At 47.4% G+C, this 72,089-nt stretch overlaps 2 protein-coding genes across 3 annotated transcripts; one reads left to right on the top strand and one right to left on the bottom strand.

Moving 5' to 3' along the window:
- Positions 1-12,350: 12,350 nt before the first annotated feature.
- Positions 12,351-28,440, top strand: LOC122371273 (protein unc-119 homolog B-like). Its single transcript, XM_043347454.1, has 6 exons — positions 12,351-13,502; positions 23,052-23,132; positions 23,889-23,999; positions 24,175-24,286; positions 24,741-24,913; positions 26,986-28,440. The coding sequence occupies exons 1-6, from the start codon at positions 13,415-13,417 to the stop codon at positions 27,090-27,092; spliced, it is 672 nt and encodes a 223-aa protein (XP_043203389.1). The 5' UTR covers positions 12,351-13,414; the 3' UTR covers positions 27,093-28,440.
- Positions 28,441-28,658: 218 nt separating this feature from the next.
- On the bottom strand, positions 28,659-52,076 carry LOC122371272 (aldehyde dehydrogenase family 3 member B1-like). 2 transcript variants are annotated; one of them, XM_043347453.1, is made up of 11 exons: positions 51,362-52,076; positions 51,041-51,193; positions 36,532-36,675; positions 35,716-35,811; positions 35,048-35,433; positions 34,515-34,745; positions 33,940-34,140; positions 33,467-33,585; positions 29,895-30,030; positions 29,401-29,551; positions 28,659-29,202 (listed from the first exon to the last, which is right to left on the bottom strand). In XM_043347453.1, the coding sequence occupies exons 2-11, from the start codon at positions 51,062-51,064 to the stop codon at positions 29,161-29,163; spliced, it is 1,530 nt and encodes a 509-aa protein (XP_043203388.1). In that variant the 5' UTR covers positions 51,065-51,193; positions 51,362-52,076; the 3' UTR covers positions 28,659-29,160. The 2 variants fall into 2 exon arrangements, with proteins under 2 accessions (XP_043203388.1, XP_043203386.1); XM_043347451.1 differs by lacking the exon at positions 51,362-52,076 and having other exon boundaries at positions 51,041-51,237.
- Positions 52,077-72,089: the final 20,013 nt, after the last annotated feature.

Genomic DNA, 72,089 nt, shown 5'->3' with positions numbered 1-72,089 from the left:
TATCTCGGGAACCGATAGAGCTACAGCGCCGCGGAAAAGCGCATTCGATAGCCCTTTTACAGACCTTTCTGAGTAATGTTCTCAGATTTGACCTCAGGTCAACGGTTTAGCCTCCAGAGGGCAAAAACTCCAAAAATAGCCGTTTTTACGAAAAACGTTTTTTCGTCAATAACTTTTGACTCATAAGCGCCATGACATTACTTTTGCCAGCATCGTGTTCCTCTCGTCGAGACGCGTCGAATGAACTATTCGTTGACCTTGAAAGGTCATTTTGAAAATTTGACCTCAGGTCAAGGTCATGACCTGACCGAAAAGGGTCATATTGCATATCAGTCGATCCGTATCGTCGAGCTGAACACATCTGACGTGTTTTCACCGCTCTAGCACGTCTCTATCAAAAGTTATAGCCAAAAAACTGCTGGCGACCGTTCATGACCTGAGATGACCTCAGGGGCACACAGAGGGGTCACAGGTGCATTTTTCCTATTCAGTGTGTCATGTTTACCTATGAACCGATGTTTGAGAGCGTTTTGAACGATATTCGTCCAAAAGAGGCGCATTTCAATTTTCTCCCATTGACTTATAATGGAGAGGTCGCAAAATTGACCTGACCTTAGGTCACAGATATCAAAAATCCGAGATATACATTTTATACATACTGTTACTCATATCAATCGCTGAAAGTTTCAAAGTGATCGTTCAGTCGGTGTAGCTATAGCGAGCCTTTGAACTTTTTCTGAGGTAAGGTCACTTGACGTGACCTGGTGACCTGACCTTGAACGGCCTAGGTCTGAAATTTTCACAACATGTGCGGAAATGATGTAGGAACACGTGTACCAAAAACGGCGGCGCTGCGCGCCGCCGTTTTTGAGATATTCGCGAAAAACCTGAGGGGGGGGGGCGTAAAAACGCCCCCCCCCCCCCCAGCACGGCGCGGGTTAACTAGTGCTGGTCAGTGGTGGTGGAAATAAAGAAATATTTATACACACCTGTATATACGAGAATGAAAAACGCTTAAGCCTATTGTAGTCATACACTTCACATATTTGGCAACGAGCACAATATGTGACCGTAAGAAGCCATCATACATTTTGTATCGTTTTGGGCAGGCTTACTTCTGCTGTCATCGGGTAATCCTATAGAAAAGCAAAATAAGTGCAAAATTAAGATCGTTTTGAAACCCCTCTAACCACACTGTAACCGCATTTTGCACCCGTAAAGGGAGAAAAATAATGCCAGATTTGTGATACTAAGGGTGCTGCTGTTATGCACCTTTAGCAGGTAGTTTTGTCCTTATCACTTTCAGCACATACTCATTTGCGAATAATAAGAGGCTGGCATTGCGTGGTTGAACGACTGAGACCAATACGAATCGTGTATCATTCACTGCAAGAATGTGATGGTTATTTAAAGTGTTCCGATTACTAAGCATTCAATGTTTTTGTATCTATATATTGCCTTATATACTGCGTGTACCGGCTAATTTAACGGCATAGCATCTTTTGTATACTGTGCCGCATAGTTTGCTAGCACGCTCGATTAAGTAGGGTACTTATCATTACCGTTCATCACCAACGATCAATCAAATTCCATGCAGTTTTTATGTGATGCCGGCTGCCACCAAAGGCTGTTGTTGCCACCCTGTGACCTGCACCTCGCGCGGCGCCATGCTACATCACTAGGGTCGGGTTGGCTTCCGTGACCGTCAATAGCACCCGCGGAGTCCCCTCTGTTCCGGTCACTGCCTCCGTTGGAGCTCTGCACAGGACCGGCCAGAAACAATGAGCACCGCGCGCCGGCCGCCGCGCCGCCTGCCCCCGGGGCGCCCTGTGTGACCAGCGTGACGCTCCGGCGACGCCGCGTGACGCCCGAAGGCGCCGTGACGCGGCGCGGTGCCAAGTTCAGCCGCCGCGTGACGGCCCGTGACGCGGACGCCCCGTGACGCGCCGCGAGTGACGCTGGTAGCTCTCTGAGTGCTTCCGGCGTGGGGCCGGTGAAGAGGAGCAGCTGGCGCACCGTGTGACCGCTCTGCTCGGGACATGCACAGTGGTGATAAGAGGAGCGACAGACCACGTCACTCGGAAATGATTTTGGGTGAATTCTACCAGACAGGAACGCGAGCGCAAAACCTGATGATAGTGGTATTTTTTTATCTGGAAAAGCAGCAATCGTTAAAGTAGATACAATGAATTTTCCTTTTACCAATCTTTGCTAAATTTTGTTTGTAAACAATGAAAATCGTGAGCAGCAGACTCAGCTGAGAACGGTCGCTGACAAAAAAAAACGGTCTAAGGAGATTGCTTAGGACAGACAGACACCAAGCAGATAGGGGGGGGTGTGTGTGTTAATGATTAACCCTCGCATGTGTAGGGGGGGGGTCGGATGGACCCCCCCCCCCCATGGTTTTTCGCGAATAACTCGCGTAAAAAGCGGCCGATCGCGACGAAACTTTAAGTACCCTCGCATTGATCAATTTGACACCTACCCTGAAAATTTCATGACCCTGACCCAAATGACCTTTGACCTGTGACCTCTTTTCCGAGACCATGTTTGGCCGGAATCGCGATTTCGCGTATGTCGGCTCGCACTAGCCGCGTGTTTGCAAGCTTTTCGTGGTTTCAAACGTTCAAACATGTGATTTGATGTTACTCCCGTGTGTGTCAAGGTCACCTGAAGGTCAGGTCAGGTCATTGACCTTTGGTGACCTCGGGTGACCTCGGGTCACTTTTTCGAGTTTTACATGTTTCTAGGCTAGTTTTTGGAGCTGAATTCGAATTTAGCAACCATTTGAACATTTACGAAGTAGTTTTGGTGACTTCGTAACATGTTACGAAGCTGTCAGAGGCGGTTGACACGTACTACGAATACCCGTCACGACGCCTACTGGTTGACCTGACCTGACCTGACCCGACCTGGTCTAAATGCTTCAAGACATCATCTGTGATCAAAACTAACACGATATTCGTGATCAGCACCCCGAAAAACCCCTTAGCAGCCACACTTTACGACTTTCTAACAGGTCCCGATTTTCCCGACTTTGGGTCATTGACCTGACCTGGAAGGTCAACCAATGACCTAGGACCTTAAAATTGGGTATCATCGGCTTCCTCTCGTCACGGGCAACACGCTCGTTTTTTCCGCGAAGCTCTAGCTCGATCAGGGGCCAAACGGCAAGGGGGGGTCCAACCGACCCCCCCCCCTACACATTAGAAGCTGGCAAACGCCGCACACATGCGAGGGTTAAGTCATGTTGCCATTGAAAAAAATGGCAACGTTTTATTTTTATGCCAACGACGCTTGAAAAGTACCTATGCTTATATATGGAACTGCACATGTGTAGTAGGTATGTAACGTTTAGCGCTTGGTATGGGTGTAACTTTTCATGCGATTGGTATGCTTTAGCAGCAAAATACCAAAGGTCGTAATGACAGTAGCATAGATAAATAGTATAATTACGACAATCATTGCAAACATATGTATTTAAAAAGCTTCTTTATTGCTCCCCCACCGCACACTATAAACAGATGGAATGGCAAGTCCGTGGTCTCTTTATAGTTACACGATGTATTTTGAGGTCTGACGAGCAGGACAGCTCAAGTAAACGTAATAATCAAATGATATTTAGATGAATTTGAAGGCATTTTCAGAATATATATGCTGATAAACGTGGCAACGTATCCATTTGAAAGAGAACATATAATTCTAGAATCTAGATGTTACCTGTTACTTCCAGTTGAGATGGCCAAACACAGGTAATATGTTATTGAAAACTCGACGGTCAAAAGTCAAAACCTCTTCGTCGCGGTCAGGTTTTCAGCTGCCCACGAGTCGTGTTCCCCCACTGGCACCACACACTCAAGGAGGTTGTGATGACGTCATTGTCACATCACCACCTGATTGGGTGAGTAGTTCCGTGGGGAGAGATCCGTGGGAGAGAAGTGTTTCACTGCAGCGTCCGTGTCAGTGTTCGTTACCTGGTGAGGACAGCGCGGATGCTCACCGCTGAATACTGCTGCTGATTTGGGCAGGAAGCGGTGACACAGTGCTTATATGCAGACTACGCTTCACAGTGCCAGAGGCGATGCTAGCACAGTTTTATTCAAGGTGACCGTTGATAGATGATCAGGCAGATTTGGTCAGGCAGTCAGCCGCGTTACCGTGTTCGATCCACAGTGGCAGGGCAAATGAATAATGATCATATACACAAAATATGAATCCTATTTTATTTATTTGTATTGACCAATCAGTTCTTACGGATCGCCGACCATCAGTTGCTGCCGGCTCCGCCTCTGATCGCCCCCGCCTCGTGTCACCGCCGGGGTCATCCAATACCCGCGGGAGGTGGCAAAAACAGACGGCTCACCAGGCGCACCGCAGGGACGCTCTCTTGTTACTGCGCGATATCGGATGGCCTCCTCAATGGGACCGCATTGGTCTGCTAGAGGGCAGGACCACCTATCGAGATGTATTTTGGTGCCAAAAGGCGAGGTCAAAGGACGAAACCGACAGCGACGGTTCAGCGCAGTCAAGCTTCTGATGCGATGCGTCACGCCAAGCGTGAACTGCGATTTAGGCAGGCAGCATTTTGGGCGTTAAATATTAGTATATACGAACTTATACCACGCTCCTCCGTATTTTGCGTAAGAACTTAGCAAAAACAAGTCTGGTACAAAGTACCCTCCCCACGCACACGGTTAATGATGGCAGAATGAAATACGTCATGGCTAGTTTCAAGGCCGTGAGGGAGCCACGGCATCCGGTCTGGGAGACGACCAACTTCAATGACCATGTTTCACACGTCTAATGGTGGCAGCGCGGTCCAGCCGGCGCGCCAGACGGGTGTCTTTCCAAGGCCAGTCTCACAAAGTCGTCCCAAGTTGGTGATACCCTGGACAAACCATGTCCAGCGGCGTCTGTGCGTCTAGCGGCTGGCGACACAGTCCAGGTGCCGAGCTGTGCTGTAACCGTTACGACAGTGAGTCGGGTGCCGTGTGCCAAAGACAGAAACAGAGCGCGAACACAATACGCACGTAAACATTGTCTTCTTTGCGTCATAGTTGCCGTCTAGAGACGCTCCAAATAGCTGACGAAGAGATAACGGCTACGTTCGTGAACCGCTTGTTGTTCTGTTGTTGAGTTGGTGCACAATAGAATTAGTTGTGACCCAATTTCATTCATTTTTGTTCATGCCGTCTTGATGTTTGGCGCAAAGATGCCGCAACTCCATTGTTCACACCCAAAACCGTAGGTGTGGATACATGTGCATTGTACTTACAATGGCATTGGCGTCATACGTATCCAAAAACTGAGCATTCTGAGAAGCACATTTGAATTAAGATAGGCTTTCATTTCATCAATGATCAATTATAACTACATGACAGTGTCTCAAGACGTTTGTTTATAAACAACTTATAGATACTTGGGAGCGACCAGTATAACCCTGCAGGCCCGCGACTATCTCAATTTTTCCTTTCAAATCACACTGTTTCATCTGTTCTTCATTGCCGTCTCTAAACGGGATCTGGATCATGATCCCGTCGTATCGTTATCATGCACATGCAACGCTCCCGGCCGACGGACAAAGCCCCTGCATGACCTGCGTTTTGTGACACGCGTGGTTAGCGCGCATGACAGCAGATTCCCAGTGGTTAACGCGCCGTGGCATTAGACGCCGCGGGTTTCACGCTGTGAGCTCGAGCCGGTAACGCGACACGAGCGGCGGCTAACCCACGGTGGGGTCGGCTACCGTCAGAGCCACTGCGCCGTACACTCCGACGGCAACGACCCGACCGGTGACCTTCGACAGGTCGTCGTACCTCTGGGAGGTCTGCTGATGCTCAGGGTGCAGGGTGATTAGTTGACGTGCGAACTATTATAAGTACTTAAACATGCATGCATACTTTTATTTTTCTGCCTCGGCTTGGGTTAGTGCTTCATGCGGCAACAGGTTAGTTTAGAGATCCTGTGAGGGTCATAGGGGTCCAGACCAGGAAACAAAAATGTCCTTCAATTTAGCAGCAGATTGAGTAGTCTCCTAATCGATCATTCAGACGGTGTAGCAAAATCGATCACTCTAACTTCTTTGAGGAAGGTCTCTTGACGTGACCTGGTGACCTGACCTTGAGAGACATGGACCTGGAATTTTAACAGCACGTGCAGAAAAATGCATTAACAAATGTGACAAAATGGCGGCCCTCTGCGCTGCCATGTTTCTTTTTTTTAGATAGTTAGGTAGGTATCTGCGGAACCCGCAAAGGGGGTGTTCAAACACCTTCTAGCCCGGCGCGGGTTAAGGGGTCACCATAATGCCCAAAATGCAAAAGCGTTGCATCTGACCTTGCAAGGAGTGTAGGAAATCACAATTCCATGTGGCTGGGATGGGTAGGAGTACTTAGTATCCTTCCATTGCATGACTGACGCTAAAATAAAACTTTAATACATCCCATTGTCAGATAACGGTGAGGTCACTCGACCGACCTGACCTCGGGTGACCCTTATAAAAATATCCGACCTGACCTCAGATGGCCCTTATAAAAATATGAGACATTCAAGTCGTGAGGCCTCGGGAGCTTACTACTTCTACAAGTTTCAGCCATTTATAAGGAAACAATTTCCCTGGCACTTTAAGGGTGTTGAGAAGTTGTGACATTTTTGAACCATGAAGAGGTTCACTTATGACACCATAGATCTGTGACCTAACCTGAAAATACTGTTGGGCTCACAAAATTTGGCTTAGAGCAATAAATGTGCCAGCTTTCAGTTCTATCGCTAATGCGTCCAGGTCAATGGCGAGGAAACCGTCAAGCATGGTGGCTCCAAGGGCCCCTCGGCCGGCGAGGACTACCTATGTAGGTATAGACGCAAATTTCAGTTGATAAGTAGGCATGATTTATGTACGGTTCGCTGTCTAAAGTACGTATCGCAAAAGTACGGAGGACAAAATTACGCATGCAAATGTACATACGTAAGCGATAAACGTAGGGCAAAAGTGCGTACGCAAATGTTCGTACGCAAAGGTAATAAAAGTACGTACCTACAGTATAAAGTACGTAGGACACAAGTACGTAGGCAAATGTTCGGACGTAAATGCATAAAATACGCATGTAAAATTACACAGATATTTGTTTGTTTGTTTGTTTGTTTTGTTGGGTTAGGCCCTTTCGGTCTGGCAAGACCATTTCAGAGCCGGGAGGATGATAGGATAAAGGGGGAGACATTGGTCTGGACACAGATATAAAGTACGTGGGACAAAAGTATGTACGCAATTGTTCGTACGCAAAAGAACGTATGCAAGTTTCGTTTCTCTATCTCTTCGCATTGCGATGATATCGGCGGAGAAGTAAAGAAGGACAACTACATAGTTGCCACCCCCCTCCCCCCACGGACCGAGGACCGTGCAGAGGTTCACTTATGAGTTATGACGTCATACATAAGTCAGTGAACTGACCTGACCTGAAAATGCGGTTGGTGTCACAAGATGCGGCTTGGATCAAAGGCCAGGTATGCTAATTTTCAGCTCTCTATCGCCGGCGTGTTCGGAACTATCGCGAAAAAAAAACTATGGGGATGGGGGGTCGGCACCCGCCCCCTTCGCCCTCGGCCGGCGAGGGATAAATCAAATGGGCGCAAAATGACCTCTGCAGTCGACGCACCTTAACCCGGCAGTTGCTGGGGTATTTCGCCACCCACTGTTTGCTGGGGGGGGGGGGCGTTAAACGCCCCCAGCCGATAACTCGAGAACCAATAGGCGCAGCGAAACGCACGAGGCGGCAAACGAAAGAACGCGACGAGACGCTTCAGATGAGTACTTTAAAGTTGAATTTTGAGGTCACAGGTTGGGTCAAGGTCACAGGGCCTCGGCTAAGGAATTTTGACTGGTGGGCCACTTGGGCAGCGACATGGACTGACCTTCGTAGCCATAGCCCCCCCCATTTTCGATTTCTCCCCAGATTTCGGCCACTTTATTCTGCAAAAAACGGATGGCATTAAAAAATGTAAAAAAAAAAAACGGGGCTCGACCCCCCCCCCCCCCCCCCCCCGACTCTTCAGAGAGAGAAGAGAGAGTAGGGACCCTCAACCCTCTCAGTGGTGATACTCCGGCGGTGCACATGAAATTGCACAAGTATGCACAAAATATTGACGCAGATTATAAAACTTTGGACGATAACTTACGGCCGGTCGGATGTTAAAAATCAGCGAGCCTTGAATGGATCGCTCGCCGACTAGTTAGTCGGAGATTCGGAAGCGGTCGGACGGGATCGGGCGTTGTCTGGTGGATCGGGAGGAATTGTGAACAGCACAAGTGCAACTTTATATATAAAGTGGGTTGTAGCAGGAACCCCCAAAAAAGGGTTGTAGCTGGAACCCCAAAAGGGGAATTGTAGCAGCAGCCCCAACATCTCTGAAAATGATCATTAAGCCTATTGGTGTCGCATGGAAAAGAATTCACTCAAAAGCGCACTGCGCAACTCTAATATTTTCTTTAAAAAAAACTAAGTTATGTACACTTCTGGTGAACAATGTCCCAAACTTCAGATTTCTCTTGGGTGTCTGAGTGGAAAATTCTAGCCACCCAAAATGTGAAAGTGGAAAATTATCCATTCTTTTTCTTGAGTGTCATCTTCAGCCCGAATGAGAAATTTTTGGAACGCTGACTGTGAACGGTTCGAAATTCGTCCAACTGGTCAGATGTGCGACTGCAAGCATCATACCGTTCGTGAAGACGCATAATATCGCTTGCAGACTTCAATCGGCTGGAAGTTGCCGGCACTATCTGTAATTGACAGAGGCAAACGTCTTTCACGATTATTGCATTAAATTTAAAGCCTCGGTTACACTTAAACGGATTGGACCAACGGACGAGAAACGGACGAGAACTGTCAGCGTCCGGTGATGTCCGTTTGTTTCCGTTGGACGTCCGTTTGTCATCCTTTAATATCCGTTCCATGTCCGGTGGTGTCCGATTGAGCGCACCGGACACCACCGGACATGGAACAGATATTAACCCGCGCCCGGCTGGGGGTCCTGGATTTCCACGCCCTGCTGGGGGGGGGGTTTGAACACGCCCCCTTGTAACTCGGCTCCTGGGCCACGTAGCGATACGCAGAAGGCGGCGTTCGAAAGAGCGTCGAAAATAATGACGAAATCACTTCGGTCAATTTTTTGGTCAGGTCAAAGGTCAGGTCACCAGAGGTCATTGAAGGCAAAATTTCGCCGATTTCCAGGTCGAATGTCGAAAATTTCCAAGAAGCCAACGCATAACTCGGGAACCAATAGAGCTACAGCGCCGCGGAAAAGCGCATTCGATTGAGCCCTATTAACGCCCTTTCTGCGTAATTCTCTCAGATTTGACCTAACGTCAACGGTTTTGCCTGCAGGGGGCAAAAACTGCAAAAATAGCCGATTTTTTCGGAAACAGTTTTTCTGCAATAACTTTTGACCCAAGCCCTGTACGAGCTTACTGTTACCGGCATCGTGTTCCTCTCGTCAAGACGCATCGAATGAACTATAACTTGACCTTGAAAGGTCAACTTGAAAATTTGACCTCAGGTCAAGGTCATGACCTGACCGGAAAGGGTCATGTTGCATATCAGTCGATCCGTATCGTCGAGCTGAACACATCTAAGGCGTTTTCATCGCTCTAGCATGCCTCTATCAAAAGTTATTTGCGAAAAACTGTTAGATACCGTTCGTGACCTAAGATGACCTCAGGGCATAAACAAGGGTCACGGACACCATTTTCATGTTCAGTGTGTCTAAACCACTTGTAATTCGGTGTTTGGGAGTGTTTATAATGTCTTTAGTCCAAAAGAGGCGCATTTCAATTTTCTCCCATTGACTTATAATGGGGAGGTCGCAAAACTGACCTGACCTTAGGTCATCAATATCAAAATTCTGAGATAAACATTTTGTACATGCTATTGCTCTTAGCAATCGCTGAAAGTTTCAAACCGATCGGTCACTCGGTGTAGCTATGACAGACATTGAAACTTTTTATGAGGTGAGGTCACTTCAAGTGACCTGGTGACCTGACCTTGAATGACCTTGGTCTGAAATTTTTACAACATGTGTAGAATTGATGTATGATAAGGTGTACCAAAAACGGCGGCGCTCCGCGCCGCCGTGGTTTAGATATTCGCGAAAAACCACAAGGGGGGTGTTCAAACACCCCCCCCCCCAGCAGGGCGCGGGTTAACGGATGAGAAACGGACGTCCAACGGAAACGAACGGACATCCCCCGGACATCAACGGACGCCGTCCGTTTCTCGTCCTTTGGTCCAATCCGGTGAAGTGTGACCGGGGCTTAACCTACGGCTGTCTCAAGAAACCGGGAATTGTGATGGTATTAGGCGGGCAACGACGATCAAGTTCTTACTTTTAATAAATGCAACAATGTAGTAGGGCCTCTGTCTGTCTGTATCACGATGTTACCTATGTCGTGATGTAAAATGTGAAAACTTCGATTTTTCAGAAAATTACTGGTGGGCCAAATCTTTGAGGCTGGTGAGCCATTTCCGGTCACTGGTGGGCCATTTGGCCCACCAGTTAACATGTTAGCCGAGGCCCTGCAAGGTCAGGTCAAACACCTGAAATCGGGCTTTCAGTAGCATTGACTCCAGGACTTCGCAATGGGCGCCTCCTGTCATAAACTCTGTCAAAACGGTGCACAATCCATCATATAAGGCCTACAAGAGTGTCAGCTCCATGTACGGGTCAGTCAAGCATAGGTCAGGGTCAAGGTCAGGTCAACCGGGTAGGCACATATCCCCGAAAATCAAAACTGATATTCGTAGCCCGTGACACATGTTTTATGGGTAATTTGGGGCGTAGAACACGATGGTGACATTCATTTTATCATATGTGTACGTGTTTGGCCCAAAAAGTTCAATTTAAGAAATGCATGTATTATGGTCGTGAAGTAGTCACGAGAAATTGCCAAGATTCAGTTCAAGATTTTGGAAAATGCGGAACGATAATCAATAATCGAAGATAGCCATTTGATTGTTCATGGTATTGGCAGTCTAATGGCGTTTACTGCATGTCTGTATGTCTGTTCTGTGATTTTATATGATGTTTTGAACATATGCCGTTTTTGGTCGAAAACTCAGAAATCATGACGTCACTAAAACCTCGATATCTCAAAATTTTTCGGACCGATTTTTTTTAAACTTTGTCACAATAAACTTTAATCAATTCCCTAAAGGTACCCAAAATTTGGCGCGCCTGCGGCGCGCCGTTTTTATGCTATGGCCCGGCGAAAAAAGTGGGGGCGTTTAACGCCCCCCCCGCAACTCGCGGGTTTTAAAGCCCTAACAAACAAGCGAAGTGCTAATACAAATAAATAACCCAGCAGTCAGCATTTATTAGTAAATAAAATAATCGGGGAATATGCTACTACCAAGCATAGCGCACTTCAGACAAAACATAGGATACACTTGTGACACGTGCATACTTTATACCTTTACGTGCAAGCTTGCGATACGGACTTTTGTCCTTGACGTACTTTTGTCCATTCGTAGGTAGTAGGTACCTACTCGGATACTTTTATCCACACGTACCTACTTTTTACTGTACCTACGTACTTCTGCTATACACGTATGTACTTATGTCCTTGACGTACTTTTGTCTATACGTACTTTATAGGTACTGTACGTACTTTTGCGACACGTACTTTTGTCCTTGACGTACTTTTGTCCATGCGTACTTTATACTGTACGTACTTTTACGATACGTACTTTTCTCCTTTAGGTTAGTTCATTGGTCCATACGCATTTTATACTGTACGTAGGTACCTACTCTTGCGATACGTACTTTTGTTCTTGACGTACTTTTTCCATCCGTATTTTTGCTTACGTACTTATGTTCTACGTACTTACGCGATACGTAGGTACTTTTGTATGTAACCCGATTTACTTACGTTCCCGACGATAGAAACACTACCGACATCTATAGCGGTCAGGTACGACATCTATCGAAAGTCCATATTGATGGCAGCTGCATACGTCGTCAGCGCTAGCACAATCAAGCATGGACCAATCAGAAGTGAGGTTTATCTGTAACGAACAGCTTTTCGGACATGTGAACACAAAATTATGTGACGAATTCCAACGCTCGATACTGGAGATTCGTAAAAAGAAATCTCCAAACGGTGTGTCATCGGTGGGTGCACGGTATATAGAGATAGAGAACTGGTGGGTGTTGTGGATATGGGGGATTGCGGATGTTTTTTTTTTCATAGATCTTCTATCGAAAAGGAAGCTAATAACAAGCTTAAACGAAAGTTTTGTTTCTGAGTGACCTCAATATTATAGCAGCTGAGCTGTTAGGCGCGATGTCGATGTCAATCAGTCAATGTAGGCGAGTTCATTGGAGTCTAGCTGTGACTGAGGATGAGGAGTAGCTTTAAGCTTTGTGATTAACATTTATTTTAATTTCGAAAGTGAGATTTTCAAGAAAATGGCATGGAGCATTGTTATGTATTGGTTATTGGTATTGAATCTACTGCTCACTGTTGGACACTGAATAGTTTGAACGGCTTATATAGCCTTGGTTAGAACAGTGAGATGCTTTACAAATCAAAATGCTTGAAAAAATGGTCGTATCTTTAGTGTTTTGAAGGCTCTTTGAACTTACCTTTTATTGGTGTTATAGATTGGAGTGTTAAATGTTCAATGTGGCAATCAAATAAGGATGGTTCTAGTATGAATAATGTTAGAAAGTAGGTAACTTGGCGTTCCATAAGTAGTGCGAGAGCGGATGCCACACAAAAGTTTTCCAACCAAGGAGAGGTGCTGTAGTTTTGTAGGTTGTAGATTGTAGGTTAGGTTAGGTCAGGCTAGGATTGTTTTGGTTCGGTTAGAAAGAAGCATCTCCGGGTATAGCGCATCTCCTTGGTTGGAAAACCTTCATGTGACAACAACCAGGTAGGTACCTACTCTACTAATACCTTGCTTTTTTGGCATAAGCTTAATTTCAGAAATTCAAGCTGTATGTTTTTCATTTCCTGTTCAAATGTGGTGGTCACACTTCAGATTCAGTTATTCTACTGCTCACCTGGATTTTTCATCCTAAAATTTTTCGCTAAAAATTCCAGAGCAAGAGCAGACGGCCTGCCGCAGATACTCAGAATTTTATGCTATTCTACGAAAGACTGCTGTTGCTCGGTCACCTCAAGCTATACCCATTGGAATGGGAACTAATGTTCATTGCAGTTTCATTTGCTAACTCAGATTACGATTTTTTAAACAATGTTACTGATCACACAAACAGTTTTTCAATCCATTCAAAGTTGACTGCAAAGTGCAAAATTACTATTTTGATTTTGTTATCAGATGACATTTATTCATTGTGTAAATTGTCATTCCAGGTGATTTCTCAGTGAAACTCAGAAGGAGGACTCTCCAACTCAACAACTATGAGTGTCAGGAGTGGGGCAGCCAATGACAAAGCCACTGATATTCTCTCTGGAGGCAACAAAAACAACAGCACAAAGATCAGTCAAGGTAAGATGATATTATTCTTATTGTTGTGGGTATTTATATAGCTTATTTTGTATGATTCACATGCAAGTCAGTGGAACTGTACAATGCCTAAAGACTTACATGACTGCATAGTTCTTCTGAATGCTTGAGACGAGGTGTTAGTATCACTGATGTTAGTTGTCGGACTTTCGTCCCCGTCTTGAGTTGAGATGTTAGTTTCACAACGTTTCGGCCAGTTACTTCTCCGGCCGTCGTCAGGTGTTCTTTGGCCCTTAGAAGGACCTGGATGTTGGTGGCGTTGCGCCGTACGCGTCATACCGTTCGAAAGCTCCTGTAGTCAGCGGGAATCGAACTCGGGTTTCCCCGGTGATAGTCCACGGTTCTAACCACTCCACTATCGAGGCAGACATCGTTATGGAGCTGGAAACTTGGTGTCATTTATCCCCCAGATGTTTTTGTGATTTCCTTAGTAGTGGGAGCCATATTGGGCTGATGTCAACGCTTGGCTTGCTGATGGGGTTGCTAGCCAGCGCCATGTGTGCGGCTTCCTTGATTTTTCTGATTTTCCAGTGTGGCTCCTTGTCGATGATGGTGGTATCATCCCAAGCAGGTCTGTGATCTCCTTCAGACCATGCATGCTCCGCCACACCGGATTTCAGTGTTTCGCCTCGGATGGTGGCCGACATCCCGTGCAGCTGCGGCAGGTCATACAAGGGCGAGACTGGCCGCCCACTGGCGGTCAGGCTCGAAGAACACAGGAAGGCCACCATCCGAGGCGAAACACTGAAATCCGGTGTGGCGGAGCATGCATGGTCTGAAGGAGATCACAGACCTGCTTGGGATGATACCACCATCATCGACAAGGAGCCACACTGGAAAATCAGAAAAATCAAGGAAGCCGCACACATGGCGCTGGCTAGCAACCCCATCAGCAAGCCAAGCGTTGACATCAGCCCAATATGGCTCCCACTACTAAGGAAATCACAAAAACATCTGGGGGATAAATGACACCAAGTTTCCAGCTCCATAACGATGTCTGCCTCGATAGTGGAGTGGTTAGAACCGTGGACTATCACCGGGGAAACCCGAGTTCGATTCCCGCTGACTACAGGAGCTTTCGAACGGTATGACGCGTACGGCGCAACGCCACCAACATCCAGGTCCTTCTAAGGGCCAAAGAACACCTGACGACGGCCGGAGAAGTAACTGGCCGAAACGTTGTGAAACTAACATCTCAACTCAAGACGGGGACGAAAGTCCGACAACTAACATCAGTGATACTAACACCTCGTCTCAAGCATTCAGAAGAACTATATCTGATCGGTACGGACCCGAAACAGTGAACAACTGGCGAAAATGGGAGAAGCTGAACATCAAGCTAGCAAAAGAGAAGAACCATCTGACATTCATGTGCAGATGCCGGGATAACGACATCATCCCTAATGGACTGAGACTAAAGACACCTGTGTACACCAAACAAGCGAGACGAATCGGAGAGAAAGCCAGCCGAGCTCTCATAAGAGAAAGGATCGCCTTCCATCGACACAGCAAAGCGAAACTCGAACAATCAATATCTGCCATCGAAGAAACCATCCGCTCAAAAGTAACATGCTCCGACGACTTCAACCGCATCAAATCATCAGTCATCAGGTCACATACCATCGTGGACCATGCCACAAAGAAGCAGCATATGACAAAACTCGAAAAACTGAAGAAGATCGCACCTACCAGGACTCCGTTACAGCCCATCAGAGCTGTAGTGAACCTCAGCAAGCGACAACTGTCGGCATCTGAAGAGACCATACTCAACAAGGGACTCAACTTCGCAACATCCACCAAGCGGATAAACAACATGGACATCGTGGCCCCAATCGAGGAAGCAACATCCCACATTAACAGAGAACATGCAGAAGAACTACGCTGGAAAGTCAGGCATGCATTGGAAAGGGCCAAACCGCCAAAGGCCAATACCACCAAAGAGGAACTGGCAGCAATCAACAACCTCAAACAAGACGGCGGCATCATCATACTTCCAGCAGACAAAGGAAACACCACCGTTGTCATGGACAAGAAGGAATACGACCACAAGATGAACAGCATTGTGACAGATGGATCGTACACCAAACTGAAGAAAGACCCAACCCCGGCCTGTGAACGCAAACTAACAAAGCTCCTTAAGAAGAACAAGGACAAGGAACAACTCACGGACGCCCAGTACAGAAAGCTGAGCCAACATCACAGCAAACTTCCACACATGTACGGGCTACCAAAGGTACACAAGACCAATGTACCGCTAAGACCAATAGTAAGCTGCCGTGGCTCAGCCTGCCATCCTCTGAGCCAGTTCCTCGTCAAGATCATCAACCCACTGAGTGGCAAAACACCTACATATGTCAAGAACTCAGCCCACTTCGTCTCACTGGTTCAGGCCATGCGACCTTCGCCGAACATGCAAATGGTAAGCTTCGATGTGGTGAGTCTGTTCACCAATGTGCCCACTACCGAAGCTCTGAGCATAGTGAGGACAAGACTGGAGAGCGACGATACACTGCCCGAAAGAACGACAATCCCGACTGATGACATCATGGAACTCCTGACATTCTGTGTCACCACCACCGCCTTCCAACTGGGCGATGACTACTACCAACAAACTGAAGGAATGGCCATGGGTTCACCCCTGTCACCGGTGATCGCCAACATCTACATGGAACACTTCGAGGAACTGGCCTTACAAACAGCACCACTGAAACCATCCCTGTGGCTGCGATATGTCGACGACACATTCGTCCTGTGGGACCATTGCGAGGACATAACACCGTTCCTAGACCACCTCAACAGCCTCCGACCCTCCATCCAATTCACAATGGAAACAGAAGTCGACAACAAACTACCATTCCTTGACGTCCAAGTGGAGAAATCTGAGGAAGCATTCAGAACATCGGTCTACCGCAAACCAACAGCGACCGACCGCTACCTCAACTTCAAGTCACACCACCCAGACACAGTCAAGAAAGGTATCGTAAGATGCCTGCAGACCCGAGCCACCAACATCTGTGGAGACGAAGCAGCCAGAAAGATGGAAATGTCACGCCTCACCAGCAACTTCAGGAGAAACGGATACCCAACGAGCTTCATGAAACACAAACCCAAGGAAGCATCCCAACAACAACCAAGGGATAAGCCCATCGCGACAGTATCCCTCCCATACAACAGAGGACTGTCAGAGAAGCTAAGGCGAATCTGCGGAGCATACAACATCAGGACGGTGTTCAGAAGTACCACCACCCTCCGCAGGTCACTCACAAAGGTCAGACCGCCAACCACCAAGGAGAAAACAAAGAACTGCATATACGACATCCCGTGCAGCTGCGGCAGGTCATACAAGGGCGAGACTGGCCGCCCACTGGCGGTCAGGCTCGAAGAACACAGGAAGGCCACCATCCGAGGCGAAACACTGAAATCCGGTGTGGCGGAGCATGCATGGTCTGAAGGAGATCACAGACCTGCTTGGGGTGATACCACCATCATCGACAAGGAGCCACACTGGAAAATCAGAAAAATCAAGGAAGCCGCACACATGGCGCTGGCTAGCAACCCCATCAGCAAGCCAAGCGTTGACATCAGCCCAATATGGCTCCCACTACTAAGGAAATCACAAAAACATCTGGGGGATAAATGACACCAAGTTTCCAGCTCCATAACGATGTCTGCCTCGATAGTGGAGTGGTTAGAACCGTGGACTATCACCGGGGAAACCCGAGTTCGATTCCCGCTGACTACAGGAGCTTTCGAACGGTATGACGCGTACGGCGCAACGCCACCAACATCCAGGTCCTTCTAAGGGCCAAAGAACACCTGACGACGGCCGGAGAAGTAACTGGCCGAAACGTTGTGAAACTAACATCTCAACTCAAGACGGGGACGAAAGTCCGACAACTAACATCAGTGATACTAACACCTCGTCTCAAGCATTCAGAAGAACTATATCTGATCGGTACGGACCCGAAACAGTGAACAACTGGCGAAAATGGGAGAAGCTGAACATCAAGCTAGCAAAAGAGAAGAACCATCTGACATTCATGTGCAGATGCCGGGATAACGACATCATCCCTAATGGACTGAGACTAAAGACACCTGTGTACACCAAACAAGCGAGACGAATCGGAGAGAAAGCCAGCCGAGCTCTCATAAGAGAAAGGATCGCCTTCCATCGACACAGCAAAGCGAAACTCGAACAATCAATATCTGCCATCGAAGAAACCATCCGCTCAAAAGTAACATGCTCCGACGACTTCAACCGCATCAAATCATCAGTCATCAGGTCACATACCATCGTGGACCATGCCACAAAGAAGCAGCATATGACAAAACTCGAAAAACTGAAGAAGATCGCACCTACCAGGACTCCGTTACAGCCCATCAGAGCTGTAGTGAACCTCAGCAAGCGACAACTGTCGGCATCTGAAGAGACCATACTCAACAAGGGACTCAACTTCGCAACATCCACCAAGCGGATAAACAACATGGACATCGTGGCCCCAATCGAGGAAGCAACATCCCACATTAACAGAGAACATGCAGAAGAACTACGCTGGAAAGTCAGGCATGCATTGGAAAGGGCCAAACCGCCAAAGGCCAATACCACCAAAGAGGAACTGGCAGCAATCAACAACCTCAAACAAGACGGCGGCATCATCATACTTCCAGCAGACAAAGGAAACACCACCGTTGTCATGGACAAGAAGGAATACGACCACAAGATGAACAGCATTGTGACAGATGGATCGTACACCAAACTGAAGAAAGACCCAACCCCGGCCTGTGAACGCAAACTAACAAAGCTCCTTAAGAAGAACAAGGACAAGGAACAACTCACGGACGCCCAGTACAGAAAGCTGAGCCAACATCACAGCAAACTTCCACACATGTACGGGCTACCAAAGGTACACAAGACCAATGTACCGCTAAGACCAATAGTAAGCTGCCGTGGCTCAGCCTGCCATCCTCTGAGCCAGTTCCTCGTCAAGATCATCAACCCACTGAGTGGCAAAACACCTACATATGTCAAGAACTCAGCCCACTTCGTCTCACTGGTTCAGGCCATGCGACCTTCGCCGAACATGCAAATGGTAAGCTTCGATGTGGTGAGTCTGTTCACCAATGTGCCCACTACCGAAGCTCTGAGCATAGTGAGGACAAGACTGGAGAGCGACGATACACTGCCCGAAAGAACGACAATCCCGACTGATGACATCATGGAACTCCTGACATTCTGTGTCACCACCACCGCCTTCCAACTGGGCGATGACTACTACCAACAAACTGAAGGAATGGCCATGGGTTCACCCCTGTCACCGGTGATCGCCAACATCTACATGGAACACTTCGAGGAACTGGCCTTACAAACAGCACCACTGAAACCATCCCTGTGGCTGCGATATGTCGACGACACATTCGTCCTGTGGGACCATCGCGAGGACATAACACCGTTCCTAGACCACCTCAACAGCCTCCGACCCTCCATCCAATTCACAATGGAAACAGAAGTCGACAACAAACTACCATTCCTTGACGTCCAAGTGGAAAAATCTGAGGAAGCATTCAGAACATCGGTCTACCGCAAACCAACAGCGACCGACCGCTACCTCAACTTCAAGTCACACCACCCAGACACAGTCAAGAAAGGTATCGTAAGATGCCTGCAGACCCGAGCCACCAACATCTGTGGAGACGAAGCAGCCAGAAAGATGGAAATGTCACGCCTCACCAGCAACTTCAGGAGAAACGGATACCCAACGAGCTTCATGAAACACAAACCCAAGGAAGCATCCCAACAACAACCAAGGGATAAGCCCATCGCGACAGTATCCCTCCCATACAACAGAGGACTGTCAGAGAAGCTAAGGCGAATCTGCGGAGCATACAACATCAGGACGGTGTTCAGAAGTACCACCACCCTCCGCAGGTCACTCACAAAGGTCAGACCGCCAACCACCAAGGAGAAAACAAAGAACTGCATATACGACATCCCGTGCAGCTGCGGCAGGTCATACAAGGGCGAGACTGGCCGCCCACTGGCGGTCAGGCTCGAAGAACACAGGAAGGCCACCATCCGAGGCGAAACACTGAAATCCGGTGTGGCGGAGCATGCATGGTCTGAAGGAGATCACAGACCTGCTTGGGGTGATACCACCATCATCGACAAGGAGCCACACTGGAAAATCAGAAAAATCAAGGAAGCCGCACACATGGCGCTGGCTAGCAACCCCATCAGCAAGCCAAGCGTTGACATCAGCCCAATATGGCTCCCACTACTAAGGAAATCACAAAAACATCTGGGGGATAAATGACACCAAGTTTCCAGCTCCATAACGATGTCTGCCTCGATAGTGGAGTGGTTAGAACCGTGGACTATCACCGGGGAAACCCGAGTTCGATTCCCGCTGACTACAGGAGCTTTCGAACGGTATGACGCGTACGGCGCAACGCCACCAACATCCAGGTCCTTCTAAGGGCCAAAGAACACCTGACGACGGCCGGAGAAGTAACTGGCCGAAACGTTGTGAAACTAACATCTCAACTCAAGACGGGGACGAAAGTCCGACAACTAACATCAGTGATACTAACACCTCGTCTCAAGCATTCAGAAGAACTATATCTGATCGGTACGGACCCGAAACAGTGAACAACTGGCGAAAATGGGAGAAGCTGAACATCAAGCTAGCAAAAGAGAAGAACCATCTGACATTCATGTGCAGATGCCGGGATAACGATATCATCCCTAATGGACTGAGACTAAAGACACCTGTGTACACCAAACAAGCGAGACGAATCGGAGAGAAAGCCAGCCGAGCTCTCATAAGAGAAAGGATCGCCTTCCATCGACACAGCAAAGCGAAACTCGAACAATCAATATCTGCCATCGAAGAAACCATCCGCTCAAAAGTAACATGCTCCGACGACTTCAACCGCATCAAATCATCAGTCATCAGGTCACATACCATCGTGGACCATGCCACAAAGAAGCAGCATATGACAAAACTCGAAAAACTGAAGAAGATCGCACCTACCAGGACTCCGTTACAGCCCATCAGAGCTGTAGTGAACCTCAGCAAGCGACAACTGTCGGCATCTGAAGAGACCATACTCAACAAGGGACTCAACTTCGCAACATCCACCAAGCGGATAAACAACATGGACATCGTGGCCCCAATCGAGGAAGCAACATCCCACATTAACAGAGAACATGCAGAAGAACTACGCTGGAAAGTCAGGCATGCATTGGAAAGGGCCAAACCGCCAAAGGCCAATACCACCAAAGAGGAACTGGCAGCAATCAACAACCTCAAACAAGACGGCGGCATCATCATACTTCCAGCAGACAAAGGAAACACCACCGTTGTCATGGACAAGAAGGAATACGACCACAAGATGAACAGCATTGTGACAGATGGATCGTACACCAAACTGAAGAAAGACCCAACCCCGGCCTGTGAACGCAAACTAACAAAGCTCCTTAAGAAGAACAAGGACAAGGAACAACTCACGGACGCCCAGTACAGAAAGCTGAGCCAACATCACAGCAAACTTCCACACATGTACGGGCTACCAAAGGTACACAAGACCAATGTACCGCTAAGACCAATAGTAAGCTGCCGTGGCTCAGCCTGCCATCCTCTGAGCCAGTTCCTCGTCAAGATCATCAACCCACTGAGTGGCAAAACACCTACATATGTCAAGAACTCAGCCCACTTCGTCTCACTGGTTCAGGCCATGCGACCTTCGCCGAACATGCAAATGGTAAGCTTCGATGTGGTGAGTCTGTTCACCAATGTGCCCACTACCGAAGCTCTGAGCATAGTGAGGACAAGACTGGAGAGCGACGATACACTGCCCGAAAGAACGACAATCCCGACTGATGACATCATGGAACTCCTGACATTCTGTGTCACCACCACCGCCTTCCAACTGGGCGATGACTACTACCAACAAACTGAAGGAATGGCCATGGGTTCACCCCTGTCACCGGTGATCGCCAACATCTACATGGAACACTTCGAGGAACTGGCCTTACAAACAGCACCACTGAAACCATCCCTGTGGCTGCGATATGTCGACGACACATTCGTCCTGTGGGACCATCGCGAGGACATAACACCGTTCCTAGACCACCTCAACAGCCTCCGACCCTCCATCCAATTCACAATGGAAACAGAAGTCGACAACAAACTACCATTCCTTGACGTCCAAGTGGAGAAATCTGAGGAAGCATTCAGAACATCGGTCTACCGCAAACCAACAGCGACCGACCGCTACCTCAACTTCAAGTCACACCACCCAGACACAGTCAAGAAAGGTATCGTAAGATGCCTGCAGACCCGAGCCACCAACATCTGTGGAGACGAAGCAGCCAGAAAGATGGAAATGTCACGCCTCACCAGCAACTTCAGGAGAAACGGATACCCAACGAGCTTCATGAAACACAAACCCAAGGAAGCATCCCAACAACAACCAAGGGATAAGCCCATCGCGACAGTATCCCTCCCATACAACAGAGGACTGTCAGAGAAGCTAAGGCGAATCTGCGGAGCATACAACATCAGGACGGTGTTCAGAAGTACCACCACCCTCCGCAGGTCACTCACAAAGGTCAGACCGCCAACCACCAAGGAGAAAACAAAGAACTGCATATACGACATCCCGTGCAGCTGCGGCAGGTCATACAAGGGCGAGACTGGCCGCCCACTGGCGGTCAGGCTCGAAGAACACAGGAAGGCCACCATCCGAGGCGAAACACTGAAATCCGGTGTGGCGGAGCATGCATGGTCTGAAGGAGATCACAGACCTGCTTGGGATGATACCACCATCATCGACAAGGAGCCACACTGGAAAATCAGAAAAATCAAGGAAGCCGCACACATGGCGCTGGCTAGCAACCCCATCAGCAAGCCAAGCGTTGACATCAGCCCAATATGGCTCCCACTACTAAGGAAATCACAAAAACATCTTGGGGATAAATGACACCAAGTTTCCAGCTCCATAACGATGTCTGCCTCGATAGTGGAGTGGTTAGAACCGTGGACTATCACCGGGGAAACCCGAGTTCGATTCCCGCTGACTACAGGAGCTTTCGAACGGTATGACGCGTACGGCGCAACGCCACCAACATCCAGGTCCTTCTAAGGGCCAAAGAACACCTGACGACGGCCGGAGAAGTAACTGGCCGAAACGTTGTGAAACTAACATCTCAACTCAAGACGGGGACGAAAGTCCGACAACTAACATCAGTGTTACATGACTGCCTTCAAGAAATGCAGAATGGGGACCATTTTATACAGGGGTCTTGTAATATGTCAAGCCTGAGGCTGAGGGACTTGAACCGGGTCCTTATAAGTTATAGCCACCTGTTCTTTGACGTTCTGATTACTTAAAACTATGTATAGGTACATGGCTGGTGTAATTTTTATGCATGCCTATTCATCCCAGTTCTGGTGTATATGAGTCCAATGGAGCGTGACATTGGGCCTCACGCTTCCCCATTGATCTCACGACTATGCAACTGTGTTGCAGAGGCTATGACCGAGGAGGCCCTCTTGGCTAAAGGTGTGATCACACCAGAGGACGTGCTCCGGCTGGATAACATTACACAAAGTAAGTGTGTTAGCAAACTGTTGCAAAGAGCAGGAGCCTCGGGGAAAGAAAAGTGGCATAAATATGTAGCAATATGTAGCATAAATATGTACCTAGCATAAATAATAAGCAAAATATCATGTTCCCAGCATAAAGTGCCAACCAAAAGAATTTTTGACAGAACATAGCTGCGCTCAGGCTTTGAAGTTCATTTTTTAATCGAATAGAGTCATAGACTATAAGATGCTAGACAGAGCTGTTAGGAGTCGAGTTAATGTGTTTAAGTTTGTCCGTGATGTGACTTGATATATTACAAATGCAACATTGATATGCAATATTGTGAACTCATGCAAAAGCTTGGTTGGTGCAATACTTTTGTGTCGACACTCGACACTTTATTTGGTGTATTGTGTTAAACTGCGTATCATCTGATGGATAACCGGAATACAGACTGAACTCTACTCTGTACGAAGAAAAAGGCGACTATGTTGAGTGTCGAGGTCCATGCACTATGTTACCATGACAACAGAGCCATTGCGTGACCCACGTTTCCGTCGTGCTGTCTTTTCCTGCCTGAGCCTGTTACTCGTCTCATAAGGTCAATGGAGAGACCTCCATCTCTACACGGCGTGGCATTCTGCGTTAGGGTTAGCGTGCAATGTTTGATGATTACGTTCCAGTATTCAGATTTGTCATCTGAAGTTCCAACCTTACATATTACAGTCAGCACTTAGCAACTTTTGAGCAATGATCATTGACCACCTAACCGATTTTCAGACTACCTGTGCGCTCCTGAGGCCAATGTTTACGAGATTGACTTCACGCGGTTCAAGATACGTGATCTAGACAGCGGCGCAGTGCTTTTCGAAATCGCTAAACCTACTGTTGGTAAGTTTAGAAGATTTTGTGCTTGTGCGAAGTCAATCCTTTATGCCATCAACTCTATGTAAATAGAAACGCAAAACATTGGTACGATCAAGAGCGAATCATTGATCAATAATGATGCCATCCGTCCCTTTGGTCTGCATCTGGGACCTGACTCTCTGTAATTGACTGTCGACAGAATTTGAGCCAGAGGAGGGTGGTGAGTCGGAAGAGCTGGACCACAACGCTGGCCGCTTCGTGCGCTACCATTTCACGCCCAAATTTCTCCAGTTGAAGGCAATTGGCGCCACGTGAGTCGGACCGGATGATGTGGGGATGGGCGATGGAGCTGGTGGTTTCCGTCTGCAGACAGGACAGGGCTTATAATGTCTTATTGAATGAACTCAGTGTGAGTGCAGTCACAAAAAATAAAGCACGCATTGAAAGTGGCGTGTGCAGTTAATTGGTTCCCAATGACACCGTTAAATAGATGCTGAATGTATGTATAATATCGTCCCTTGAGCGACTACGGAACAGCGTAGAGAAGGGGTTTAATTGTTCCCATCGATCGTTAACGTTACGGACGCATATTGCTTTTTGTCGACGCATCAATGAATTGCTTGTTCGTCAGTTGATTTTATGAGTACTGATTGCAAAATGATGCATCGAAATAAGCAGCTGAACTCGTTTCAATTGGCTCTGGTTCTGTTGCCTGATCTATGTTCGACTGGTTGTTCTATGACTGTGTTATGTTCTATGTTGCAGTGTGGAGTTCTCCGTCGGTGACCAGCCTGTGAATAATTTCCGAATGATCGAGCGCCATTTCTTCCGCGGAAAACTCCTCAAGACGTTCGACTTTGAGTTTGGCTTCTGCATTCCGAACTCGCGAAACACTTGCGAGCACATCTACGAGTTTCCCAGCATCGGTCCCGACACAGGTAGGCTGGGCGGCAGCCGACACTGCGATTTGTGATTAGAACTTTAGTCGGGACGGTGGTTTACCTCCTGATCACGTATAATCTTACGATCGCTTACATGCGAAAATGTTTGCTATTTTTACTCCAGTGCTCTACCTTATGGGTAACTGTCTCATTTGCTATTACAAGAAAAGCTTTGTGTACGGTTTTGAATTGTAACATTAGGCTCGCGCTGCATTTAGACGTATTTTCGCTCCAATCAGCTGTTGCATGCTTGTGATTTGAAACATCCGACCGAGGTGACCATCCAGTTTGCTGTTCCGCTCACTGCTGTATTCGTTTTAGAAATTAATTATTGTTTCTACGAGCCATAGACGTCACCAATCGCCCGCATTGGTTGACAAATCCTTCTTATCACATCATTTTTCTCGGAGCAGCCTTACCTAACTGCTGAACGCTGATCATCCCTCCGCGTCTTATTCGTTCTATTTCGTCGTAATGCTGCACCGCTCTGGTTATTTATTATGCACCTAGACACGACAACCTTATATTAACTGCCCGACTCCACGTCATCACACGAGCCCGCCCTAATCTGACTGGCTTTCTTAGAACGTTGCCCGTCAGTTTTCCGCCTGATCTGAGGCACATCGCTGCTCGTTAGAGAGTGTCGGTGTCGTCTGTAGGTAGCGTCGCCGTCCCAGTTGACAACGGAGGTCTGACGTTAGGGGCGTCCCTCTCTAGTGACGGCTGCCTGGCTCCTTTGCCCTCGAACGGTGCGTCGGCGATGTAAGGACTAAGCAGGCTGCAGCACCGGCCGGCCGCTCCGGCTGGCTGCGTTAGCCGCAATTGATCGGGCCACCGCCTTACTGTGCAGGGGGAGGGGCGGGGCACCGTGCACCTCTGTCGTCCAGGAGCCTCGCGCGATACAAACACGGTCATCGACCACCGCCGTCGCCGGCGACGGTGGGGCATTGAGTGCGCGACACGACGGCAGGCTGAACGCCGCAGCTGGGTCGCGGCGGCTCACCCTACCCGGCACACGGGACTAAATCACTCAGCCGGCTCAGCCACAGCCATACAGCCGCCCGTCTGCCTCCCCAGAGGGTTATTAATGGCAACCGCTGTGCCCCGTGGGGACTGGTAGGAATCCCGCCGAGATATTGGCTCTGCTGGATGACGTTGTTCGAGTACCACGGAATGTTTAGCTCTATCTAATATCTATGTTCGATATTCGCTGTACTCGAAGCGTGTGCGGGTGGATCTAGCGCTGCCCGGTATCCTGCCTCTGACGGGTCATGATCAGCCGTGCTCCGTACGGCAATGTCTGTGTCACGCCATACTGCTGCCGGAGCGGTCAGGCGAGGAGGTCGTCCGGCGGTCGATCGAGAGACGAGCGCCGTGGCTGAATCGGCCTCCCCCGCCCCCGTCCCCGCCCCGCCCCGGTCGACTACCCTCCACACCTGCCCGCCGCCCGTGGAACCGTGTATTGACGGTGCACCAGTGGTGTGTTTACACCGTACCGGGTAAACAGTTGACCGAGTTTAGTGACGTCATAGGCACCGGGCTTGATAGAGCGACGTCACTTTTGAACATAGGGTTGACGTCGTTCGTTAAGACTGGATAAACTGAACTCTGAACTTGAAATAGCGTCATTGCCCGACACTGAGTTTACAAACTCTGCCGTGCAAAGGCAAAAACTTCTATGTGAGGTCAGATTTCTGACCTCACATAGTAGTTTTTGCCTTTGCACGGCAGAACTGTGACCAGACACTTTTCTGATAACAAATTGGGATACGAAGACGTTTTTGATAGGCGACGGTATGAAGAAACACTGGGCTGGCTTTGAAACCGCTGGCCACACTCCAGTGTGCCTAACGACTCTTCTGCGTCTGTTTTCGTGGCATCGTCCCATCCTCCCTAAGTGATAATGTCGCTTTTTCTCATTTTTTACCGTGGAAAATTTGGATCTGGCTACACTACAAAATCAACCTACGCACAAATGACACACTTGACTTAAATCGAGTCTCAGAGACCGACTTCAATGTATCTGACCTGACTTGACCTGATCTGACCTCTCTCTTGCATGTCCACAGTGGAGGAAATGATCCGACACCCGTACGAGACGCGCTCGGACAGCTTCTACTTCGTCGACAACAAGCTCATCATGCACAACAAGGCTGACTACGCGTACAACGGCTAGCGTGCTGTCGACGGCGCACCGACCGCTCGAAGCGACCTCTGACGCCGGGTCAGACCGGTAGGCGGGCGGAGGGTGGTCTCTGGTGGGTGGCACCGATCGGGATGAGGTCGGGACGGGGTCCGGCGGGGAGGGTGAGAGCCTGTCTGGGGGTGTGGGTGGGTCTACCGAACGGGTGGTATCACAGTGTGCGTGGGTGTGACAGCTAGCCAGTTGGAGGTGCCTGTCAGATTGAGTGGATCGCTCCCCTCGGGTACGGTTGACACCAGAGGCCGCTAGCGCCGTCTCCGTGCGCGGGCACGGCCGACCTTGGCGCTGTCTGGTTTCCCTGGTTTCTGAGCTCCGTCCACTGGCGTGGTATGGTGGGCTGAAAGCAACCCTCTCCCAGTGCTGGGCGGCTGCCGCTGGTCTGCTGGACAGAAAGTACCCCTCCCAGACTGCTGGGCGGCGGCTCAGAAGTGCTGGAGGCAGGTTCACCAACGCTACACGCTCCCCAGCACGGACTACTGGGCCCCACTGGGCGCACTCACCAGTCCTGCACCTTCACACATGGGTTGGTTTCCACCGCGGTCGGTACCCTGCGCGGTATTCCCCTGCGCGAAGCAGGGTAATATGTGGCGTACCCGCTGTCTTGGTCCACATTGCCTCCACCGTCTTGAAATGAGGATATGCCGCTTACGAAGACATAAGGTTCCAAAGAGCAGATTTCTAAGACTGGCGACTGGCCACATTGTTCTGCAATATCGGACGCTGGTGTGGATGATTTTATAATATTTTGTTATTTATTTGTGCACATCTTGAGCATGAGAAGCGGTGGTGCTGGTGATCGTTCTATGATATTTTAAGATGTTTATTTCCAGAGGTACGAGAGGTACGCTCTAATTATTCTATATTGGTCATTGTGTTGATGTGTATGTCAGGCTGGCTGGTGTCCTGTGCATGTTTTGTAGCGCTGTTGTGACACAAACACAGACACACACTCGCAGCTACCTTAGGCCGGCGTTCGTTTCATCTGATCTCTCTGATGTGTGATGTGGAAAATGTTAACAGGCTATGGTAATGGGGCGGCAGTGATCGCTTTCCATCCACACTTGTCGCGCCGCCATACCTGTCATACACACGCACATACCTACACGAAACACGCATACACATACACCATTCCGTCCTGTCGGCGCTGGTCCGGCGCGGTTGTCATGGCGACGGGTAGCACTAGGTCACGTGCTGTTGTTTGGGGAGCACCCCACGTGTCAGATCGAGCTACACTGAATCGGCCGATATTCGTGTGTTATTGTGAAGGCTGTCTACGCCGAAATCCAAAGCGTGCTTTGGAATATACTGCACATTCTATTCAGCTTGTGTATTCAGTATTGGGAATATGAGGGTTTCCACGAGGTTTTCAACCAGGCTCAATCTAGATATTTTGGTGTCAGCGTTGACTTGAAATTGGCGAGTTTTTGATGGAGATGAGCGGTTGTAATTGTACTGCAAACCCCAACTCACATTGCAATTTGCACTCATCACTCATGAGTCACGGTTTGTCATAGTTTTGGATTTTAGCAGAGCAGCATATAATGTTGATACTGGCCCTTTATTTCGATTGCACCCAAAACACCATGGGGCGTATAGTTGTGAATTACAGTTTGTACACATCAGGACCGTATTTACAAATACAAAAGCAACCATGCGCCTAAAAAAAAACTCCGAAGAGCGAGTCACTACACCCGTTTTGTACCAGTGCAGGAGATGAGCGAGTTGCTGGAGCTGAACAGTGAGCATTAAGCATTGAACATAGTCACCTGTGAGAGAACCGGTGGTAACCTTGTATCTGGACCTCACTTCTGTTATTCTGTGCTGTTGTAACTTTATCGAGCTCCTGCCGAAATCCTACAACAGCGGTGCTCTTAGAAAGGCAATTCGACCGCTGTGCATTTTCACCGCCGTCATGAGCAGTCAATGGTGGGGTAACGCGCCGACGCTATGGCCCTGGAATGCCTCTCACTGAGCCGTCCGGACGATCTTTGAGTATTGCTGTGTTTTGGTACGGTTTGAGTCCGTATTGCAGGCCGGTCGGCTAGGCAAGGAAGTCGGGCAGTCGGTCCTCGTACCCCAGCGCCTGTGAAGAGAAAGATAAGGTATGTCACTGAGCGGTGGAACATTGCTTTTTGTTATGAGGTGCAAATTGAGGACCTATACTCGGCCGGAAAATAGCTGAAATGTGCATTGTAATAAGAAGGGCGGATTGTCGGGTATTAGCTCCTTCCACGTGTTAGCCATTTCTTAGCAACATATTTTTGTAGCATTTTGGGCTTACCTGGGCAAAGACGCGTATCAGGTAAATCGACAGTAGTCCCAGCAGGAACACGATGGTGTATTTGACGGCGCTCAGGTCGGGCACAGCGGGGTTCTTGAGCAGCAGTTTGGCCAGCCGCGTCTTCGTGGGCTCATACGGCGGGTACCGCACGCTGTGGGAAGGGAGGAGGGTCATAGGGAGAATAAAGGACACTGAAGAATGCCAATCGGCGTTCTTAACCTTGGACGGAGAAAGACAGCTTCGTGAATGTTTGAGCTTGGTATCACTAAAAATTCATCTAATGCGATGCACAAGTTGCCGATGATACCTGCCCTGCCATCTATGGCCAATATCAAGCACTACTAGGCTCACACAACGGGGAACTAGATAGCAGCACCATCGCTGTCACCTGCTCGTCTAAGCGAATTTGATACCATCCAGGGGGAGCGGTAAGCGGGGAGAAGGATCATATCTCTCGCCGTGTCAGTCCCTCTCTTCCCGGCAGTGCGTCTTACGAGCAGCAGAGCTCTGCCACGGGGTTGTAGTTGCGCTCCAGCACCGGCTTGTAGTGGCTGAACGTGTCGAACGAGTGCTTGCCGTGGTAGGCGCCCATGCCGCTGGTGCCGACGCCTCCGAACGGGAGCTGCTCCACTGCCGAAGGAGAACGGACCGTCGTTATCAGGTGGGCGCCACTGCTGTGCATTGGCAGCCTGGGGAGGCGAGGGGAGGGGATTGGGATAGGAGAATCTATAGACCTCTGTACATAGGTCTATGTGGAGTCCCATAGCGAGCTCATTTTCGGTTACCTCGTACTGCATAACTAGTTAAGAATCGGTAGCATTTGCTTGGCAGTTTATCTTGTGTCTGATCGCGTCAGCTTAGAGCTCATCTCGTGACAGACTTGGCTTTGACATGAACCGGTTGAGCTGATCAACCCTCGCCCGTATAGGGAGGGGGGGGGGGGGGTCGAACGGACCCCCCTCTGTTTTTCGCAAATAACTCGCGTAAAAAGCGGCCGATCGCGCCGAAACTTTCAGTACCCTCGCGTTATTCAATTTTACACCTACCCTGAAAATTTCATGACCCTGACCCTAATGACCTTTGACCTGTGACCTACTTTGCGAGACCATGTTTGGCCGGAATCGCGATTCGGCGTATGTCGGCTCGCATTAGCCGCGCGTTAGCAGTCTTTTTGTGGTTTCAAGCGTTCAAACATGGGATATGATGTTGCTCCCATGCATTAGGGTGGGTGTCAAGGTCACCGGAAGGTCAGGTCAGGTCATTGATCTTTGATGACCTCGGTTCACTTTTTCGAGTTTTGCATGTTTCTGGGCTAGTTTTTGGAGCTGAATTCGAATTTAGCAACCATTTGAACATTTACGAAGCAGTTTTGGTGCCTTCGTAACATGTTACGAAGCTGTCAGAGGCTACTACGAATACCCGGCAAAATCCTTACTGGTTGACCTGACCTGACCTGACCCGACCTGGCCTTAATGCATGAAGACATCATCAGTGAGCATAACTAACATGATATGCGTGATCAGCACCCCGAAAAACCCCATAGCAGCCACGTTTTACGACGTTCTAACAGGTCCCGATTTTCCCGACTTTTGGGTCATTGACCTGACCTGGAAGGTCAACCGATGACCCAGGACCTTAACATTGGGTATCATCGGCTTTCTCTCGTCGCGGGCAGCACGCTCGTTTTTTTCCGCGAAGCTCTAGCTCGATCAGGGACGAAACGGCAAGGGGGGGGGGGGTCCAACGGACCCCCCCCCCTTATACGTTCGTGGCTGGAAAAACACCAATACGGGCGAGGGTTAATGTCATGTGTCAATGTCCTCCGGTCTTGTTCTGTTGATTTCGCTGAAAGGAAATGTGTAGAAAGCCCAAGCCATGAGCAATTTTTATCGATGACGTCGTTCGGCCTCTCGACGACCGCCATTGGTCGTCGACCTGTGGATAACCACAGGTCGTGGACCATCACGATACTAACGTGAAATAGCGGTACCTACAGCCTGTATGAGGCCGACCCAGCGCGCTGATGCGTTTAGCGATTTCCCGGACATCATCGAACCGTAACGAGTCGTCAGCTGGCGTTCTCATATGGCAGCCTAGCTCGTCAGCATCGTCTCGCCCGACGGCGGCGGTGTCCCTTCAGACGCGGTTATAGCTGTGTGTCGAGGACCATGACACCGTATCAACGCGACCAGAGGCCTCTTGCACCAAACTACATAGCAGCTAGGTAGAATCGAAAAACCGATTTCAGTAGCTAACCCATTACCCAACTGTGATGAATCATTTTGTACTAGCCCATAACGTAAGGCTACAGGTGCTTGGTAAAATTTATAGGTAAATTTTCACGGATATTTCCGTGAATTTCTTTCCGTCTTGGAGTAGGTGTACGGTGCAACATACATAATCCAAGGATTGATGCAAGAGGATTTTAGTGCAAGAGGCCTTAGACCTCAGTGCCTCGATGTGTGACTGAAAGCAGTTTAACCCGCGCCCGGCTGGGGGTCCTGGATTTCCACGCCCTGCTGGGGGGGGGGGGGGGGGGGGGGTGTTTGAACACCCCCCTTCTAACTCGGCTCCTGGGCCACGTAGCGATACGCGAAAGACGGCGTTCGACAGAGCGTCAAAAATAATGAGGAAATCACTTCGGTCAATTTTTTGGTCAGGTCAAAGGTCAGGTCACCAGAGGTCACTGAAGGCAAAATTTCGCCGATTTCCAGGTCGAATGTCGACAATTTCCAAGAAGCCAACGCATAACTCGGGAACCAATAGAGCTACAGCGCCGCGGAAAAGCGCATTCGATAGCCCTATTAACGCCCTTTCTGAGTAATTCTCTCAGATTTGACCTAACGTCAACGGTTTTGCCTGCAGGGGGCAAAAACTGCAAAAATAGCCAATTTTTTTCGGAATTAGTTTTTCTGCAATAACTTTTGACCCAAGCCTTGTACGAGCTTACTTTTACCGGCATCGTGTTCCTCTCGTCAAGACGCATCGAATGAACTATAATTTGACCTTGAAAGGTCAACTTGAAAATTTGACCTCAGGTCAAGGTCATGACCTGACCGGAAAGGGTCATGTTGCATATCAGTCGATCCGTATCGTCGAGCTGAACACATCTAAGACGTTTTCATCGCTCTAGCATGCCTCTATCAAAAGTTATTTGCGAAAAACTGTTAGATACCATTCGTGACCTAAGATGACCTCAGGGCATAAACAGGGGTCACGGACACCATTTTCATGTTCAGTGTGTCTAAACCACTTGTAATTCAGTGTTTGGGAGTGTTTATAATGCCTTTCGTCCAAAAGAGGCGCATTTCAATTTTCTCCCATTGACTTATAATGGGGAGGTCGCAAAATTGACCTGACCTTAGGTCATCGATATCAAAATTCTGAGATATACATTTTGTACATGCTATTGCTCTTAGCAATCGCTGAAAGTTTCAAAGCGATCGGTAACTCGGTGTAGCTATGACAGACATTGAAACTTTTTATGAGGTGCGGTCACTTCAAGTGACCTGGTGACCTGACCTTGAATGACCTTGGTCTGAAATTTTTACAACATGTGTAGAATTGATGTATGATAAGGTGTACCAAAAACGGCGGCGCTCCGCGCCGCCTTTTTTGAGATATTCGCGAAAAACCACAAGGGGGGGTGTTCAAACACCCCCCCCCCCCCCAGCAGGGCGCGGGTTAAGCCGACCCGAACTGGTTCTGTTCCTGCCGCTTCGGCTTCAGTCCCGTTCGGTGCCATTCGGTCCCGTCCGGTTCGTCCAGTTCCACCTCCCCAGTTTATGGCTGTCTGATGACCTTTAAAAAGCCGCCCACCTCGACCTGTGACCTCATTGGTTCTATGGTCTCAGTATGCTGTCTTTCAGCTGAACGTACTCGCCAGTTACCGATGATATGACACATGGTTTGATAACATGTGTACGGATCGTGGTGTCGTTCCACGTTACTTTCTGTCTTCCATGATAACACTCGATTCTGTGGTTACATGGCGTGGTACTCCCACGGTCTTGTGACACGTTATATTTAGGTCGTAATGATGACATTCTTTACCGTGATTACTCACCGATGGCGTGGTACATGGTGTCGTTACACATGACCGTGCCCGAGTCGGTCTCCCGGATGAATCGGTCCTTGACATCCCGCCGACTGGAGAAGATGTACAGCGAGAGTGCGTGGGGCGTCCTGAAACAGACAGCGGGAGGGTGCTTCATTATTCATGACAAAGGCAGGTGTACCTCATAACCTCAGTGTTGACGTGGAGTTGAACGACCGTTGATCTCCGAAGAATGACCGTTGATCTCTGAGGGCTATCAAACATTGGTACATTGGCCGCAACTACTAACTAGTAACCAGTGTGACCACTAGCCTGTTGGTGTGTGACCGACTCAGGTGAATATCATCCTCAGTTTTTCATCAAAGTCAGCATATTGGGCACGGTGTCACGCCCTGCCCGGCTCCCTCTAACAGAAGCTGCGCCCGCTTCCTCTCACTGAAGCTGAACGCGCCCCCGTTACCACTGAAGTCGTCCTGACGCACCTGGAGTTGATGAAGCGGATGGCGTCGTCGGCCGAGTTGACGGTGATGATCGGCAGCACGGGTCCGAAGATCTCCTCCTCCATCACGGGGTCCTCGGCGCGGACATCGGTCAGCACGGTGGGCTCGATGAAGAGAGTCTGCTCGAAACAGCGGCCTCCGAGCGCCACCCGGCCGCTGTTCTCCAGCAGTTTCCTCACCCGGCTGGGGATGGGAGGACACGAGATGGTCAGATGGAGGAACGCGAGAGGTTACGGGGGAAGACGCGAGACGGTGAGATGGGAGGATACCAGACGGTCAGATGGAGGAACGCGAGAGGTTACGTGGGAAGACACGAGACGGTGAGATGGGAGGACAAGAGAGGGTCAGATGGACGGTCATAGGGCGGTCAGATTGATGAAATGTACAGTGTGCACGAGAGGTGGACATACTACAGTCAGACGAGCATGGCATGGCACGATGATACTCGTCAGATAATTTGGATTGGCACCGAATAGCCAATCCAACCTATCATTTTCCGACGTCGGTGAAAGCGTCCATTTCTGATGTGCCATCTACTGAGCTGCACCGCCGCCCACCTGAAGTGTCTTTTGTTGAGCATCCTGCCGAGTGACGGAGAATCCTCGGGCCGCTCTCCGAACCACTGATGCAGCACGCGTCTACCGGCCTCCAAGAACGCTTCCTCTGTGGCCTTCGTGCAGAGCAGGTAGTCGGGGGCGATGCACGTCTGTCCCAGGTTCACGGTCTTGCCCCAGAGAATGCGCCGGGCTGCGTACTCCATGTTGACGGAGTCGTCCAGGTATACCGGGCTGGAAGACGGCAGAAACGGACGGTCAAAAGGTTATCCAGGACAGAGATAGAAACATTGGGGCCAGACAGACATCCTTGTAATTGCGAGACAGAAAGTGTCACATTGCACAAGCAGCAAGAGCAAGAGCGACAGGTGGGAGCAGCAACCGCTTGTTTGCGGGACAAAGGCTGCCTCATGGTCAAACTGTCAAATGTAGCTCATTTGATGGCTGAGAAACGTGACGTGATAGCTCAGACGCCGAATAGATTCAATACCTAACTAGCAGCATTTGTCCGATGAGAACCTTCCTCCCGTGCGCACCTCTTGCCTCCGAGCTCCAGTGTGACGGGCGTGAGGTGCTGGCTGGCCGCGGCGGCCACCAGCCGGCCTACGGCCGTGCTGCCCGTGAAGAACACGTGGTCGAAGCGCAGCTGCAGCAGCCGCTGGCTCTCTGGCACGCCGCCGCAGACGACCGGGTAGCAGGCGGACTCTAGGTAGCGGGGCAGCCGGTCGGCCAGCAGGGCGGCCGTGGCGGGCGCCAGCTCGGACGGCTTGAGCACGGCGCAGCAGCCGGCGGCGATGGCCCCGGAGAGCGGCAGCAGCGACAGCTGCAGCGGATAGTTCCACGCCGACAGGATAAGCACCAGGCCGCGCGGCTGGGGACGCACGTACGGCCAGTCCAGCAGGGTGGCCAGACTGCGACCCACCTACACGAGGTGGACCGGGCGGTCAGAACACCGACACCGGTTACAGCAATGAGAGACGGGGCTTCCAATATTTGGAGATGATGAAGGCTTTCAGTTTCTTCTGCAATTCGCTTTTTATTTCGTTTCTTTTTATAGATACCGTTCTAATTCAATTCACAATTTTGTGTTTCTTTTCTTGTTTTTGTTTTAGTTGCTAGTTAAATATGTTCCTTATGACTGTAGCGCGAAACCACCTTTATCAACGCATCGTCAGTTGCTCCAATATTCGTTGCACGTCCTCACCGTGTGCTGTTGGGACCAGTGTTCGACGTTGGCCAGCATCGTCTTGACGTCCCTTAGCAAGAGAGATATTTCAGCAACGATCGTCTCATCCGGTGTCTGCGAAGAGAGAGAGAGAGAGAGAGAGAGAGAGAGAGAGAGAGAGAGAGAGAGAGAGAGAGAGAGAGAGAGAGAGAGAGAGAGAGAGAGAGAGAGGGGAGAGCATGATATTGGATGGTGTGCGCAGCAGGTCGATAGTTATCATTTGGTTTGCCGTATTCCAACAAGGTGCTCCTATTTAATGAAGGTTATATACATTTAATGCAATTATACATGTTAGGTACAGCCCACCGCTAAAGTAATGTAGGGTTTTACCAATCTCAACGGTTGGCTTTGACTGGCGATTGTTTAATGCGGAGCGATCGGAAAGAAGATGTCAATAGCTAAAGTTGCAGCTGCAAGGGTGACGATACATATAAGCAACATTCAAAGTTTCATTGTAGTCTGGCTAATCGTTCCTAAGCTTCAGAAGCAGAACATACCCATGACTGAAACCCCACATTACTTCTGCTGTGAACTGTACATGTCATGTTATATCATGTCACTGTAATGAATGACATATTGATCGGTGTACAATTGTACATGCTTAACTGTTCAGCAATGCCGGAAAATTTATTGGTTACGTTCTGGCGTGTTTGATTACGTCAGTGGTCGTATATAACTAGACAACAATTATTGGTTTGTTTTTAAGTTCACTTAACTTTGTAGGATAATTTAGCATAGCACATCATTGTAATCATGGATAACAAATTGTGTTCATTCTATTTATAAACTGCTTACCCTTCCCAAGTCCGCATAAACCGCCTCAGCCAGTTCAGTCTCATTTTCCTGATAGAAGTGGAGCAGTCCACGCAGGTTAGCCTTCCGGAATTTAATGTCGGTTGTCTTTCCGGACTGGAATTCCCTCCTGGCTATCTCGACCACCTGAAGCAGCGTTAATGGGACGTCAGGAGGTTAATTGTGTTTATACACGGACTTGCTGGTAGCTGAATGTTACCTTTTATTTATACGATATAACCCGCGCCCTGGTGGGGGGGGGGGCTATTTTTTGCCCTCCTCCAGACTTTTCGATATATCTCCAGAACCGCTGCGCCGATCGTCACCAAACTTTCAGTACCCTCCCGGACATCAATTTTACACATTGTGACCAAAATTTTCCAAAGGCTATGATATGTTGGCCGGAAATGACGTCAGAGTGACGTCATGTTCTGCCGTTTTCGACCCAAAAAAGGGTTTCGCGGGAAGAGCTGTCAGGCCTTTAGCTTTGCAAATACAGAAAAACGATTAAGACATAAAAGCTGTAGAATTGACAGGGCTACAAAACTGCTATCTCGGAATTTTGACATTTTTGGATTTTGAACCCTAAAAATCAAAAAATAGATTTTTTAATATAATAGCCGAAAAATCCAAAAAGTTTTTTGAATTTCGCAAAAAACGGAACATATGTGATAGTCCTTACGGCCTTCTATCCACATAACAAATTTGAGATTGATACCTCTTTTTTTGGCAAAGTTATAGCGAAAAAAAACTGTTCAAAATTGATGAGGTCAAATTTTCCAACTCAATTTTTAGCAATTCTAGACCCCGTAGCGCAAAACAACATTAGACTCCCCGTGACGAGCTGCATCGAATCAATACCCATTTTATGCAAAACTATCAACTTTAAAATTTGACCTTTTTTGACCTGACCTTGACCTGACCTTCACCAGAAAGTGACCTAAACCGTACCTGATAGTCTTATACCAACACCATTGAGTTGGAAAAGAAAAATTGGCCATAAACATGCATTGCACAACCTTAGTACCTAAAGTTAGGTTCATGTGACCTGACCTGTGACCCTTGGTGACCTGACCTGTGACCTGACCTGGTATTGTCAGTGACCTCTTATAGCAACATATGTACTAGGCAACTGACGCCCTATCGCTGATTCTCGACAAAATGCGTTTTCTTCGGTGCGATAGGCGTTATCACAAGTGTATTCGCGGCCATTGGGGCGACGTAAGAAAAGAAGAAAACAACTGGCCCCAAGAACTTTAAATTATCAAATAGCAGACATGTGCATGGATCCGAGAAAATGGATCTGGGATCTGATCCCACGGATCCTGATCTCGGATCCGACGGGATCATAGATCCAGCTCTCTAATTTATCGAGAGATCCGTAGGGATCACAGATCCGAGTCTTATTTTTTGCTTGAGATCCAGTGAGATCATAGATCCTCACTTATTTTTCGTCAACACAAAAATCCCCTCAAAACACTTGTTGCAACTCACAAACGCTCTGTTTTTAGTGATTTTGTGTAATTGCACGTCATAATCCATAGTTTTGTGGCACTTATTGATATAGAAACCCTTTAGAACATGGTTTCAAATGCTGTGCATGGTGGGATCCACTCAGATCATAGATCCAAATTCTTAATTAATCGTCAGATCGTATGAGATCATAGATCCGCGATAATTTTTTCACGCCGGATCCAATGGGATCATAGATCCTAACTAGCAGTTTGCTTCGAGATCCACTGAGATCATAGATCCAGCACTCGGATCCATGCACATGTCTGTCAAATAGCATGCACCTTTTCCTTGATATGTGGAGAATTTACCATTAATTGTTAGAGAAAATTGCATTTAAAATCTTCCATTTATGCTTTTTTCATCGTTTGCACAGTATGTTCTTTTACTAAGCTAGAAACACTAATTAGGAATAGTTCCCGCATCAACAAGAACAATAGGGAAGGCTTGAAGTGAATACAATAATATAAACGGTTTTGTAATCCATGTGAAGACACTTCTAAAATTGCCTGTAGAAATATTAAAGGCAAAAGTTCAACTTTTTCACAAGACGGATGGCTATAAACCTATTCAACGTGTGACAACTCAGCCGGTATATGGTCGCCTACAGCCCAGCTTTCCCTAGTGACCGATAGAGGCGCTGCTATCGATGTCCGCCCGTGCCGCCTAACGGTTATAGCGCATTCCCTAGAAGACCCGTGAACGGTGAAACATTTCATCTTTGACCTGACCTGTGACGTCATCGGTGACCCCGAGGTCAATGAAATTTGGTTTCTTTCGACAAATTTGACAGGCCTTTCGAACGCCGTTTGAATTTTGCGGATCCGTCCAGTAGTTTCGGAGATACGAGGGGGGCAAAAAATAGCCCCCCCCCACCCAGGGCGCGGGTTAAAATTCACAGACGAAGCTCTGTACACATCGATAATTTCGGAACATTTAATTACCGTTCTTGCATCCTTGATGTCTTTCTTACTAATGGTGAACAGTTTGATTGTTGTTGGTGGCGATGTTTTAGGTGTAACCTCAACCACATCCAAATATTCATTGACCATTGTACCTATCTACCGTTGGAATTGGTGCTATTTGTCAGAGCAGGCTGGATCAAGATGGCTGGTTAACCCGGCACCGCCTGGGCTATTTCCGTACCCACGACATCCTGGGGGGGGGGGGGGTCGGATCCGACCCCCCCTGTTATCTCGAGAACCAATGGTCGTATCGAGCCCCGCGAGGCGGCGTTCGAAAGGTCTCTACGAGACCTTCCCAAAGCACTCTTAAGATTTTAAGATTGAGGTCAACTTTCGGGTCAAGGTCAGGTCAAAGGTCAAATTCAGGGGTTTTGCATGATTAGGCTTACGGACAGCGGAATCGATAGCTGCTGCTCGAAACTCACCAAAAATGACCTCAAAGGCCTAGTGAAGGTACCATGTGTGTATAGGGGTCATACTAAGTACGGGTCAAGGTCAGGTCAGGTCACGAAAGGTCACGGTTTTCAATTTCTGCTACATGGGCGTGCGACACATGTTTTATGGCTTATTTTTCACGCCGAATCCGATGGTAATGGTTATATGTGACCCCAAGTCACTGTGCTGGTGATAAGTGTGCATTGAAAGCATAAAAAATCGTTTATACTATACGAGGGCTGAGAAAAAAGGTCAATTTTTCAACTTTTTATTTTTGACATAAAAATGCACTTTTCTAGACGAGCTTTGTCCCAGGAATCTAGTGGTGCCATTTGTTTTCACATGCGATGTTCAGAAGTACCTCTAATTCACGAAAATGCTTATGACGTCACCATGCCCTATACATGTTGGAGCTATTTTTTACAATTTGGGGGTCAAAAATCAAGATAGAAAGTTGAAATTTGGGGCATCTAATGTTCTAATAGAGCTCTACAACATATACTCCGGTTTTTTGGAAATTCCCAAAATTTTGGATTTTATTAGCTGTTTTCCAAAAAATATAGTTTTTTGAATTTTTGGGGGTGAAAAACGCATTTTATGGAAAATCCGAGATAGCCATTTTAAAGAACTCGTTGAGCTGCGTCTTTTCATGTCCTTAATTTGCAATTTGCTTTAAACCCTGATTTTTGGCGATTTTTTAAACATTTACCACTTTTTGACTAAAAACGCCATGTAGTTACATCACTAAAATCGATATATCTCAAAAAAATTTGGAATTTTTTTCTTAAAAATTGCACAGGAGACGTCAAATTGATGGGGGAGAAGGTATGCCAAGTTTCAAGTAGATAGCGAAAGTGGTTCATGAGTTATTCAAGAAAAACGGAGGGGGGGTCGGATCCGACCCCCCCAGGCGGTCGCGGGTTAATCTTGAGCACACTACCTCAAAATTATTTTCTATTGATGCGAATGAATACCTTATTACACAATTACATTGACAATGAAGTGGTGCATGCTGTCCTTGTGCAACAAGTCTTGACCGGTATTGCCGGTATGTTTTGCGGTGTGGAAATTGGCGAAAGCGGATTTCTCTCCGCAAAACTTTGGGACATTCACTCTGCCTTTGTCCAAATATCTACTGTCATATTCTCCTTTTGCAATGGCTCCCGCCGCGACGGCTGCATCGCTGGATAGTTTTTGCGCCCTAGCAAGACCGGCAATCCTATGCGTTCGAGTGTCAAATCAAATGGGACAGATGCGCTCCCGAATCTTGAAAGCTGGACATGAATGCAGTTCTTCTAATATAGTGACTAGGGAAACGGCTTTTACCCACTTCTTGCCAATCTATTTTCGTACTGACGTCGTTGATCCGGTCGCAGATGGCTCGTAAAATAGCCGTTTTTGTTGTGTGACTGGATGTCTTCCTCTTCATTGACAGTGATGCGGTAAGCATACGACTTGAGCCACCGAGTCTTTGTGAACTTTCGTTTCTAGTCGCATGATCATCTCGCATGCAATTGGAAGAGACATATGCAAAATGCAGCAAAATCAAAACCTGGCGATTTTATGCATATAATTACCGTCCATGTCGTTAAGTCATAAAGGCTTAATTTTCAATTGAATGACAAATTTGTACCAGAAGGTATTTTGTATCAGAAGTTTATCTGCGTTGAACATATTGTATCTTCTTTTTTCGAGGAGAGTGAGATAATTGCGAAGTAGGTACCGTGCTATTTAAACAAACATTAAACATTTTTTCAAAGCATAGGTAGGTCAAAATGTGTATCTTGTGAAATGTGCATTTACGCATGAAGCAAATCAGCGATGGCATGCTTCGCGCAAATTACAGGTAGCATTAATTAATCATGCCATCTAAAGCTCACGCGAGTCGTCACTCACGGCACTCGGCCCGCTGCAGCACCGCGCCGCGGCGTGGTGTCACCATCTTGTTATGGAGACAAATTTACATTACGCGCTACGCACACATCCTTGTTTGCGTATTAGCGTAGCTCTCTGAGTATATCATCACCTCCGGAAACTCATGTTTGTACATTATTCACAGCTTCCTCTCACAGTGTTGTGTACCCGAGCCGGCTGTAGAGAATGGGCCACACTTCAAGACATTTCATTCACCATTGATCCAAAGTCCAATCCGTGCACAAATCCCTCGTCGCCGTCTTTCCTGTTCCTATTTGTGGCACGGCAGGTGCCGTCGCCCGGTCGATGTCCGAGGTGCCCGCGGGCGGTACACCATGCGCTCCGATTACCACGAGCACACCAGTCAGGATGACTCGGCGTCTCGGGCGACGGCGCGGCGCGTGAGGGCGGTGTTCGCTCCTCCCGGGCGTTTCGCGACCGCTCGGCCGCCCCGTTAGGCGGCGATTATAGGAAGTGCCACAACTCTCCGGTGACTGCTGATGGCCGGCGCGGTAACGTTACGTCATGGGATGTTACCCGACTTAAATGAGTGAGGCAATTTGCGTTGATGTCTTGATGCCTGGATTGTTTTGCATTTATAGCGTACGACGTCGTTGTCGGATCGTGCTGGTCGTTACCTCATGGTTTGAGGAAAAGATTGCATGCACACTAAGCTTAAACATCCTCAAACGTGCTATTAGTCCATGCTCGGAACTATGGGGGCATTCCACGTCAAATCAAACAAAAATCGGCTGTTTTGCACCTTACCATCAGCGATTTCATTATAAATTTGTGAGCGAGTTCCTGTGTCGCCCCGGACATTACATTGATGTTTTTTGCACATTCTGACCACAGGGCTTCTAAATATAGGGCATCAAATTTTTACAAAATGTTGCATCTTTATATTTTTGAACGACCATAACTTTGGTTGTACTTGTTTGATTTGAATGAAATAAACCTTACTGTTTAGGTAATTTCTTAAGCATTTGTTTAGAATTACATCGACTTAAATATATGACCTTGAAATTTGCTTAACTCTATTCTTAAGCACAAAAATTGAAATAGCAAAAAACACGCCACCTTCGATTTGGCTCATTTTCATATATTTTATTGCCTACCATATTCTTAACAACCTGTGAAAAAATTAGAGTGGGCCATTCATAAGTTTTGAAGAAAATGGCACATATGCAAACGTATGTTAGCACGCGCAGTGGAGGGGAAGAGTGAATTTCGCCCCACCCCTCCTGTTTTTCGCCAATATCTCATAATATTGATGCGAAATTACTTATGGCTACCTGTCCAGAATTGAATTGCACATCTCATCGTGCAAGCAATAAGAAAATCGGTTCACAACTGTTCTAGTAATAGCGGTGTAAAGTGAACATCCTGTCGCCGCGGCGACGCGGCGACTCGGCAGCCGGCGCCGACCGCTACGCGCCGCCTGAATTGTAGACTGTGCCGGGACGGAACGGAACGGTTCCGTCTTTACATCGCGCTCCTTACCGCTGATTACGTTCGATTCGCGTCAAATTTTGTGAGAAGACTTAGAAATGTACAGGCAATCTTATGGTGAAAGAATTCTGAAAATAGGTTGGTAAACAATTGAAATATGAACGTGTAAACACAAAATTGTGACTGCTGCGTTTCCCGCGTCGGCCGATCCCGCCTCAGCCGGCGACATGTTACTCTTAAGCAGGACTCTAACTGCCATATTTATTATCGGATTAACTAGAAATTCCCCATACATACTCAAAATGTATGTTCTTTCGTATAGTGAAGATCAAAAGACGTGAAGATATCGTTGCGTGATAATGTTTTCGTTGAATTTATGTCATGATGCATTTCCACACGGCTCAAAATTCACCGCAAAATACCGTTTGCCTGAGACACTTTTACAATGGAACGTGAATGTTTGACTACGATGACTATGCATTTCCATTCTCGCAGAGTTTGGGATATCACTAATCAGCAATCATTCATTTCAGAAAGTGTACACAAGCAAGCATGTCTTGACTCTGTCTTTCAAGGTCACGCGCGGTTGCGTGATGTTGATGGATGAAAACGGCGTTTGCCGCGAAAGTTATGAATGGCCCACTCCAATTTTTTTCACAGATGGTTAGGAACATTGTGCCGGACATAATATGTAAAAATTACTCAAATCGAAGGTGGCGTGTTTTTTGCTATTTAAATTTTTCTGTTTTAATTCAAGGTCAAATGCATTTCAAGGTCACTTCAATTTAATTTTATAATCAAAAATCAAAGCCTTATCAATTGCCTACAAGACCCTGTTAATATCATTTTGATACCAGAAAAGGAACCAGAGTTATAAGCATTTAAAAAAATGATGTCTGGCATTTTTGGCTATATTCGATGACCTATATCTCGGCGATACGTTATCAAATTTCGAAAATATTATACGTAACTCAGTTTTGAACCATGCCCAGTCTGCCTACAAATTTTCAGAAAAATCGAAGGGGATGACGGATTTCGGTGTTTGATTTGACGTGGAATGCCCCTATGGTGAATTAGTTTCTACGTGGTTACGCACTTACAATTACGTTTCAATTCAAAGTCGCGTTCTAGGAGTCCATAAATTTGAAATGCTTACCTACTTGATCACCGGTAGGTACTGAAAGTGAAGGATGGGTTATGGTATGGTGCAACTGGACCTTAGTCCTTAGGTATCAAGTATGTGGTTGATTACAATCTAATGATAAGATATGTACGTACGACACGTGTGAATCTCTTGCTTTATGTTTGAAATACTTGTGTATTAGGTATTTGGATCTTTCGTGAGGGCCATTTTCTCTGATGCACAACCGCTATATATGTAGGCAGCCATTGCTAATGGTTCTGTTGCGGTCAACATAATGTACGTATTAGGTATTCAGCTAGCGGGATTGACTGCAGTGTCTGAGACTCTACGCAAAATAAAACAGTTTTATCATTACATTACTGGAAAAAATATTGAACACTAAATGCTCATCCATTTAGGTAAGTTTCGGCTTCATTAAAGTCATTTTTGGAAGCCCTACTTTTTTTGATATGGTAAGGATGTTTATCAGCTTTGACAATTTTCGTCTAGTGGATCATACGGTTACATACCTAACTGGACCCTTGCATTTGTTTTCGCTAAAAGCTTATCGAAACCGGTCAACCGTCAGTAACCCGTTTTTGCTATCTGTGGATCTCTTCCGCTTCGATAGTTCTGCGCGATATCTAACCGGGTGTGCGGGTCAGCGGTGCGTTGGCCTACTTGTCCTCTAAGTGCTCACACCCCGGCTGTTCGGCTCCCCGACTTTCCCGGCCGATTAGCGGGGTGGGAGCTGCTCCGTGTGAGTGCGCGTGTGCGTCCCGCGTCCACCCGGCGCCGGCTAACGGTCCGTCCTGAGGACCGGGGGCAGTTCTCCCGCCTCCCAGCAGGGAGGTGTCCGCTGCTGCGCTGAGAGAGATGAACGGCCATCGCACCTGGACGGTGGCCAGTGAGGGCAGCTGGGACCGCTACGGTATCACGGGTCCTGTGGTCAGCACTGACCTTTTGAGTCGAGGCTGCAGTGTGCAGGCGGAGCTTCTACATGCATTTGATGTGATCACTCTCTAAGTCTTGATTTACGAGGCAGGAGCCCAGCCATGTATGGAAGCTGCAGTTCTCCGTACATTATGCGATAAGCAGCTTTTCACTCCATCGATAGCTTCCCTTGCTGCGGTTTGGGCCTGCTTGGACAGTGGACACAACTACTAATATTCGATAACGCTTTGAAAGTCGAAAAACTTGAATATTGTGTTTTTACCAAAACCCATGCATTTGATTCGTGGCCCCTGTCCAATAATATAACTGTGCTGTATTCAGTGTAGGCATTAGAATGAAATACTAGAACTCTCTCACACTATCTCATGCACACTCACCCCCGAACATATCTTTATGTGTAAATGAAGGCTACAGGCTACACAGTACAAACTTTACAGTGAGCGTATAGCATTGGAATGGATTAGAATGGTGAAGTGATCGGGTGACTCTGCATGGGATCCCACCCCTTGGGAAAAGGTTTGAGAAAATTGCGACATCGTTTTTCGTCTAAACCGTTAAAGGGACTATCCCACCTTTAACATGGGGTTTGAGTTGAGATAGCCAAGTTTGCGGCGAGGTTCAGAAACCACTATCTATCTAGGTTGCAACCCCCGCGGCCTCTTGGTGTTGAAGAAATTCGTTCCCTTCATTTGAAAATGGGCCTTGTACAAGGCCCTATCTTCAACATGGAGCGACCGTTAGTGTGACGTCACCTCGTTTAGTCATTCTGATTTAAATGGGTTTGTTCGTTGAAAAATCGCTTAAAACTTGGTCTGAACTTTGTTGTGGTGCCTACAGAGTAAAAAGAATCAGCTTTATGACAGTAATGTGGCCTGGGGAAGGAGGTAATTTTGGGCTGTGACGTCACATATTTGAAAGTTTGTGTTTCGAATATGGGAAGCCTAAGATGTTTAATGAAAAATAAATGCCAGAACCGTGTTCCTGGTCATCCAATCTATAAAGTCGGGCACAATTTAGCTGGTTTTAACAACATTTTAGAAGGTTGGATAGTCCCTTTAAGCTCTTCAAAATCATAAAATCAGATTACCTTTATAAAGACAAAGCTACCGTCGTTCGGCTTCGTTGGCTGGATGTCATAAACGTCAATCGCTGGTCCTCGACTCTGTTTTCACGTCACCGGTCAGATTTAGTATCAGGGGCTGTTTTCACCACGCATATCAATTCAAAATAAATTTGAAGTTTTTTCAGTCACAGCTCTATCATTTGTTTCTGCAGGTAATGTTTTTTTTTCTGCGCTCACCGAACCGCTTTCAGTCACAAATGAACTCATTTTCGGAAATGGTGATGAGGCAATAAAAAAAATTGAGGTTAACTGCGTGAGAAGAGCACATTTCTCGCGCTTTCCTGGGCCCGCACAATCCAGTAAACGGGATTGCGCCTTTCCGCTAGGTAGTAAAGCGATGCCGTGGAAAGGTTGTGGGCATCCAGGCGCGAAAATAGCGGACGGGGGAATACCGCTGTATGCTGGTGCAGCCGCAGTGCAACCTTCAATTCCTTTAATAATTAAAGTAACTTGAACTTTTGCCAGAATCTGCAGCCAGCCGCCGTACATATACAGCTGATCAAGGTCATCGGGTGCGGCCGCGGGAAGGGGTCACGGCCGGCCACTGCATGTAGTTAGTGCCGATATCAGAGCCGGCGCCGGTACCTGAGGACGGGCACCTGGTTGCACCGCTGGCGGCAGGGACAGTGGGGCGCGGCGGCGGCCCCGTCCTGACCTACTCGCAGTGCCGGTTCGACCAGGACTCACCTCCCCAGGACGACCGGCCCGCCGTCGGGCGCCGGACGTGTTGCGAAATATCTGTCCAGCAATGGGGGCACGGACATTCACAGCCAGCCGGTATAGGTTTGTGCCGATGCCGGTCCGCCCGGCGTGTTACCAAGGGAAGCTCAGTGCGATGGTCGAGTAGCTGCGTAACTCATGGAGGCTTGGAGAGCTGGCACGCGTTATGAGCAGCGATGGGTATGAGCATTAGGGGTCAGTGGACGGCCTGTATAATGTGTATAAATACAGTGAGCTCATGTGTGAATACCGGATACGCATGACTGAGCGAAGATAGCGGGGAAAGCGAGGTATTACATCATAAATACCTATCGTGGGTGGAATGTTTGTGAAAATGTGGCTTCAGGGATCACAACAGAAATGTGACAAATGTGGAACATTCTTAATCAGTAGTGGCGGAACACCTTCAATTAAGGGGGGGGGGGGGGCACTGCCGACTTTTGATCCCATTCTTTCCATGCAAGGTCCATAGGGCTAATGAATGCCAAAATCAAAGGGGGGCACGGTGCCCCGGTGCCCTCCCCGTTCCGCCGCCTATGCATTCTTTACGGAGTAGAGCGTTATTTATTTGGTACTTCGATGCGGTGTGGATCGCACGAGTCACTGAGCCATATACATATATGCGAAATGTGATTTAGATGAATTCAAGGCATTGCTACCATCGACTAAAACATTCCTAAGCGAAGAGTTCCATCCTATACATGAATGACCTCGAGGTCACGTGACCTGAGGTCAACCTTTGACCTTGACCTTTCGAGGTCAACATATATATCATTCGATGCGGATTGACGAGAGGATCACGATGATGCCCTTAGTTTGTTCCTATCTTGACTAATTCGAAAGTTATTCGAGAAAAACTCTCTCCATATCTAGTGCCGCCATTTTGACTTTTTCGACCCCTGTGACGTCATCTTTGACCTGACCTGAAAATGACCTTAGTAAAAATTGTAGATCTTGGCCGTGCGTATCCGATGCCGTTTACCGCTTGTCGCTATCTTGCTTCGTTCTCGAGATCTCAGGGGGGGGCCGAATCGGCCCCCCCCCCCGCCAGTTTCTTGTCCCGGCGGAGCCCGCCAGGAATAGGGTTAAGTATCGATTTCCCAAACGCTGCAAACCAACAGCTATCTGCCTGAAAACAGCTCACCATCCTAAAAATCTACTTGCCTGAAAATGACTCACGAAACAGGCCACAGGTCAATGAGAATGAGGGTCAGGGAACAGGGTAATCACATTTTCAGGAAATGTGTAGAATTGAAGTGATCACGAGAATACCTATTAAAAATTTTGCCACGCTGGGCCACTTTTTGTGCGAGTTATTTGCAAAAATACTTCGCGGTGGGGTCTATCATACCCCTCATGTAAGTGAGAAAGCTTATCGCTGCTACTTGCTAGTCCCAAACACTGGGAAAAACTTTTATATCGTGCTATAAAGCTCAGCCGCACTCTTATTTGACCGTGGAAACATTCCCTCTTCAAGAAAAAACCCGCGTCTCCCGAAAACTAAAAAACATAATGCTTCTCCGTGTTGAACCGTAAGCGCCTGACTGATTGAGACTATACCTAATAGAGGGCGACTGTTCGGGCTGTTTCCTTCTCAAAGTGATGCCCCGTTCGGGCTTCAGTCGGCGTTCGATGATAAAATCTGCAATGCCTGACCTCATTCCGCGGCTCATCCTAGGCGGATCTGTAAAAAAACCTGATGATAAGAAACCAACGATATAAGGAAACTAAAATTAGTAACGTGGTAATCGTGGAGATAGTCTGGATTGTTTGTTTGGTAAGCTTACAGTGAAAGTTCCTCGTTTTTCTACGTGATTTGCTTAACTGCGTGCCCCCCCCCCCCAGTGACGCGATTTCAGCTCCACTGGGGGGGGGGGGGGCAGCGGCATCACTGGGGGGAGGGGGCGCGGCCCCCCAGTTAACATGTTAGAGGAGGCCCTGCGTGCCATGCGTGCAAAACGAAGAGGTGTCAGTTTTGCAACAATTGCAATATCTCGGTAATTACTGGGCCGATTGCGATAACACTTGGCATGTAGCAGACTGGTGTTTGATTCATCTGTGATTGAATCGATTGGATTGAATCAAACAAAATTTGTTGAATCAAAAAGGTTTGATTCACCGTCAGGATTGTTTGATTCACAAGCCATGATTGAATCAAACGCATTGGGAATCAGGGTTGATTGAATCAAAAAAATTAATGATTCATGAACTTTAAACAAATTGAAGTGAACGAACATAGTTCATTATCAACAAATATTAACACTACTGCCATTACATGACAACAAAAAGAACACAACAAATACAATACTATTCCTGATATTTTGTATATTTTATTTTTTAATTGAATCAAAAAAGAATCATTCAAAGAAAATTTGGCTGAAGCAAACGTGAATCATTCCTTTTATTGTTTTTTGATTCTCTGAATCAAAAGGAATCGATTCACCAAATTTTTTGAAGAAATCAAACGGTGATTGAATCAAACAAAAATCAAATGAATCAATGATTGAATCGATCCAAAAAAGGTGAATCAAAAACCAGTCTGGCATGTAGGTAGGCATCCACCAGGCAATGCATTCCCATGTGTCACGGTTGGGGTGCTGCTGCACGTGCGCGCGCGCATGGGGGTCTTTCCAAATCTCAAGAACGGCTGAACCGACTGCGCTCAAATTTGATACACGGTTAGGAACCGGTTAGAAGGGGGCCGTACAAAAGTGAGCTGAGACCCAGTTTGCACGTGTGCATGTGCAAGGTACCGCTTCCAGATCTCGAGAACTGCTGGGCCGATTGCGCTCAAATTTGGCACATCGCTAGAGACCGGCTAGTACTGAGTAGGATGCCATGGATAAGTCATTTGAAAGTACCCCCTCGCAATTCCGCCGCACGTGCGAGGCTCACCCTCTCGCTCGCTCGTTTGTCGACCCAAAAGGCTTTGCATTGTTTTTTTTTTTTGCTTTTTGTTTTTTTACATGGCTCGTATGTAAACTGGGTGTGTGATAATTCGGGCTGTAGACCGCAATTTTCACCTTAAATGCCTTTCTGAGGAGTTACATACTTTTGTTAAGAACACCGACAGCGGCCAAAACGTAACGGGTAGGTAACGGGAAAACTTTCCCGTTACCCGAAATTGTGCGATCGGGTGGTAGGGGTCGAGGCTTGTAAGTGTACATTACAGTACAACAAGCTCTGATAAGCCCGGGCTTAGGCTCTGTCAATTGGTGCCTTCAAATATTCAAGCTGAATTTCTTAGATCAAGTCCAAAAATATGTGCATTTTCATAAGCACATGGGAGGTAGATCTTCACCTGGCCGGTAAGCAAGTGTAAAAACTGCTTTATTCGGCTCTAATTTGACTTTTACAAGTGACTTTTTAGACAGCTATTTATGTCTTGCACTTGTATTCAAGCATGCATACATCATTATATAAATCCTCAGACCCCAATAAATCTTAAAGAAAACAAAATGATAGACATGATCTCCGGCAACTTCTAGGTACTAAATTGCCAGGGAACTCAGGTTTGCTTATCGAATAGAAAAACAATTACATTGAAAGTTGTTTTTGATCATAAACCTTTGGTTTGCTTTCACAATAAACTTATCGTCCAATCAATCAACTAAACTAGTGTATGTAGGTACCATTATGAAATCCGTAACAAACCGTTCCTGTAAAAAGTAGATATTCGGGTGGTTACGCAAGACAATCGGTTAGGGCCTAACGGAGCCCTGAAGGACATAAATACATATGTGATTTATTGTAACTGCCTGATAACTTGGTATATATAGATATTAAAAAAAATGCTGACTGAGTGCAAGCATCAAGGAATGTTCTTCACATGGATCCAGTATGACCGTTTTGCTCATGCATATAGAAGCTGGTTGCTGCCTGATTGATTAGCCTGCTTTGCAATATTTCGCGAAAAGTAGAGTTATCTCATGATAAGCTTATAGGCAGGTAACTGGACACAACAGGCCTCGAAAAAAATATTTTTTGAATTGAACTTGTAGCGTTGTTTCTTACAAATTCTAAAGTTAGCTTTGTAAATATCCTTAAAAACTACCAAAATATTAGATGCGCTATATGTAGTTCGAACTTTGAAATCATAGGTTAGAAGAGTCAGACATTTCGTTTTTCTCACAGTCAATGACAATCCAAAAACAATGTAATAAGACCAGACGTTTCGACAACAAAGTGCCTTCGTCAGTGGAAAAAAACTTGTTTTTCCACTGACGAAGGCACTTTGTTGTCGAAACGTCTGGTCTTATTACATTGTTTTTGGATTGTCATTGACTGTGAGAAAAACGAAATTTGAAATCATACCTGCGAGAAGTCTTGGGTATTCATGTTAATTTGCAGCGTTGCAGCTTCGCAACTTTACGGATCGTCGCTCCTACGTCTTCTGTTCTCTCCGTCGCTCCGTCTTCGTCACTCTATCCCCGTATTTCCGTCACTCTATCACTCAGTCTCCTCTAACTCGTCACTCCGTGTCTCTGTCACTCAGTCTCCTCTTGTCTGTCACTCCGTGTCTCTGTCACTCAGTCTCCTCTAGTCTGTCACTCCGTGTCTCTGTCACTCAGTCTCCTCTAGTCTGTCACTCCGTGTCTCTGTCACTCCGTGTCTCTGTCACTCAGTCTCCTCTTGTCTGTCACTCCGTGTCTCTGTCACTCAGTCTCCTCTAGTCTGTCACTCCGCCACCTGGTCTCTGAGGCACGCCGATGTGACCGGGGCGCCGCTGATAGCCGGGTCGCGCGCGGCTCGGCGGCGGCGCGTCGACTGGTCGCTGGCGTGGCGTCGACTGGGCGCTGCCGGTCGGTATACGGTCGCGATTCGGGGGTGACCGGCACCGCCCGCGGCGTCGCTGACGGCGGCACAGCGGCCTCGGTCGACGACGGACGGTGACCGGACACCCATCGTCAGCGGCTGTGACGGGCGACCGCGACTGGACGGTGACGCTGTGAGATTGTTGGCACTCTGAACACGGCGAGTTCGAGTCAGATACGCCGTCGGTGCCGGTGGCTGACCGGGAGCCGGAGTCGGTGCTAGGTCGTGCTGACAGATGCGGTGTCAGAACCATGCCGCCATCCCAGGTCTGGCCGGAGTGGACGCTCAGCCGCCATGTGTCTGTAGACCGGGCCTCGGACAATTTATGAGAGGTGCGGGAAGGACGGCGTCCCGTCGGCCGATGACCGGGGCGGACCGCTATACGCGGCGGCCCCATTGGCCTCGACCAGCGCGGCGCGGCGGTGGGAGAAATGGATGGTCGTCGGGTCAGGCTTCAGCTCGATGTCCTGACGTATTGTTCATGCATCTTCATCCTCGCCCGAAGTTTGGAACGATTAGATAGTGACGAGATATATGTCCTGTCAGTTGCGGCAGAACACCTTCAATAAGGGGGGGGGGGGGGCACTGACGACTTTTGGTACCATTCTTTCCATGCAACGCCCATAGGGCTAATGTTAAAATGCCCAAGTCAAAGCTGGGCACGGTGCCCCGGTGCCCTCCTCGTTCCGCCGCCTATGTGTCCTGTGGCGACAGTAGTTTTCGGAAAGAATTTGGGGCACTTTCCAGTCGTTGGCCTGGCGACAGGTCTGGCTAACATCCTGTCCACGGTGTAACTACAAATAAACATGTGGCGCAAATTCAAAACCCATAAATCAAATTATTGGTTTCTTGACGGGAGCCTCCGGTGCGGCAATTGGCGACAGGCAATTAAGGCAATGCAGCATGGATGACCCTCCGGGAGCTCCTCCCGCCTCCGTCAGTGGATAAGTCGACACCTTTCAGTGGGGCATCGGTGGCCACTGATAGCGACAGATGGCCCGACTGCAGTAGGCCAGGCGAAACGATCAGTGCCGCCTCAGGAGCTGGCGAACTGGGTGACCTATATCTTTGATGGTTACAATGATAAGATGCCTCGTCTTAAGTAGCAGATCAGTTGCTGTTGTTGCTAAAATGCGATGCGAAGCGACCACATCATTGTCAGTGTCGTGCATGGCCTAGCCGCGTGTGACCTGCGGTTCGTATGGGTGGCACTGGCTGCGACTGCAAACCGTGCTCGGAGCCAATGCCCCGCGCCGCTCCGGTCCGCGGCTCCTGCACTGCAGTGTGCCAGTTGCCACGGTAGGGTGGTATTGGGACAGCGCGACCGTTCTGTAATGCAGCTGTGAGGGGGTTTTTCTCAATACAGTTGTTTCACCAATAGAGATGACGATAACGTAGCACACAGCGCACATTGTTGGTATTGTGTAACATTCAAATAAAAACAACATTAGCAGAGTGTTTCGCATAATGTGGAGTTTCATCAAGATATGCTGTGTTGGCTGCAGGCACTGGCGGATCCAGGTGGGGGGGGGGGCACGGGGGCCATGGCCCCCCCCCCCCCAAGGCCTAAAGTGGCCTGTTTGGCCCCCCCCCCAAAACGTCAGAAAAATTGCGAAGAAAATATACCTTGATAGAGGTTTTTAGCCACTTGGTGAAGTAAAGCTTTCCACAGCATAATATGGAAGCAATATGGTAGCAGTGAGGGCATGGATGAAGTTGGATAGGACACTCCCTATTCCCCAACACTAGCGCCGGCGACCAAGCGGCCGCCCTGGTGGCGGAGCTCCGAAACATCGGCGGCGAGTGCGCCGGCGGCCGCCGCACCGGCTTACGTGCTAAAAACGCGGTAATGGAGGGCGAAATTAGTGAACTTTAGCTCATAAGACACAATTTCAGACACTTTAAACATAATTTTTAGTCCTTTCTTATAATTATTATGGCTCCATTTAGTCACTATCACATACGGAATCATTACCTGATGCCCATAAACTGAGCCGGTATTCTTGACTTGCCGATGCAATTTATCATCAAATATCATCGTTCCTCGGCAGTCAAACAAGTTCCTATTGATGATTTAATACAAATATCAACTTAATTTCATGTTATCGCATAAAACTTAACTTTATTCCAACATTGGCTCTTCGGCTGTAATCACGAACCCTCACTTGTCAGCAGAATTTAAGCAACTTCTTAAATCAAAACTGGGAAAAGAATATTACCATGACATTCCTCAATTCCTGTTCTACCTGGTTCACAAAAATTTTCATCAAAATCGGTTATAGGTAAGTAATAAACGACAAAAGTATACAAAAAGACGCGCTCCGCCCATAGCCCGCAATGCTAAAATGACGCCAGCGCCCTCGCCGTCGGGAAATCCGCCGCCGCCGCCGGGTGGTCGGAAATTCGGCGGAGTGTCCGATCCAGGAATACCTAATCCATGGTGAGGGTCAGTCAAAAGTTGCGCGAGCGGAGTCGACCTTCAAAAAAGACTGTTGTTGGCACGTGTTTATGGCGCGGCAGCTGGTAGTTGGCGGTGTTTCGCGTGGTGTGGCATCCTGGCGGATCCGGGGGGGGGGGGGCACGGGAGCCTGAGGTGCCCCTAATAGACCCGTGGTGCCCTTGCTAGGCCTGTGGTGCCCCTGGACCCTGGCAGGCCTGTGGTGCCTCTGGCGGGCCTAGGGTGCCCCTGCTAGGCTGCTGATGCCCCTGGGACCTGACAGGACTGTGGTGCCCCTGACAAGCCTAAAGTGCCCCCAACAGGCCCGTGCTGCCCCCAACAGGCCCAAGGTGCCTCTGCGTGATGCCGTGATGCCTGCGAGGCCAGGCCGGTGGTGCCCCTGCGAGGCCGGTGGGGCCCCTGGCAGGCCTGTGGTGCCCCTGCTAGGCCGCTGGTGCCCCTGGGCTCTGACAGGACTGTGGTGCCCCTGACAGGCCCAAGGTGCCCCTGCAAGGCCGGTGGTGCCCCTGTAAGGCCTGTGGTACCCCTGCTAGGCCTCTGGTGCCCCTGACTGGCCCATGGTTCCCCTGCGAGGCCGGCGGCGCCCCTGGCAGGTCTCTGGTGTCTCTGACAGACCTGGGGTGCCCCTGACAAGCCTGTGGGGTAGGGCGGGTCGATGGAAAAAGTTTCCAAGTGAAGAGCGATTTTCCTACGGGCTGATCCATAAAACGGTTAAAACATATTTTTTGCGAATTTTTGAAAAGGAACTGGGCGCGCCGTCAACGGTTTTTTCGAGACCACTTTTGCTAATTTTTCTCGTTGTTTGCAAAATGTAGTGGGAAAAATTCGAGAAAGGTACTATATTTACCACTTTCCTAGTTCTACATGCTTACCCCCACCTCTTCACAAAGTTTGGAAACCCCAGTGGCAGAATCGTGCTCAGAATAGCGATAAGCATCGGCGCTCTGAGCGCAACGAAACCAGCGCCATCTATTGAGCGAGTTTGGCATAACATTGATTTTGACGGCTTTCCGACCGTTAAAAGCTGACGCAGCCGCTGCCACGTCGGGTATATGGTGTTCTTTGGTGTTCCTAGGTGTCTGGTGTTCCTTATTTGACACTAGGTGAGTTGTACCCATTCGATCCGAAATACTTCAGGAATCATAAATTGCTCCGGAAGCTATACCTATAGTGATTTCGCCAAGAAAACAGCGAGATGCTTAACTTTGATACCTATATGTTTATCAGTTAAATTAAGTTTTGCAGACAGATAACATCAGTCCAAACCGTATGTTCATTTTTGAATGCAATGTAGCCAGCCACCTAACCGTCCTAGGACAGAAAATCACACTTCGATAATTGATTCAAACGCCGGCATGAGAGCGTTGCATTGCGTCCTGATGGCACACGTGATGTAACCGAGACGTGCTCTCTTAATAACAGCAACGTATGCTGCCTAAGTTAGGAACCGGACGGCTCGCTCCACTGCCTGAGTAGTGAGTATGGGTATGCACCGGATCGAAATTAATTTGTTAAGCAGCGGGTCGAAGGTCACCCTCTTCCAGCGAGATTGCTATTGGTGACTCTGTAACGCGTTCTTTTGACCGATCTATGAGCTGCATGTAGTGCATGACTTGTTTATTGCAAAATGGTGATAGAATCGCATATCTTTATGTCTCCTGCCTCATTCGCTTCCTGTACTTTTTTGCCATAAGTGTCTCGAGTCTTTTTATCACCATTCCTTAGTTCAGCAAGCATCGCAGTGTATGCACTGTTTGCTGGCTGTCTGTATCGGCCAGTACAGCCCAAAAAAGTTTCCTATAGTGAGCCCGGTACTTATTCCTATCGATCACTGGGTGAATAACACAGACCGGTGAGCTGAGAGGTCTCGCAATAGCTGGATGCTTTGGAGTAATCCGTCTCTACTCCGTAATTTCGGACCACATTGGGACATAGTGAACAACATTGAACTCGGTGATAGTTCGAAGCTGGTCAATATATGTTGTATGATGGGCGATCGCGACGGAATACGTAACTTGCAAGCTGCCAACGTAAGCCATTTTACCAAATTCAAGGGCTCAAGCTTCCTTACTGACAGCTACTTCAGGATTTGTCAAGAGCGTGACGCCTGCTTCCGGGCTGTTCAGAAGTGTTCTCTGATCTGGACTGCATGGCGTTGCCCGAAACGGCACGAACGGTTCCTGCTCGATGCACAGGCACTCTTGGTAAATGGTCCACTGATCGGCGCAGCTTTAGTCCAGTGGCTTTTCCACAAGTCTTGTAAACTTGTTTAATAGTTTGGCCCTTGTCTGATTTTGGTGTAAAATGGAATAAGCATTGACTACCGGGCTCATTTACTGAAGCAATATGCTCGTCCAACAGGCTCGTCATAGCCGATGATCCAGCACGGCTATCCTATTTATCATGATAAACGACGCATCCTTATGCACGTAAAATGCAGAAGGGCATTTCCTTTGTAATCACTTGCCTATCCGAGAACAGAATGTGAAGTGTCACCGAGGACCACCACGCGGCATTAGTTCCGTTTCGACATGGAGGCTCCTTTCCACTAACTGCAACAATGTCACATGATTGGGATCACAAATTGCGTCGGAGACCACTCAGCAGCTACTACCGCGGTTATTATTAGGTCAGTTCCCTCAAAGCTCGATGCTCCACTGCTTGTTGCGGTGGCCCAGCCCCAATAGGTCATCAAAATAGGATCTGATGGTCCGATGAGAACGCGCGACTCGGGCAGTGATATGATACGCGGATCGCCGATCAGCAGGATACCTCGCAACTCATCCTCAGTCTGTTGTCAGATGAAGCCTGGCTAAGTTGACGAGGCTAACTTAGAACTTAGTTATTCTGCAATTGAGCTGCTACTGTTCAGTTCTAACACTAGGTTTGCATTTCAAAAGAAAGGTTAAATTTACATGCAAGGAAATAATCGAAGCCAAAACTGAAAATAATGCTGCTGAAGTCTCAGCGCAGAATCAAATGACTAATAGGTCCAGCGGACACTATCGCACTTGGCGCATAATGGCTGTGCTTAAGTCAGGTGAACCCCCAATATGTACATTTCATGGCTACTTTAATTGCAATTGACAGCTTTCACGCTATATACGCTCCTGTGCCTTACGTTTTTTTCATCAGCGTCCTAAGATCGCATCATCAGAATGCATATTGTCTCGGCCGACGCAAGGTTAACAGTCCTCTCAAGAGATGGCGCTGCGATCGAGTTGCGGAAAACCGATACAGAGAGCATGGCACCATGGCCACAGTTAAAGAGATACAGCCAACAGACTTGCAGAATAGGTTGAGGAATAGCTGAAGTTTCGAGGTATATATTTGAAAATAATTAATCATATGATATTTGTGCTCAAAACTCGCGTGCAGTGAAAATGTAGCGAAAAACCCGGTTGATTAATTGGCTGCGGCGACCCGCAACCTCAACCAAAAAAATTGAAAAAATTCACACAGTCTTCTTGTGACATGCTCCGTAGGAATTTCGGTCTTCATTATGTGTCCTCGAAAAAAAGTTCTCGGATGACCCGCCCTACTGTGGGGCCCCTCACAGGCCCGTGGTGCCCTTGCTAGGCCTGTGGTGCCCCTGGCGGGCTGGTGATGCCCCTGACAGGCCTGTGGTTCCCCCGGGCGTACCAAGGGGGTCATGACCCATGTGGCCCCCCTTGGATCTGCCACTGATACATGATGTATATTGATTTGTAAAGGCGTTATGGCTTATGCAATATGCAATTGCAGGCACTTGGTATCCCTCTTTTATCCCTCATTGGGGGCTCTGGCGGACTCCCGAGGGCCCACGTCTATCTCCGGGAGCCCTAGACAGGCTCCTTTGGGTCCTTTCAGTCCACTATAGCATAAGAGGTCTCCATGCGAGTCCTATACATCTGAGGGCGTACCCTGACGTCTGAGGTACCCAACTGCAGCTCCAATGGTCTCTTACACTGGCGGATCCAGGGAGGGGGCATTTAGGGCCATGCCCCCTTCCCAGAGGCCTTAAGTGTCCCGTTTGCCCCCTCCACCAAACGATAATGAAACATAGTTCAATCAGTGCGTGGCCCAGGAGCCGAGTTAGACAGGAGGTGTTTTACCACCTTCCGGCCCGCAAATGGAGCCAAGCACTGACTCGAAGCGGGTTAACTGGTCGACAAAAGCAATGGTAAGTGTTTACAAAGTAATATAAAGGCATGGGTCGGGTGGGCTACCATTTATATATTTTTCTTTTTAGTTAAAAAAAAATATTCATAGTGTCAGGGCTGTGACGAAAAATAAGTGGCCTAAATCCGATGAGAAAACAGGATTTGGGGGTACCCTAGGTTTGGCTCCTGCATGAGTTGGCCCCCCCCAAAACGCAAGCCTGGATCCGCCAGTGGCTGCAGGAGCTAGTAGTTACAAGTCACCACTGAAGTAATATAAAGTATCCGTAGTGGCATAGACCACTAAACATCATAGTGGACTATGTGGTAGAACACATACCGATATAGACCACTATATAGTGGTCTATGTTAGTTTTATTTTGATTTCTTTAAAAACCTCATTTCATTGAAAACATCCATAATGTATTGTGCAAGCTTTTGTGTGCAGCACTATAGAGTTAAAAACTCGCAATCACTTGTGGTACACACATATGTATGCCACCAGTGTTCATTTACCGTGGATTTGCTTTGCCTGCATCAAATTGTCCACATATAAAAATCGTGCTGAACTTCTGACATTGAATTTGGGGTAAGACGGGCAACTATGGATCCAATGGGTCTGTAATGGTGACAATATTTTTGTTGCTGTAGGAAAACAGAAGCATTTCTGTTAAGAATATGTTCGATTTCGATACTCACATACATGTTAGCAACATCCCTTCGGCACAGTTTATTCTCGAATAATGAATGTGAAAAACGGCTCTACAAGGTTTCTGAACTAGGGCCTATAAACGAGCATACGCCTTCTGCACGAATCTCGTATACTGCCTTTTCCGAAGCACTTGAGACCAACGAGCGACTGTATCAATGCGGCTAATCTCGGGCATTTGTTGCGAGCTGCGCTGGTCGGTGAAAGAAGCTGGTCGTCTTGCCCTACCCATGTGACCGTCTTACCCCATGGGGTGGGGTAAGACGGGTTTTTGCAAGGATTTGCAAAAATAGCTGCAGTTTTTTTAATCTTTTCAGTCTCATCTTCTGGCAAATGGAAGTAAAATGTCTAAAAAAAGGTTTTCACTCAGTTTCCCGTTTCTATGATGTTTCTAACCGGCCGAAAAATGGCTCCAAAGTTAAGGTGCCCGTCTTACCCCACTTTCCCCTACGTATCACAAAGGTGCCATTCTATGCACATGACAAATGTACCTACATTAAATTTTGTAGAAGTTATTCAAATCTTATGACGTTACGACACGCATTTATTTATATGAAATTTTTGGAAGTTCTAGACCTCGTAGGTAAGGGGAAAATAGCACCATTTGATTCGCGGTGAAGACTGCATTAGATACACATTTTTTAGTCATAAGCATCAACTTCAAAATTTGGCCTCACTTGACCTGACCTTCACCTGACCTCGACCTGAAATTCATCATGATATGGTCCATATTACTAATGAATATGTCCATTCAATTCTATGAATAAAATGACCCATAAAATATGTGCCACACTGTTCTACAGGGGCGGCGCTGACCTATTGAAAGTAGGTAGGTAGGCACTTGGTAGGTAAGGCAGAAAAGCTGAATACGGAATAGGTAAAAGGGGAACAGACAGCCTTATTGCTCAGTCGGGATACGTCAAGCAGCGACAGCAGCGTCATCTACAAAACCATGAACTTAACCAGAGCTTACACGTCTAGAGGCAAGCTAGTCTCCCAGTAGGAGTCTAGTTCGTCCCAGGTTCGTCCAATATAATTTTTAAGAAACAATAGAATAACACAACAGGCATAAGCATAACAACGCTAGGTACCCTAAACTAATGATAACATTGATATTGTAAAATGTGTTTATTTTATGATAAATGGACTTAATAAAAAGTTCAGTTTGAGAGTTAGAAGGTAGCACCTAGTCGATGTGCCGACCATCCAAACTTTTTCTACCAAAAGGCTCAATAGCCTCAACATGGCAATAGTCGATAATCTAGTAGGACGAGGTAGGCACAATTAGGCAAAGGTTTTTGTCAACTTGTTGTTATAATACGATCTTTGTTTGACGTTTTTTGAAAAGTTTAGGCAATTCTCTTTCGTTTCAACCCATTTTGAAAAACGAAAAGAAAGAGATCTTTAACAAAAGCAATCAAATAATCAAAAGCCACAGTCTAGTGAGGGTGTAGACACAGGGAAGACGACAAATGACGTAGGCACTGCCTACCTTGCCTATATGGGAGAACCGCCCCTGCTGTTCTATTTTATTATTCCTTTTCATAGGCGGTACCAAGGGGGGGGGGGGGGCACGGGGGCCATGATTTTGGTTTGGTTTTGAAAGGTGGGGCCATACTATCTTTTGGCCCTACCTTTTCAGATCGAGCAAAAGTCCTACAAAAACTTCTTGTATGTTTCAATTACTCATTTAAAAAGGTCCTTCTTTCGCCATCAAAGAAAGTATATTTTACTCATGAGTGGGCTCAGTTTCGCATTCTGTCAATCTGGCGGTCAGCGTCGCTGGCACCGATTTACGAGTATGGTCGGAGGTGAGGTATACTCTAACTTATATGGAATATCAGCGTGGGTTTTCTTGAAGCTCTCGTAGGCCCATTATTGGCTGGCATGATACCCTCTTCGGCAGTGGCGGGTGGGCCCTGCCAAATGAGCGTGGCTCTACGACACTAAAATACGACCTCATGGGTTGGTGCTATGTAGCTCAGAAGCCCATTGGTGACCCCGTATGCCGGCTTGGTTCCTGGACCTCCAGAGTCTGCGTAGAGCTCGTATATGAGCTAGTATGTGATCTCGGAGACCTGTGTAATGTGTACACAGTGACGGTCGCGGGGAGGGGGGGGGGTATCAGGGTCATGGCTCCAGGCCCCCCAAAGGCAAATAAAGGGGCCATCATATCATTTGCCCCCCCCCCCCCTCAAACAACCGATGGGCCCCCATGGGCTATAAGGCTCTGGCCCTTATTCGATTGTCACGAGACTCAAGAAACCCACGCCCAGCTATTAAATAGCTCCCACACCGGTCTTCCAGCGTACTACTCGTAGTTACACTGACCTCTGAGGGGCCTCAGAGGCCCCATCGGCGTCTGGGGACCGCACGACGGTCTCTGGTGACCTTATTTCTGTCTCTGGGACCTTTAGGTACCACTACCAATGTGGGCTCCGCACTGGCTGCTGAAGACACGATGCTGGCCTCTAAGAGCCCGCATCGGCCTTTGAGGGCCCATCTTGGCCTTTGAGGCCTTCTGCTGGCCTCTGGGTCCAACGCTGGCCAATGCCGGTCTTTTAAGGCCCCACGCTGACCTCTGAAGGCCCATGCTGGCCTATGTGTTTCACGAACAATTCTCCGCTGATGATTTTCGGTTAACATGCCTTTAACCCTATTCCTGGCGGGGGGGGGGGCCTCAGGAGCCCCCCCTGAGGTTTTTTGGTTATTTCTCCCAAACGCGTTGAGCTAGGAAGCTCAAATTTTCTGACTTTTCCTAGAAGGCTTCTACGCAACATGTCTGAAAATTTTGAGTTGATCTGACCTCAGGTCAGGTCACCAGAGGCGGTTTGGTGACCCTACCTCAGAAAAGTTTGCAATCACGCCAGAGCTAGAGTTTTTGACCGATCAATTTCTTCTCTTCAGGGTTTAGTTAGGGTACCAGTATGTGCAATTTGTATGTCTCGGAATTTTGATATCGGTGACCTAAGGTCAGGTCAATTTCGCGACCTCCCCATTATAAGTCAATGGGGGAAAAATCAACTCCCTGTTTTTACCACTAAAACGGGTCGGAATGGCCCCATATACCATACATGACTTCATATACGATAGACCTTCACTACATTGAGGTCTGTTTTGCTGTTGGGCAGCTGTGAGGTCATGTGACGTCATCAAAGGTCACCAAAGGGTTTTGGCCAATAACTCCGTACAGGAACAAGATACAGACGCGTGGATGGTCTCATTGTGTTCAGCTCGTCAAGACGCATCGAATGATATACATGATGACCTCGAGGTCACGTGACCTGAGGTCAACCTTTGACCTTGACCTTTCGAGGTCAACATATATATCATTCGATGCGGATTGACGAGAGGATCACGATGATGCCCTTAGTTTGTTCCTATCTTGACTAATTCGAAAGTTATTCGAGAAAAACTCTCTCCATATCTAGCGCCGCCATTTTGACTTTTTCGACCCCTGTGACGTCATCTTTGACCTGACCTGAAAATGACCTTTGTAAAAATTGTAGATCTTGGCCGTGCGTATCCGATGCCGTTTACCGCTTGTCGCTATCTTGCTTCGTTCTCGAGATCTCAGGGGGGGGCCGAATCGGCCCCCCCCCCCGCCAGTTTCTTGTCCCGGCGGAGCCCGCCAGGAATAGGGTTAACTCGATTTTAAAACACATTTCTTGGAATGCCTGCAAACGGTGAAAATGCGACCTTTGACCTGACCTGTGACGTAATCGGTTGGACCGAGGTCAATGGAATTAGGTCACAAGGTAGTTCTCCAATCGAACGCGTTTGAATTTTGAAAATTGGCTGGTAACTTTCCGAGATCTTAGGGGGGGGCGACCCCCCACGGGTGGATAGGGTCCGCCGATAGCCCTACGGGGCGCGGGCTAAGCGTGTGTTCACAAATTAGCGTGTGTTCACAAATTGACTGAACACAAATTCACCAGACTTCAATGGTGGTGTGTAGTGGGAAAGGCAATTCTGGTCCTAATTTTTCTCGCTCGTAGCGCTATTGGTTTGGTCTGCAGAAGGGGTGCCCGTCTTACCTAGCCTGACCGTCTTACCCCATGCTTTCCCCTACTTTTTTCACAACTCCTGGCCACCACACATATCTATTATCCAGCACACAATTCTGAATTCTGATGAATTTCTAGATGTCGCCGCGAGCGCCCGTTCTCTAGAGGACGCCACCTCGTGGGCTCACGGCTGTAGCTCGCCGCCGTGCCGCCGGAGACCCGACGTTGCCTGCGACACGGACCTCAGAAGGCACTCGGTAAGTAGGTATCCATTCCATACGGACAGCCATATCGTCCTTATTTTCCTCGGTACCAGCCCATGGCTGATCATAATTTCTTGTCCTCGGCACTGACGGCGACCCTCACTAGAGAGCTGGAGACTGGAGTCGAAAATCATCCCTGGGGTGCACCCGCTCAGTTCGCGGCGGGTGACCTTTTGAGTGGCTGTTCCAGCGGGACATTCACATCCCATTAGAACGGCCTCTGCTGCTGCAACACAACATTCGATGATGGTCCGCTCAGTTCAATGTGTATCCTATTCTTCCACAGTTCTGAAATGACATTTCTTACACCGGAGAGCACATGCCTTCAACAAGTTAGACCAATTCTCGAGTACCTACGGTAGTGTTGTTTGGTCGGGGCTCGTGGGCATCTTAAACAAACACAGACGGACTTGAGAGAGTTAAACAGAAATTTTTGATCTGGCTGAACCGATGCTCTCCCCCGGCCACAACGTGGCCCCTCAAAGTTTGGACTAATTGCCCTGCTTCGGCACTTCCGGATGTGTGCTCTGTCTTCTCAGAGGGGTGCAAGCGACAAACGGCAAACGTTGTTGGATAGCCCCAACAGGGGACTACCTTGTTTCATTGACCTAGTTTCATTGACCCAATTGACTCATTTTTCAACCCAGTTTCATTGACCTAGGTCAAACTGATGACGTCACAGGTCAGGTCAAATGTCTAATTTTCACCGTTTACAGACATTTAAAGAAATGCGTTGCAAAAACGAGTAAAATAAATTTCATTGAAACTCATCGATGGGAAATGTTCATCAAACACATATTTTCCTATTTGAGGTCACTGATACCAGGTCAGGTCACAGAGGTCAGGTCATTGAGGATCACAATATGAAAATATCATGTGATGCATGTTTCATGGTCCATTTTATATGCCAAATGCGATTATGTGGGTCAGGCAGCCTTTGGGGTCAGTTAAGATTATATTCTGGCGAAGGTCAGGTCAAGGTCAGGTCAAATAAGGTCAAATTTCAAAGTTGACATTTTGGCATAAAATGGTTACCGATTCTATGCAGCTCGTCACGGGGAGCTCAATGATGGTCTTTGTTTTGCGCTACGTGGTCTAGAATCGCTAAAAATTGAGTTCAGAAATTTGACGTCATCAATTTTGAACAGTTTTTTCACTATAACTTGGCCAAAAAAGGAAGTATCGATCTCAAGTTTGGTATGTAGATTATAGAAGAGCGCAGGGACTATCACAAATATTCAGTTTTTTTTTCGAAATTTGGAAATTTGAGGGATTTTTTGTGCGTTTTTCTAAAAAAAAACATTTTTTTTTACTTTTTAGGGGTCAAAATCACAAAATTTTAAAAATCCGTGAAGGCAATTTTGTAGCGCCGCCTTTTGTCTACATGAATATATAAAGAACTTTTAAATTGCTTGGAAACTGCAGCTTTTGTGGCGTTTCAAGATTTCATGTTTTTGCTCATTTTTGCTCGAACATGACCTCAGTTTGACCTCAATAACTCCTGACATAAGGTGACCTAAGGCGTGCAATTTTGTGTGAAGGTTTCAAATTGATGCCCGGGAAGGTACTGCAAATTTGGTGCCGCTGCACGCCGCCGTTTTCTTGCTATTCAGGAAAAACAACACACCCCCAGCGGGCGACGGTTAAAGGGAGGATCGAATCGGCTTTTCTCTTACGGAGTTTTTATTTATCAGCACCTGTTAGGCTCGGCTGCCAACTGTCGCATCATGTATTTGCATGCGAGAGATCTGAAAAAAACGACATCGTTTCTCCAATTGGTCACCCAGATATTGCAGATGTCCCACTTCTTCGCCGTCCCAGTTTCCCCACTCTCTCCTACTTATTTTCTGATATTTACTATATTTGGATGAAATTCAGGTCGAGGTCAGGTAAAGGTCAGAGTGCAAGTTGATTGTTAACCCGCGCCCCACTAGGGGGAGGGGGCTATTCATAGCCCCCCTCCCGTTTTTCTGCAAACACGTCTCAACTGCTTAACGTATCGACGCCAAACTTTCAGTACCTTCGGCTGAATCAATTTGACACCTTGTGTCAAAATATGAACTTCGTAGCTACCATACGTCGGCCGGAAATGACGCCAGAGTGACGACATGTTCGGTTGATTTCGTCGCAGAACATTGAACCACGGTAATCGCTCCCAAGAGCTCAGTTTTTAAGCTATGTAGATCTTATTTCTTTTCACGAAAGGACTCAGAATAGACTGCGATATTAAGCCGTTATCTCGGATTTTCAAAATTTGTAACATTTTGAAAAAATTTATATAATAAAAATCAAAAAAATACTTTTTTTTTCAAAACGTTTTCGATTTTTCGAAAAATCCAGAATATATGTGATAGAACACATGCTTATGACTTACTCTAGCCTAGCAAGTTTTAGCCAGATATCTTCAAAAATGGCCAAGTTATACCTACGCATTAAAGCAAAAATTTCAGTTATAAATTTTTCTAATCAATTTTTCAGTACGTTGACATCGTACACCAATATGAATAGCACCATCGTGTTCTTGAGCTCAAACTGCATCCGATAGACACTTTTTGTTGTTGAAAAATTTCAACTTTAAAATTTGACCTTTTTGACCTGACGTGGCCTGACCTAAGCTATATTCAGCTAAAAATGACTTCGAATGACATAAATGACATCGAATTCGAAATCTGTGGCCTAAATGGACCATACAACATGTGTTACGTGACCGACGCACGATATAAGTTTCTGTGACCTGTGATGACCTGACCTTGACCTGAAAATCAAAGTACAAGTTTGGTACGCTCAGGGTATCTAAAGCATTTGTTCTCGAAAGCGTAAACCAAAAATGAGCCTGATCTGATTTGTAAGACGGCGGCCAGATCCCAAGATGTAAACAAGCCAAACATCGATAATTTTTACTTTGACCTGACCTGTGACGTCATAGCCCATATGTGACCTCGAGGTCAATGAAATTAGGTTTCACTTGACAGTAAATTCCCAGTAGTTTCGGAGTTAGGAGGGGGCTAGCCCCCCCCCCCCCCCAGTAGGGCGCGTTATACGCAGACCCCATGAGTGGGGCGCGGGTTAACACGCGCAGTGGAACGGTTCCGAGAACTATACGCCCAGAGGGTGGGGGGGGGGGAGTGGGGGGGCAAATGTCCCCCTAAGCAGGGTTGTATACGACTCAATCAATAGCAATCAATTCAATCACGACAAATTTGGGAAACCAATCAAATCAATCAAGTCAGAGCAGTTTTCGGGAATTGATTCAATCGACTCAAACGCGACAATGAAAGGAATCAATCAACTCAATCAAACGACTCAAACCAAGATATACATTAGGTTTTTTGTCCCACCAACTTGGAAAAGTGTCCATAGCAGTCTGGTGTACCTACCTACCTACCTACCTACCTACAGAAGAAACAAAAATATTGTCATTTAAAATTATAAATTGCCATGCCATTCAAAGTTTCTATGTTGATGTAATAAGGAAGGATACCTAGTGATGGACAGGTGGATCATGATATTGAGGTTCAATGGGTAGAATTAGAGCAGAAGTTTCATTTAATGGGTGCAAAATAACCCAGTAGTTGACTTCAACAAACGCCCCTTAACCCAAATCACCACCTTTCACCAAAAAGTTGTCAATTTAATTTTGGCCATATTCCAGCTAAGTCATCAGGCCATCTACCCCATGTAAAGCCCCCGTCTGTCTCTTATGTGAGTTATGCGGAGCTCTTCTGAATTGAACCCTGAACATAATGAACCTAGCTAGGTTACATGCCACACTGACACCATATTGATATGAAAGTGTTGAAAATGTGCTATAAATTTGACAACTTCATTAGGTATGCTTTATGAAGACAGCAGGAAAGCAGGTAGGTACCTACTTACCTGCCTAGATGTGTCACTGGCTACCAACAGTACCAACGAAGGTAGATAGGTTATATGTGAAGAATTCAAAACATTTTATTGCAATACAATTTGAAACTGTTAGGACTGGGGGATAGGGATGAGCATTAAAAATATATTTAAAAGGAAATGGAAAGGACAGGGACTCTGGAACCACAGGATACGTTAAGGACAAAGGAAGAAGAACAAGGAAAATTAAATGCCGTTGGTTGTTGTTGTTATGGGTTAGGGCGCGTAGCAACTTGGAAATGCCGTTGGTGCGACTGCGAAAAAACAAAGAAAACGTTTTGCCAAGAAGTATGCTAAGCTTTTATAAATCCCTACTCTACGTCTTTTGATTTTTTGGTAAGATGACGTCATTGATTATCATGTAGTATGGTAGATCATCATAAAATAAATCGGTTGTACAACACCAATTTCGTTTTAATTATTATTTCATTTGAAATAAAACCACTTAATAATATTCGGTAAAATATTTTAAGGAAAATGAAATATATTAAATATGTTATGCCTAGGCTTTCAGGAGAAAAGGATCAACAAACGTTCTGCTGCAAATTAAACAATGCAGCAAATTAGCTATTAATTTAAACGTAATTAGCGAGACGAAAACGGCGCTTTTGTTTCAGTAATTTTTGTAGGGGTTTCAGATATTTATAGAGTTCAGCGAGTTCAGTGGGTTGTTTCTGAGGAGATGTGGAGATGTGAATTAGTAATTAATCACACTTTATTAGTATATAGGGCCTTGCACTTTATCATCTGGATTAAAAAAAAGTTTCCTGCTGAGTGCAGAAAGGTAGGTAGGTGCATCGCCAGGTTCTATCACAGGATTGGAGCAGTTATTGCAGTTGAAAGTCAAAGTTGGCTGTTCATGTTTAGGCCCTGTTCTTTATTTGGCCATCTACCCCATATTGCAGTTGTGATGACAAGCAGTTTTCAGTGTAGTTTTGTGATCTTTGATGTCATCAATTGGTGTCATTATTTTTCGTCAACTAAAACTTATTTCAACTTTCCATTCAATCGACTCAATCATACGAGTCACGGGAATCAAATCAGTCAACCAGTCGCTAAAGTCAAACGAGTCAGTCAACCAGTCATCTCGAAAAGTCAATCGACTCAATCCAATCAACTCAAAATACGCGTTGAATCAAATCAATCAATTCAATTGACTTGATTGGTATACAACCCTGCCCCTAAGGTCTCAGTTCCTATGTGAGTTAAAAGAACAAAATTAGGAGGGTGGGTGGGGGCTGTAAGGAACTCTATTACGTGGTAATTTCATGACCCTAGGTCAATATCTTCAAGGTTAAATGAGGTCAAACATGGTTTAATTTCCCATATAAGGGACTTTTTTATTTACACGCCCATAACTCAAAAAGTTACCGGCCGATATTTTTATTTCTTTTACAGGTGCATCAGTACGTACATATTGAAATATATATTGAGCATTTCTACCTAATCCAACCGAGGCATAGATATTAGATATGGCAGTTAGACGCCTGCTAAGAGTCGCCGGCTGAGGCGGGGATTGGCCGACACGGGAAACGTTTCAGCCACAATTTAAGTTTACACCCTCGTAACTCAAAATGTTCCCGGGCGATTTTCGCATTTCTTTGACCGTAAGATTGCCTAAACATTTATAAGTATTCACAGAAGATTTGACGTCTAGGCGTCCATAGCGTCTTAATTGCGTAAAAAGCTTGTTTTTTATTCATTTTCCATCAAGCGGGCTAAAGATCAATTATATTGGATGACGGGGGTGACTTAACCACGATTTCAACTTAAGACGATTGCACATATTTTTTAACTGCACTTACTTATTGGGGTGACGCTGGGTTCAAAACACGGATTAAGATTAGCAGTCTTCAGGTTTTGTTATTATTGTGTTAACCCTCGCCGGACCTATTGGTTTTCTACAAATGCGCCGGCCGAGGGGGGGGAGGGGCGGGTACGACCCCCCCCTCGCCGTTTCGCCCCTGGTGGAGCTAGCGCGTCGCGGAAAAAACGAGCGTGCGCGCCGTTACGAGATGCAGAGATGGGTACCCGATTTTATGGTCCTAGGTCAACCGGTGACCTCTGAGGTCAGGTCAAGTGCCCCAGGGTACGGTTCAGTTTTTGGTGAATAACTTTGCAAAAAACGACCGCAGAGCCGCGATTTTGGCAGCATCGTGTTTACCTCGCTCAGGCGCGTCGAATAATATACTTTTTGTTCGAGTCAGGTCAACTTAGGGTGTTGACCTCAGGTCAAGGTCAGGTCAGCACCCCCAGGTCACGAAGTTGGTTGAAAGAGGTCATGTTGCATATCATTCGATTTGGCAGGTCTTCCTGAGTCCATTGGTGGCTTTTTCGACTCGCTAGCTCAATTTGATCGGGAGTTATTGACGAAAAACTAATATGACCTTGATGACGTCATAAATGACGTCACGCAAGGTCAACATTGCAAAAGTGACGCATCTAACCTTGCAAGGAGTGCATCAAATCACGATTCTGTGTGCTTGAGATAGTTGGAGATCGTTCCCGGCGCCAGAATAGCAGTTTTCATTTTTCCCCATTGACTTATAATGGTGAGGTCACGAAAATGACCTGACCTCATATGACCTTTAGGAAAAATCCGGAATATAAAAGCTGTGAGACTCATAATGGATACTAGATCCTGCACGTTTCATTTCCCTGTGACATCTCCTCTGGCAGTGAGGGCGTTGCGAAGCTGCGACATCTGAAGACCGTGCAGAGGTTCACTTATGATGTCATAGGTCAGTGACCTGACCTGACCCAAAAATGCAGTTGGTGTCAAAAGATGCGGCTTGGATCAAAGGTCAGGTATGCCAAGTTTCAGCTCTCTATCGCCAGCGTGTTTGGAGCTATCGCGAAAAAAACCTATGGGGGGGCGGCACCCGCCCCCCCCCCCCCCTCGGCCGGCGAGGGTATGTTGCATGAAAATGTTCGTTAGTCATAACGTGTGTGAAGATAGCGACGTATTCAGCGACGGATTCAGCGTCGAATTCAGAATTCGCTGAAAACACGTTATCAGGTCAAGTAGGACACGCTGATTCAAAAAATGGACATAAAACACATTTTTAAGGTCATTTTTAGGGTCAAATTTGAGGTCAAAAGATGGTGTACCCAATAACGTCCCATGGGCGCAAGAGGACCAAAAGTGGTCATACATGATAGCTCGTGTCCGTGGGCAGACTCCGTGATCATGACATTGACCTTGACCTTTGACCTTCAAGGTCAATTTTGAGGTCAAATGACGGAGTACCGGATAACGTCTCGAATTTATGGAAGGCGCGGGCTAAAAACGGTCCCAAACGACGGCCAGCCTCGTTGGCTAGCCTCCGCTACCCTGACCTTGGATCTAGCCCCTGACCTTCAGGATCAAACACCAGGTCAAAGATAGGCACCATTTCCCAAAGAAAGAGTAGGGCGAAATGTGAAAAAGTTGTTCTGCTACGTCTCAAACAACCATGGCAGATCAACTTTTTCACATTTCGCCCTGCTGTTTCTTTGGGAAATGGTGCCTATCTTTGACCCGGTGTTTGACCCTGAAGGTCAAGGGCTAGATCCAAGGGCAGGGTAGCGGAGGCTAGCCAACGAGGCTGGCCGTCGTTTGGGACCGTTTTTAGCCCGCTCCTTCCATAAATTCGAGACGTTATCCGGTAGCCCGTCGTTTGACCTCAAATTTGACCTTGAAGGTCAAGGTCAAGGTCATGGTCACGGTGGCTGCCCACGGTGACGAGCTATCATGTATGACCACTTTTGGTCCTCTTGCGCCCATAATTCGTGATGTTATCCGGTACCCCGTCCTTTGACCTCCAATTTGATCTTGAAGGTCAAACATTAGGGTCAAGGTCAAGGGGATAAAAATGTAGCCCTGGAGGCCAAGCATCCACTGGCATGGTTGTTTGAGACGAGGCAGATCAACTTTTTCACATTTCGCCCTACTCTTTCTTTGGGAAATGGTGCCTATCTTTGACCTGGTATTTGACCCTGAAGGTTAAGGGCTAGATCCAAGGTCAGGGTAGCGGAGGCTAGCCAACGAGGCTGGCCGTCGTTTGGGACCGTTTTTAGCCCGCGCCTTCCATAAATTCGGGACGTTATCCGGTACCCCGTCGTTTGACCTTAACCCTCGCCCCGTTGGGGGGGGGCCATTTTGGCCCCCCCCCTGTGGTTTTTCCTGAATAGCAAGAAAACGGCGGCGCGCAGCGCCGCCAAATTTTCAGTACCTTCCCGGGCATCAATTTGACACCTTCACACCAAATTTCAAGTCTTAGGTCACCTTAGGTCAGGAGTTATTGAGGTCAAACTGAGGTCATGTTCGAGCAAAAATGAGCAAAAAACATGCAATCTTGAAACGCTCACCAAATCTACAGTTATCAAGCAATTTCAAAGTTCTTTATATGGTCTAGTAGACAAAAGGCGGGGCTACAAAACTGCTATCTCGGATTTTCAAAAATTTTGGTTTTTGACCCAAAAAAAATCAAAAAATTGATTTTTTTTAGAAAAACTTTGGAAAAATCCAAAATTTTTCCGAATTTCGAAAAAAACCGGAATATATGTGATAGTCGCAGCGCTCTTCTATATACATACCAAATTTCAGATCGATATCTCGTTTTTTGGCCAAGTTATAGCGAAAAAACTGTTCAAAAATGATGACGTCAAATTTTTGAACTCAATTTTTAGCAATTCTAGACCTCGTACGGCAAAACAAAGACCACCATTGAACTCCCCGTGACGAGCTGCATCGATTCGATACCCATTTTATGCAAAAATATTAACTTTGAAATTTGACCTAATTTGACCTGACCTTGACCTGACCTTGACCTGACCTTGACCAAAACGTGATCTAAGCTGGCCCCAAAGGCTGCCTGACCCATATAATCGCATTTGTCATGTAAAATGGACCATAAAACATGTATCACACGACACTTTCATATTGTGACCCCCCCGTGACCTGACCTCTGTGACCTGACCTGGTATCAGTGACCTCAAATAGCAAAATATGTGTTTGAAGAACATTTCCCCATCGATGATTTTCAATGAAATGCATTTTACTCGATTTTACAACGCATTTCTTGAAG

The sequence above is a fragment of the Amphibalanus amphitrite genome, unplaced genomic scaffold (assembly GCF_019059575.1).
Source record: "Amphibalanus amphitrite isolate SeventyFive unplaced genomic scaffold, NRLGWU_Aamphi_draft 001225F_arrow, whole genome shotgun sequence".
Classification (NCBI taxonomy): Eukaryota; Metazoa; Arthropoda; class Thecostraca; order Balanomorpha; family Balanidae; genus Amphibalanus; species Amphibalanus amphitrite.
Note: the sequence above shows the minus strand (reverse complement) of the source record. Positions and strands in the feature narration are given on the sequence as shown.

What these genes read in the sequence shown, in the direction of transcription:
- LOC122371273 (XM_043347454.1), top strand. Translation starts at nt 13,415, where the DNA reads ATGAGTGTCAGGAGTGGGGCAGCCAATGACAAAGCCACTGATATTCTC. An exon ending in AATCGCTAAACCTACTGTTG is followed by an intron (nt 24,000 to 24,174) that starts GTAAGTTTAGAA and finishes GACTGTCGACAG; the next exon opens with AATTTGAGCCAGAGGAGGGT. An exon ending in CAGCATCGGTCCCGACACAG is followed by an intron (nt 24,914 to 26,985) that starts GTAGGCTGGGCG and finishes GCATGTCCACAG; the next exon opens with TGGAGGAAATGATCCGACAC.
- LOC122371272 (XM_043347453.1), bottom strand. Translation starts at nt 51,064, where the DNA reads ATGAATACCCAAGACTTCTCGCAG. An exon ending in TTTATGCGGACTTGGGAAGG is followed by an intron (nt 35,812 to 36,531) that starts GTAAGCAGTTTA and finishes CTCTCTTCGCAG; the next exon opens with ACACCGGATGAGACGATCGT. An exon ending in CACCATGTACCACGCCATCG is followed by an intron (nt 30,031 to 33,466) that starts GTGAGTAATCAC and finishes CTCCTTCGGCAG; the next exon opens with TGGAGCAGCTCCCGTTCGGA.